Source organism: Lathyrus oleraceus, chromosome 3 (assembly GCF_024323335.1).
Source record: "Lathyrus oleraceus cultivar Zhongwan6 chromosome 3, CAAS_Psat_ZW6_1.0, whole genome shotgun sequence".
Taxonomy (NCBI): domain Eukaryota; kingdom Viridiplantae; phylum Streptophyta; class Magnoliopsida; order Fabales; family Fabaceae; genus Lathyrus; species Lathyrus oleraceus.
Window position 1 is genome coordinate 160,761,641 of NC_066581.1, and position 72,089 is coordinate 160,833,729.

Sequence of the window (72,089 nt, forward strand, 5' to 3'; positions counted from 1 at the left end):
TATTACCGCAAGATCAGCCAAGCGTTGGAGTCGTCTACAAAAGAGCACGACATCACTAAGGAGAAGCTAGCCAGAGCCTTGAGGGATATTGAAGATGAGAAGAGGAGACAGGTCCTTGTGAAGAATCAGAGAGATACCCGAGTAAGAGCCCTCATTGCTGAGTGGGAGGCAAAGTTGAAGATTAAGGAAGCAGAGAACACGAAGATCATTGCTGAGAGAGATCATTATCTTGCTTAGAGAGATCATTACTTCAGACAGATGAAGATTCACCAGAAGGAGATAGGGAGATTGCAGCAGGAGAACACTGAGCTCAGGTTTGCGGTGAAATTTACCAAGATGGTAGATGATGCAGAGCCATCTGTGGGACCTCCTTCAGTGTAGACCTTTCTTATTTGTGTTGGATTACCGTCGGGCCTGTTGAAGGAATTCACTTGCTTGTATTTCCTTTTGATTCTGGAGAATTGTATATGATTTGTATCAGCTTGGGTGTATGACTATGGCACTTATTGTGAACTTTTGATATGCAATGGTTATTTTCGTTCAGTGATCGATCTTCAAGCTTTATTTGCTTTCTTGTATGCACTCACATAGCACACACATGGTTTGGGTGGTACTTTGCTAAATCATATATCTATGATCTGTATGATGAACTCAAATGATGAATGTCAGAATATTGTCGCCGGATTATTATCTGTCTCGATGAAGCCAGGATCGAAAGACAGGGTGTTCCTCATATGGATAGACGTTGCATTCATGCATGAACCATAATAACTTGTTTTTTATTTTGCAGGTGTCAGTTGCTAACGTGCTTGATTGTTTCAGGAATCATTGCTCGTGCTCGTAGAGTTGTACCTTTGCACTCAACACGTCCACACCGATATTTCACTAGACGCAACACACCCAGACTGATGGATCTACCTAACACAGATGTTCTCGAGCTGAAGGATAAAATGAATGAGCTGATTAACATCATGCAAGGTTTTGCTGTGGGCCAGAAAGCACTGGCTGATAAAGTAGAGAAGCTCGAGCGGGCTTCAGCTGCCAACAGTGATGTCAACCTGGAGGGTGTCTCTAACCATGGTCTTGGTGGTTCTAGGGACGGTGGAAAGAGGACAACTGTGGGTGTAGTGACTAATAATGCCGGTGGTTTTGGCGCTGCCACAGGTGGTGGACCCAGTCAGATGGGTAATAACATGAAGGACAGTCTGTTCCATCCGTTCTTCGGGGTTGAGGATGATAGAGAGGAAGACAGAGAAGCTGATCAATTCTCCATGCATGATGAGCCGTTTGGTCAATACGGTGTCCAGCCATCAAACAAAGAAATTCAGTTGCTGGCAGAGAAGATCAGAGCTCTCGAAAGCTATGCCACTCCAGGGGTTGTGAATATGTCAAATATGGGGCTGGTTGAGGGGATTGTGATCCCACAAAAGTTCAAGGCGCCCGCATTTGATAAGTACAATGGGAGTTCCTGCCCGGAAACTCACCTTCAAGCTTTTGTCCGCAAGATTTCGGCGTACACAATGGACCAGAAGCTGTGGATGTACTTCTTCCAGGACAGTCTGTCCGGAGGATCCCTGGAATGGTACACCAAGCTGAAATCTTCTGATATTAAAAGCTGGCAGGATCTTGGCGATGCATTCTTTAAACAATACCAGTTTAACGCTGATATGGCTCCTAGTCGTACCCAGCTGCAGGGTATGTCTCAGAAGCCTAATGAGGGGTTTAAGGAGTATGCTCAAAGGTGGAGGGAGTTGGCTTCCAGAGTTCAACCTCCATTGGTGGATAGGGAGATGTCTGACTTGTTTATGGGTACCCTTCAGGGGGCATTTGCTGAAAGAATGGTCGGATGCCCGGTTACCAACTTTGCAGATATTGTGGTGGCTGGAGAGAGAATTGAAAGTTGGTTGAAATTGGGGAAAATACAGGGTGGTAATGCTTCATCATCTGGGTCGAAGAAGCCCTTTGGTAACGGTCAGAGGAAGAAGGAGGGCGATACAAGTGCCATATATACCCAGAGAGGACCGAGTAGGGATCGTTACTACCAGCACATTGATGCGGTAACCATTCCTGTTGATAATCAACCTGCACAACAGCAACAACAATAACCGCAACAGCAACGTCAGCCATTTCAGCAAAGACCGCAAAGGGCCGGGTATCAAGTCAGGGGGCGAATGAATGATCGTCAGTTCGATAGGCCACCGGTAACCTATTCATTCCTGTTGAAAAAGCTGAAAGACTTGGGGTTGGTACAACTGAGAACTTTAGCTCCTTTGAGACCTGATCAGAGGCCAGCCAGTTTTGATGAGAATGCAAAATGTGAATTTCACTCGGGTGCTCCTGGGCATAACGTAGAAAACTGCAAAGCTTTTAAGCATGTGGTTCAAGACCTGGTGGATTCTAAAGCTATCAACTTTGCTCAGTCTCCAAATGTGAATGCTAATCACATGCCTGCACATGGTCAAATGGGGGTGAATGCAATTTCTGAGGAGAGCAGAATCGGGCTGTTGACTGTGAATCAGTTGAAGACTCCGTTGGCTGAGGTCAAGCGGCAGTTGCTGTTGAATGGGGTCTTTCCGGGTTGTGACAATTGTTGTGTTGCATGCATTGTTGCTCCGAATGGGTGTATGCTCTTGAGGGAGGCTGTTCAGAGGCTGATGGACGAAGGAAGTCTCAGGTTTGAGAAGGTGGATCTGGGGGAGGAAGAGGTCTCCACCATAACTATCTATTTTGACCCGGTTGATTTGTCAACGCTAGCAGATGCGGCTCCAGTTACTATTACGGTACCTGGGCCAATTCCTTATGACAAAGATGATGTCGTGTCGTGGCATTATGGTGGGGAAGTATATTGTAATGGAGAGAAGGTGGAGGATCAAGCTGCTAGTGAAACCACCATTTCAAAGGTGGATAATGCCGGACCCAGCGGTTTCACTCGTAGTGGAAGGTTGTTTGCCCCCGATGCTCTGAGAGGTGGGGAAGGAGAAAAAGAAAAGAAAGAAAAGGCCGAGGCTTTAGCCAGGGCGAGAGGAAAACAAGTAATCAATGAAGGTACTCCTGTGGTGACACCGGCGCCTGGTGGGTCGGAGAAAGAACTTGATGATGAAGCGGAGGAATTCCTGAGGATCATCAAGAAGTCAGAGTACAAGCTTGTTGACCATCTACAGCAGACGCCATCCAAGATTTCGATCTTGTCTCTGTTGGTAAGCTCTGAGGGGCATAGAGAGGCTTTATTGAAAATTCTGAAGAGAGCCTATGTTCCCCAAGAGATAACGATCAATCAGTTGGAGACGGTGGTGTCAAATGTTAATGCCAGTCATGGGATGGGTTTTACTGACCTCGATCTAACTGTGGATGGGAGGAATCACAATCGGGCTTTACACATAGCTATGGAATGTAAAGGAGCAGGGCTTTCACACGTGTTGGTTGATACTGGTTCCTCCTTAAATGTGTTGCCTAAGAAAGCCCTGGCGAAGCTGGACTGTGAAGGGTTGATCCTGACGCCCACTGACTTGATAGTGAGGGCTTTCGATGGTTCAAAGCGGGCGGTGTTTGGAGAGGTTGAGCTCCCGGTGAAGATCGGGCCTGAGGTGTTTAAGTCAGTATTCTATGTCATGGATATTCAGCCGGCATACAGTTGCCTGTTGGGTCGCCCATGGATTCATGCTGCTGGGGCAGTGACTTTGACTTTGCACCAGAAACTGAAGTATATCTGGGACGGGCAGGTCGTCACCGTTTGTGGGGAGGAGGACATCTTCGTCAGCCACCTTTCATCGTTCAAGTACGTGGAAATGGACGGTGAGATATGGGAGACGCCGAGTCAAGCATTCGAAACCGTTAAGGTGGAGAATGCTCTTTTTTCCAAAGAAGAGGAGAAACCGTCCATTTCTTCATACAGGCAGGCCGCCGAGGTGGTGAAGAATGGAGAAGCTCCGGGTTGGGGGAAGATGATGGACATCACCGCCAAGAAAGACCGCTTTGGAGTGGGTTATCAGTCGGGCCGAGGCTCGTCAGGACAAGGTAGAGGACGTCGTCTGTCAATCACATTCACCAGTGCTGGAATGTTGGATCCAGATCACATTTGTATGGTGGATGAAGAAGTTGACAGTGACTGTGAAATTGATCGATGGATAAAGTCGTGCGCGCCAGGGATGGGAGTCCAGAACTGGAAGGCTGAAAAGATCATCACTGTCACTCTACTTGAAGAGTAATATTTTCTTGTTTTTCAATTTTATTTGCATGGAAGCCATACGTTTTGCCCGAAACGTAATGGTTCATTGTAAGGGCCACCTCATGTTTCATTTTGCAAAAATTTGCATCATAAATAAAAGGATGTTTTTCAATTAAAAGCGGTGTTCCTGTTTTTCATTTATTTTTGCAGTTTAAAAATAAAAACAAAAATAAAAATGGCAATGTTTTCATTTTCTTTTTCAATTTGTCTCGTCCCGGTTCTAAAGCAATGCATGAATCAACATTCATGCAGATGCGATCGTTCGCCGGATCTCATTGATAACAATCATGTTACACCCTCATATGACTTTGACAATCCGATCTATCATGCCGAAGAAGAAGGCGAAGAAGATTGTGAATTGCCGGAGGAATTAGCCAGGTTGTTGAAACAAGAGGAGAAGGTGATTCAGCCGCACTAAGAGCAGGTTGAGGTTGTGAATCTGGGTACCGACGAGGTCAAAAAAGAGGTGAAAGTTGGGGCTGCTTTAGAGGAAAGTGTCAAGAGCAGAATGGTAGCTTTGTTGAAAGAGTATGTCGATATCTTCGCCTGGTCTTATCAAGATATGCCAGGGTTGGATACCGATATTGTTGTGCACAAGTTACCATTGAGAGCAGATTGTCCTCCAGTGAAGCAGAAGTTGCGCAGAACTCGACCTGAAATGGCCATGAAAATCAAAGAGGAAGTGCAGAAGCAGTGGGATGCTGGTTTCCTTGCTGTCACTAATTATCCGCCTTGGGTCGCGAACATTGTGCCGGTGCCGAAGAAGGATGGGAAGGTGAGAATGTGGTGGACTACCGGGATTTGAATAGAGCTAGCCCGAAGGATGATTTCCCATTACCTTACATTGATGTGTTGGTAGATAATACAGCTCAATTCTCGGTGTTTTCCTTCATGGATGGCTTTTCTGGCTATAATCAAATCAAAATGTCGCCAGAGGATATGAAGAAAACAACGTTCATCACACCGTGGGGCACTTTTTGTTATAAAGTGATGCCGTTTGGTCTCAAGAACGCTGGTGCTACTTATCAGAGAGCCATGGTGACTTTGTTTCATGATATGATTCATCATGAAATTTAATGCTATGTTGATGACATGATAGCAAAGTCCAAAACAGAAGAGGGGCATTTGGTAGATCTGGCCAAGTTGTTTGATCGGTTGAGACAATTCAGACTGAGGTTGAATCCGAACAAGTGCACTTTCGGGGTGCGGTCCGGTAAATTGCTGGGGTTCATTGTAAGTGAAAAAGGAATCGAGGTTGATCCTGCTAAGGTAAAAGCAATAAGAGAAATGCCTGAACCGAGAACGGAGAAGGAGGTTCGTGGTTTCTTAGGTAGATTGAACTACATTTCACGGTTCATATCTCATCTAACAGCCACATGTGAACCAATATTCAAGTTGTTGAGAAAAGATCAAACGGTCAGGTGGAATAATGATTGCCAAGCGGCATTTGAAAAAATAAAAGAATATTTGCAGGAGCCTCCGATTCTGATGCCTCCTGTGGAGGGACGACCGTTAATCCTGTACTTGACGGTCCTCGAGGGGTCTATGGGGTGTGTATTGGGGAAGCATGACGAGTCTGGTCGAAAAGAGCATGCCATATACTACCTTAGAAAAAAGTTTACCGACTGTGAAACAAGATATTCACTGCTCGAGAAAACTTGTTGTGCTTTGGTCTGGGCTGCTCGCCGACTAAGGCAGTATATGCTGGTTCATACCACTTTGTTGATTTCCAAGATGGATCCAATCAAGTATATTTTTGAGAAGCCAGCATTGACCGGACGGGTTGCGAGATGGCAAATGATTTTGACCGAATATGATATTCAGTATACCTCTCAGAAAGCAATCAAGGGGAGTGTATTGTCTGATTACCTCGCCCAGCAACCTATTGAGGATTATCAACCAATGAAGTTTGAATTCCCTGATGAGGACATCATGTTTCTCAAATCGAAAGATTGCGAGGAACCGATCCCAGAGGAGGGGCCTGACCCTGAATCCGAATGGATTCTGATGTTTGATGGGGCCGTTAACGTAAATGGTAGTGGTGTTGGTGCTGTTTTGGTTACGCCGAAAGGATCCCACATTCCTTTTGCTGCCCGGCTAACATTTGAGTGCACCAACAACGTGGCTGAATACGAAGCTTGTATCTTGGGGATTGAAGAGGCGATTGATTTGAGGATCAAGAACCTTGTTATATATGGAGATTCAGCTTTGGTTGTGAACCAAGTTAACGGAAAGTGGTATACGCATCAATCTCATTTAATTCCATACCGGGATTATACGAGGAGATTGTTGACGTTTTTCACCAGGGTGAAGATGCATCATGTGCCTAGGGAAGAGAATCCGTTAGCAGACGCTTTGGCTACTCTGGCTGCCTTGATTAAGGTGCAGTGGTGGAATCAGTTCCCCAGTGTTGAGGTGGGACGTCTAGATAGACCGGCTTATGTATTTGCTGTTGACACAGTGCCTGATGATGAGAAGCCGTGGTACTATGATATCAAGCGCTATCTGGAAACCCAAGAATATCCTGAGGGAGCATCCAAGAAGGACCGAAAGACTCTGCGAAGGTTGGCCATGGTGTTCTATCTGAATAAGGATGGGGTTTTGTACAAGAGAAATTTTGATTGGGTCTTGCTCAGATGTGTTGATGATAAGGAAGCAAGCTAGTTGATGAAAGAGGTTCATGAGGGGTCGTTCGGTACCCATGCCAGTGGGAATGCAATGGTGAAGAAGCTGCTGAGGGCAGGTTATTATTGGATGACAATGGAGGCCCAATGTTTCAATTTCGTGCGGAAGTGTCATAAATGCCAGATTTATGCTGACAAGGTGCACGTGCCTCCGAATCCGTTGAGTTTAATGTCGTCTCCATGGCTGTTTGCTATGTGGGGCATTGATATGATTGGAAAGATTGAGCCTACGGCTTCGAATGGGCATCGGTTCATATTAGTGGCTATTGATTACTTCACCAAGTGGGTGGAAGCAGCCTCTTATACGAACGTGACGAAGCAGGTCGTTGCCAGGTTTCTGAAGAGAGACATCATTTGCAGATATGGGGTTCCCGAGAGAATCATTACTGATAATGGTTCTAATTTGAACAACAAGATGATGGCAGAACTGTGCCGGGAATTCAAGATCGAACATCACAATTCTTATCCTTATCGTCCGAAGATGAATGGGGCGGTTGAGGCAGCCAATAAGAATATAAAGAAGATTGTGCAGAAGATGGTTGTAACCTATAAGGACTGGCATGAGATGTTGCCGTTTGCATTGCATGGGTATCGAACTTCGGTGCGCACATCTACTGGGGCAACGCCTTTCTCGTTGGTATATGGAATGGAAGTCGTGCTACCGGTTGAGGTTCAAATTCCCTCTTTGAGAGTCCTGATGGACGTGAAATTGCAAGAGGTGGAATGGGTAAGGACCCGGTACGAGGAGTTAAGCCTGATTGAGGAAAAGAGGCTGGCGGCCATTTGTCATGGGCAGTTATACCAGCAGCGGATGAAGTGTGCTTTTGACCGAAAGGTGCGACCTCGAGTGTATCACGTAGGTGATATGGTGCTGAAAAGGATCATTCCTCCTCAAAACGATCGTCGGGGCAAATTGACACCCAATTATGAAGGTCCATTCGTGGTCAAGAAGGTTTTCTCTGGCGGAGCCTTGTTGTTAACGACCATGGATGGCGAGGATTTTCCATCCCCTGTGAATGCGGACGCAGTTAAAAAATACTTCGTGTAAAGAGACCCGCTGGACGAAAAGAATAAAATAGTCCAGGCAAAAATGGGCATCTCGGCGAACCGAAAAAAGATGATGAAAAGGTTCGGGCAAAAATTAGGGATAAAAAGGAAAAACTGTACACCCGGCAAGTCGGAAACCTGAAAAGGCGGTTTGGGCAAAAAAGGGTATCCCTGTGGATTGAAAACCCGAAAGGGCGGTCCAGGCAAAAAAGGGATTGAAACGAACAACTGCGTCTAGCATGATCGTTTGTACTTCGGATATGGCATGGATAATACCCGGTAGGGATCAGTCGGAAACGTCTTGTTCAGAAGGCAGAAAGCACGGAGAGTCTGAGGATATATGGGGTGTAACCGAGTTGGAACTCGATGAGATCGCGGGTTTCACATTGCCATTAGGATAGATTTTCCTTTTGTGCGCAATTACCTCTTTTCAGGAATTGCTTCCTTTGTATTGCTCGGTTCGAGCCACACTTTTTCAATCAATAAAATGCATATTCAATCAAATAATTTTGTTTTTGTTTTCCTTACCGCTTTGATTGCAAAAACATCCAGTTATTTTTGATAAAGAATCTTTGCATTTTAAGACATACAGGTCCCTTCCAATGCATGTTTATAAGATTGAAAATTTGAAATCTTATTCGGAAGGTTGAGTGACCCAAGTGTTGAAATCTTGACATGCCTGGGGCACGTTTTTATCTAACGATCTCTTTTGCAGGTACTGTTAGGTATTTTCACTCACTTGAAGGTTGTGATGTGGAAGCCTTTTGACAAAGGATCCCCATGGAGTCCAATCAGGGACGAATAAGTGGAAGGAAGGTGAAAAGACGACGGAAAGACGTACGACGATCCTGGATATTAATCAAGAAGACTCTTCAAAGTCTGAAGATTAGGAAGTTTGTATGAATCCGAGGAGTTCGATCTTTGTAGAGGACGGAGCAGTCGAGAATACAAGGTGATGAATCAGAAAAGTCCAGACGAGTCTGGGAGTTCTCAAAATTGGAAAGCTGACAGTGGATTTAGACGTTGGATGCCATGGTTCGACGAGTCGACGGGTGTTCAGTACCAGACTTTCCTGGTTTCCCCAAGCAGAGTTGGGATTGTTACCTCCTCAGCAGATTCAAGGTTTGTGCCTTCCCTAGCAGGGTCGGGATGGTTATCTCCCCCAGCGGGTTTGAGATCGGTGTTTCCTCAGCAGCCAGGCCTGAAGGTTGCTATTTCCCAGTGGAGGTATCTATTGTTATTGGTTTCTCCAAGCAGAGTCGGGATTGTTGTATCTCCAGCAAGTCAGAGATTGTTGGTTTCCCCACAGAGTGCGTTGGTGGTTCTTTCCCCAGCGAAGTCCCCAAGCGGATCGGGTGCAGAGGAGGTTATTCCTGGTAAGGGTGGCCTATTTCCCAGCAGCGGTGTTATTCCCCAGCAGAGTGGAGATCGGAGTGTTGGCGAGTTCCTCAGCAGAGCGCCTCGAGCTCCCCAGAAGAGTCCCTTGAGGGGGATACTTTGTATGCATTCATCATTTAGATAAGCATAGCATATTGCATAATAAATCGCGTAGCATTTCCATGATTATGGAGCATTACGCTAAAAAAGGTCATGCATCATCATTGCAAGCATAATCTAGTCTCAAGCCGTGGTTACCGTTTGAGATTTGGTTTTGCCAGTGGGTGAAGATGCTACTCAAACCGTGGTTACCGTTTGAGGAGAGGTTTTGCTAGTTGGAAAATCAGCAGCATTGCAAGTATCAGTTACTCAAGCCATGGTTACCGCTTGAGATTTGGTTTCGCTGGATGGTGGAGATGTTACTCTGAGGAGTTTAGCATCATGACGTCAGGTTAGCAATGTTCCCCAGTAGTGCGATACTGGAGGAGATTTCTGTCGTGCGAGATGGAATTTGGAGATGTTACTCTGAGGAGTTTAGCATCATGGCGTCAGGTTAGCAATGTTCCCCAATAGTACGATGCTGGAGGAAAATTTTCCGTCGGGCGGAGATGGAAATAAAATCAAAGGACGTTACGCGATCAGCGCAAAAATACAGTTCAATCGGAGAAAAGGAAGTGTAGAGGCATTTTCTGGAGAGTGGGGTTCAATTGGAGAAAAGGAAGTGTTGAGACATTTTCTGGAGAGCGGGGTTCAAATGGAGATTGGAGTTGAAGACTATATCCGGGATGAGGTCCTCAGGATTATCTTATGTTCATGTGTCACCTTAGACTTTGGTTGAGGCCAACAGAGGTCGTTATGGGTGTCTTCTGAGGAAGAGATGCACATGTTACCTTCCTTTTGGGAAGGTGTACCCTCTGATATGTCGCCATCAGAATGGTATTTTTGGTGTTATTTCCGACGTTGCCAGCGGAATTATCACAAGAAAGTGGAGAGCGGGGTTCAAATGGAGAAAAGGAAGTGCTAGGCATTTTCTGGAGAACGGGGTCCAAATGGAGAAAGGGAGACACGAGGTGTTTTCCGGAGAACGGGGTTCACAATGGCGATCGCGAGCTATCATCAGGCGACTGGGGTTCAAAATGGAGAGCGGGGTTCATTGTTTGGCAAACAAGGCTACTATGAAGTTGTCGGGGTTCAACTGCGGTGATCCGGGATCATTCGCGCAAAAGAAAATATTTGTTTGGGGTTCAAGAAAAGCAACAAAAAAAGAGTATCACTCAGAAGGTTTCGGGGTTCAAGAAAAAGTAAAAAAAATAATCCCCAGCGGATAGGTGGTGTTCAGGCCATGGTTATCCCTGTGTTACCATTTATTTCGGTATACAGGTCAGTATTTCTGTTCGGTATTCAGGCCGACTTTCTCCGTACCAGACGGGTTCTTCTTTTGAGGTTGCTTCTTTGCCGATTCTGACAGGCATGGTTAATTATTTTCCCATCAGAATGCAAATTGTTCGTCTGTTCTTGGTATTCAATCACTCTTCACCCTGATCATCTGAAAGCCGAGGCTATTCATATCGACAGGTTCACAGTGGATTGAATAGGGACAGTTGTAACACCTCAAAATTTGCCCTCCTCTCTTGGGACTAGCTTAGCATATTGCATTTCATTTTTTAAGACATTAGTCATTGCATATTTGCATATCATGTGGAAACAATGAGCAAGTCATCCTCCTAAGTCTTTCTCAGAAGATGGAGAGGTTAAGAGATGCAAGCCTAAGGGTCTTATTGAATTGATCACTAGCCATCTGAGGGTTTGTGCTTCAATTAGGGTTTCTTGGTTCCTCAAGGAGATTTATCATTATCTTGGTTGAAATGGTACATCATCATCATCATGGTTCATTATTTCTAATCAGATTCCTTGGGATTAGGGTTTTGACCTTTGGTCAACCCTAATCAGTTGAATTGTGCCTATCAGGGTTTGTTAAGGAGATGAGGTTTTAATGGGGATGGGGATCATCATATGGTTTTAATGAGCTTGTATAAGCTAGGGTTTCATTTTGGAGCCATTTCATCAGGAGATTGAGACTCAAATTCATCTGTGCATGGCCAAGTCAACAGAAGTCAACAGAAGTCAACCACAAGTCAATTGTTGGATTTGGAGGTGGGAAGTGGTTAGAAATACTTCATTCATGTTCAAACAAGCCTCATTTGACATTTCAAACATCAACATTGAAGAAAATAAAGTCAGGACAAAACTTTCCAAAAATAGAAAGTGACTTATAATTCAAAATTGCCAAAAATGGAAAGGTTTTCTCCTCAAGATTACATCATCAAAAATGCTTCAAATGAAATTTTGTTGAACATGAAAGTTGTAGATCTTATTCTCCCAATTCCAAAAAGTCCAAGATCATGAATTTCTCATGTGTGGTTGAAGAGATATGGTCAAATCTTGGTCAAATGAACATGGAACTTCAAAGGAGCATAACTTTCAAACCATAAGTCCAAATGAAGTGGCTCTTTTTGCAATATTCTTGTTTTAACTTCTAGTTTCCAAAATTGGCATTACATGGCATGCATTCCATTCATATAAATATTTGAAAATTCGATTCATTTTGGAGGGAAAAAATCAAGTTCAAAAATAATGCATTGTTTTCACACTTTAACATTTTCATTGGTCTTAAAACATTATTTTGAGTGAAATACAAGGCAAAAACGTGCACTATTCACATGCCATGCCATGCATAAGGTGAAAAAATAATTTTTGCAAAACACCTCAAAATTAACCATTTTTCATTAGCATTCGATTAGAACTTAATTAATCATGATTAGTGAAGCATATAAATAAAAATCATAACAGATTTTTTTTTCCAATTCTAGATCTAGAAATTCTCAAAGTCTCTCAAAATTCTCTCTCATTTTTTTTCCAAATTTCTTCACATTTCATGCATTTTTCTTGATCAATTCATCATCTAGTATCATTATGGAGCAAGATTGAATCAAGAATCATAGCAATTCGTGTAGTTTGAAGCATATCCAAAGCTTGAGGTCATCAATGGTGGAATCAAAATTTTGTTGAATCAAGTGCAATCAAGCATCAAGACTTCATCCATACACTTATACAAGCTTGCTAGAACACATTGGAAGCATTGCAAGGCGCTGAAACACGTGGATTCGAAAGCTGCACTTCGAGAGGTCACTTTTTCGATCTCTTTAATTCATGAAATTGTTGATATGTCCTTGTAGATCTTTTAATGGTGATGATTCTGCACTTTGAATCGAGTGATTTGGTGTAATATTCATGAAGTTACATGTGTTTAAAGTTTTGATAATGAAACTTGAAACCTTCGGTTCTTGCATATGGTGTTGTTTCGTGTCAAATTAATTGTTGATTATTGTTATGTGATGAAAGATCTAGGCATTAGCATGTTTAATTGCAAGAAATAAGAAAAATGTTCATCAATGTTAGGGTTAAGAGCTAACTACACCCGATTCCAGTTGGCTTGTGTTTCACAGCCTAACCTTGTGTGAGCCCACTTTGTTTGTATATAGTGTGTGCTAATTGTGTGTATGTTTGCTTTGCTTTGCCTGTTTAGGATAGCTTGCTGCCTGTGCAAGTTAGGTAGAAACCTCAACCTAGGACCATTGTGGATTGCATGATAACTATTAGGCTCGAGTTAGTCTCCCTTCTAGTTTGTCATTTCCCAGTCTCTGGTTAGGAGAAGTTTCTCCCCTGTTAAGGGGAACTACGTTGCCCTGATCCTCATACCAGATGAGGTACGTAGGCAGGAGATCGTACGAGATCTCTCCGGGCACCCTTTTTTTCTTTTTTGTGTGTGTTTGCTTGACAGTTGCAAGGCTCGAGTGCCATACTCCTTAGTAACTTGTTGTTTATTATCCTTCCTTGTGTGTGTTAGGAGATGGATGTAAGCCCAGCGATTGGCATTCCGTATCTTATTGGTGTTTGTTGTGTGCTTGGAGTCCGATATAAGTCCAGCAATTGGCATTTGGTTTCCAGTGTGGTTTTGCTTGGTTCGGAGTCTGATGTAAGCCCATCGATTGGCATTCGGTTTCCATGTTTGCCTGTTTGTGTGTGTTTTGTTTCGGCGTGCGTGAGCCAAACTACGGTAGCTCTGATTCTCATTCCAGATGAGATACGTAGGCATAGGATGCGATATCCTAGCGAGCCCGTTCCCCTCTTCTCCCACCTGTGTTGTGTCCGGTGTGTGTGCATTCTTTCGAGCAGTGTTTAGCAACCTGTCTTCTATCTTTTTGAGCGTGGATCCCGTCGAGTACGACGGATGCGTAGGGGTGCTGATACCTTCCCTTCGCATAACCGACTCCCGATCCCATCTCTCTTTGGTCGCGAGACCATGTCTTTTCCAAGTTTACTTCGAGCGTTTCCTTTCCCTCTTTTGGGATAAATAACGCACAGTGGCGGCTCTATTTGTTTTGTTTTAGCCCGCCGGTTGTTTTTCGCGGATGTGACATATACCACTTGAGAGTTTGTAAGAATATTTGTATGAGTGTGTATTATGTTGGTTTGTGCAGGGGCTATGTGTCATTAATTGCTGCATTCTGGTTTAGTTTTGGTGTTATCTCAGTGGTTATGTTTTCATGAGGTTCCCAGATTTTTGGTGATGGTATTGTGTGGAAGAGGTCTTATAGTTAGGGTGGTAATACACTTGTGGAGCAGCAGGGGTCTTTGGTGGTAGACATGTTCCTCACACTGTCTATTTGTAGCATGTGTTGAGGTAGATTGCTTTTGAACATAATTCCATCTGTAAGGTTGTGCTTAGGGTTGGTTGGGTGGTTCTAAGTGATGAAGAATGTCTGTTGGATTGGTTGGTTTAGTTCTTAATAGTCTTGTGGTGGTATGGGCTTATGCTGTTATTTGTGATCCTGGTGCAACAAGTTTCTTGCTGAATTAAAGATATCACAATGTCGTGGTGAGATATGCTTTCGCATAATAAAAGTTGAGGTGTAGCAATGTTGAGAAGGCAACGAAGATATGACTAGTCAGAAATCGTGGCATGGATAAAATCCAAAATTAGATAGGAGTGACTCATCACCGCAGCTTAACAACGGCTCATTGGAGTACCTCGGTGCCTATGATCAGAGTGAAATATCAAGCTCCACCTGTCTGCATATATGGAAATCCCAAACCCTTCTCAACATCATAATGGCTGGCTTGGTGATGTAGTTTTTTTCTAGCGTAGTTGGGACAATTCGACTTCAAGTCTGTTGTTTCGTTCAAGTCAGAGGTTCGATTTTAGATTCAGGAATTGGAAATGTTTCTGTCTATCAAATGGTGCTTTATCTTGATTTTTCTGGTGTAATTCTATTTCTGTAACAATGCATGTACATTGTTTTTTCTCTGTATTGGACACTGGTTGTTTTGTTTTAGCACAACTTATGCTTTAGTTGAAATTTAAATTGGATTTTTAAAAAAAAGGTTGTTGCATATAAGAAAAAAATAAAGTTCACACTTTTTCTTCTCTTTCTTCAACAATAGTACAACCTATAAGTACCCTTTCCACATTACAACTACTAAAAAAAATTAAACTTTAGTGTCTTTCCAATCTCACAAATGGATATCCTCACAACAAAACAAACTCTCTCATTTCTCATTCTTCTAAATCTTTTAACACTCATTTTCACCGCCGATAACACCAACGTTGTCTACAAAGGTTGTTCCCAGCAAAAAATACATCAACAATCTTCCCAGAATCTACAATCACTCATATCTTCTCTCGTACCGGCATCTGCACAGAAAATGTTTGCCGCCACAACCACCGGCGACGTCACAGGCGCTTACCAATACCAACACAGAGGCAACCTTTCAACATCCGACTGTTATCTCTGTGTCAGTAAGATTACAAGCAAGATAAGCAATCTCTGCGGCAAGGTTACAGTGGTGAGGATTCAACTCAGCGGCTGTTACTTAAGGTACGAGGTTGTCGGGTTTAAACAAGTTCCCATGAATCAGTTTCTGTACAAGGTTTGTGGTTTAAGGAAAGTGGATGACGGTGTTGGGTTTGAGGCGAAGATGGACTTTGCATTTGGAATGGGGGAGAATGATTCGAAGAATGGCAGGATTTCCTTCTATACAAGGAGTTATATGTCTTTATATGTTTTGGGACATTGTGAGTGTAGTTTGGGAATTAATGATTGTAGTGATTGTGTTAAGAGTGCCGAAGAACAAGTTAAATTAGAGTGTGGTGATTCGATTTCAGCTCAGATTAATCTCTTTAGTTTGGGAAATAATGATGATATTAAAATCTCAAATCAACATCCAAAGACCATCAACAACGTTCCTCCAATCAATGAGTTGGAGTCATATGTCAAGATGAGAAGTGTACACGAGATTAGAAGAAATTCCAATGACATACCAAGAGGAAATTCCTAATGATAAATTGTTAGTATTTGTATTCGTAAAAATATTATGCACAACACTTATAATGTTACTATCATTATACTTTAATACCCAAATGCTCTCGGATCGATCACGTGCATCCCTATAGTGAACATTCATATATGCAGTTATGTCCCATAAGGACTTGGTCTTATGAAAACCAATATGTGTTTTCATAATGATTAAAAATGTTAGAGAGTGTTTTCTAATCAAATCCATCATGCGTCTGATAGCCTTATTATTATAGGCTCCCCGAATATGCTAGGAAAACACAATGACTTCTTTGAAACCTAACATAACTAGTCAAGTTGATGTAGGTGAGAAAGCAAGTTCCGAACACAAGACAATTTACATATCAGGCTCCCATTGAATGGGAGTTTCACGAAGAACTTCCTCTTCTTGCGTAGCACCCTCATCCATAGTGCATTGGTTATTTCCATATGTCTGACTTGTTGTCGATTTAAAATGTGGAAAGTTGTATTGTGTGATGGTCTATAAACCCAAATTTACTATGTGAACGATGAAAGTGTTTTTAGCAGTGCTAGTAACACCTTTTTGTGTTGGGCATAAATTAAAAGTTGGTCCAGTTTTGTACGAAGACCCACTAATAGCATGATGTGGTTTCAAAATGGCAGACTAGGCTTTGGTGCGTGGGTCTCCACTATGTGTTGGCTGATCACGTGCGTCTGAGGTGAATCCAATCTTATTAAACCATCGTTTCTTGGAAACCCTGTCAAGTTGATTAGGTCCAACAATTTTGTTGTCAGCGCTTATTCCTTTCAATAAAACAACAATCGCCTTGATTTTAGAACTCCCTAGATCTCTAGGCGCATTATTGGATAAGAATTCCTCAGGACCATAACTGACTCATTTATTGTGTTTTTTCTTTGCACCACCAACCAATCACCATGAACTACATTTATTTATGTAGATTCTTTTACTATAGTTCTGACGCTATCATCATCCACTTCCTGATGCAGTTCTATTAGTTTTTTCTCATGGAAGTCATCATTTACGACTGACCTCTTGGTTATGTCACCGTAGGAACGATCGACTGTGTCAAATTATGTTGTGTTTTCTTACAATCACGGGTGTGATGTCCATAACAATCATAACTGGAACAAATAATATGAAGACCTTCATATTGCATGTTGTACCAGTGACCATTAACATTGACCTTTACGACAACCGTCAAGGCTAGATCAATCTCCACGCAAATTCTCACAAACCTTCCCCTCTATATATTCAGGGTGTTAATATCTACCTTAACAGGAGTACCCACAACTGATGTCAAACTAAGAAGGACACTTTCATCGTAATACAATAAGTTAAGTCCTGAAAATCTATTCCAAACCATAGTCTTTTCCCTTTTTGCGAGAGGAGATGCAAAGTATGAAGTGTTGGTGTAAGCCCTAGAGGCCAATACTTTTGGTACTTGTATCGAATTATTTATTAATAATAAAAGGCTTTTTCTTTATTACGTTTGTTTAATAAAGTCCCTAGAATAGCTAGTCTGTTTAATGTATCAAGTATGACTTAATCATGAGATCACATTAAACATAATGACACTATTCTTAAAGTATCCGTAGTCGAGCTTTATTGTGAAGTGGGATGACATTAAAGCATTGAGACTATTATGTATATAGAATGATGATCACATCTCATGGATCATGTATAGGAGTTATAAGGTCTTAAACATAGGTATGAATATTAAGAGTAATATTTATACCGGATTGACCCGCTATGAGAATATTATATAGAAAGTTATGCAAAGTGTCATAAGTTATTCTCATGGTGATAATGGTGTATACCACTCTTCGACCTGAAACCACTATGGATCCTAGATGTAGAGTCGAGTGCTTTATTGCTGATCAAACGTTGTCCGTAACTGGATAACCATAAAGACAGTTGATGGGTACTCCACGAAGCATGCTGAGGGACATGAGTGACCTAGATGGAATTTTCCCATCCTGCATAACAGGATAAATGTCTATGGACCCAATATTGAACTGGACAAGGATGACACGGTCTATGCCTTGTGTTCAATATAGACATAAGGGCAAAAGGGTAATTATACACATAAGTATTATCACAGAAGGAATTGTCAGATCACATGACATTTTTGTGTCTTGGGTAGCAGTGATGTGTTGCTAGATACCGCTCACTGTTTATTATGTTAAATACATGATTTAATATAATTGTCAATGCCGTGAAAACCTACAGGGTCACACACAAAGGACAGATTGATGAGAGATAGAGTAACTAAGGAACACCGTAAGGTACGGTGCCCTTAAGTGAATTGTAGAACATCGTAAAGGTACGGTGTACTTAAGTAGAATACGAAATATGTTAAGGTACCATGAGCTTAAGTGATTTTGGGCATATTATAAGATATGGGCAAAAATACACTTAAGTGGGCTTTTTAGCTTGAAGCTCACACAAGTGGTTCTATAAATAGAACCCTTGTGCAGAAGTATTCATGGCGGTTGCATTATTTTCGTTTTCTCTCGCTCTCTCTCTCTCTCTCTCTCTCTCTCTCTCTCTCTCTCTCTCTCTCTCTCTCTCTCTCTCTCTCTCTCTCAAAGCCTTCATTCGTACCAGCTAGCATTGAGATTGAAGGAATCCGTTCGTGTGGACTGAGTTGAGACGTTGTCATCGTTCAACGTTCGTGATCGCTCCGTGGATCTGCATCAAAGGTTTTGATCGTCACAAGAGATCTGCACGAAAGGTTTCAATCGTCACAAGAGGTAAATATTCTATCACTGATCATGACCATTCGTAAGGATCTCTAAGGAGAAAATTTTAATTTCCGCTGCGTTTTGGATCGCAATTCTCCTTCAGTGGTATCAGAGCCACTTACGGAACCATGACTCGGATAGCTGTTTATTTTCTGTATTAATATGATTAAAAGACAGAATGAATCAATTAATTAAACGAGTAATTAAATTTGGCATCATGAGTGTTTGAGTCTGATGATTGATGTTGACTATGCTTCGGAACCGACATTAGTATGGTGAAGCAGCGATACATCGATCGTCCATAGGTTACGCAATTGAGACCGATCAACTTATATATGATATAAGTGATCCTAATGCAAAGTACGGTATATGTGATATACTGTTTCTGTTTCGTTCATTCAAACACTAAATGGTTGTTTTCCTTTGAACGATCAAGGGTCATTTGCTTCGGAATCCGACATTAGTATGGTGAAGCAATGACCTGTTGATCAATCATACTGAATCAACAATCGAGGTGTGTTTGACGGTCTGAAATTGGTGCATTAGGGTTAGTGACGGCGCAAGGGTTGTACCGTCAAGGAGTTGTGAATTGAGGGCTTGTTGGAACACGTCTGCTGACTGTTTCAAAGTGCTGGTTTTTGGCCGCGTGACGATCGCCATGGACTTGTGACGATCATAACAAGCTAGACGTGACGGTCGTCACGTGCCTTGTGACGGTCGTCACATTCACAGACCCAGAATTCCAGGCATTTCTGTTTTTGGCCGCGTGACGTTCGTCATGGGCCTGTGACGGTCGTAACATGCTTGTGACGGTCGTCACACTCACATAGTCAGAATTCTCGGGGTTTCTGTTTTGTGACTGCGCAAGAGTTGTGTTGATGCAAAACGATGTCCATTTCAAGCATTGAGTTGTGTTGACCGGGCAGCGGAACCCCCGGCTAACTCTGCCTAGTGTGATCGGTCGCCGAAATTTAATTTGGTTTTAAGTAATTAAAGGAATTAAAATTAATAATAATAATGTGTTTATTATTATTGCCTTGTGGTGATCAATTATGACCTTAGTTATCCTTTATCTTATTTTGGGTTTTAAAATACGACCTGCGTGTCGTGCCTCTCCTTTTAATCTCTTAATGTAACTTCTTTTCTCATCTCAATCCCTCGTATGTAACACGAGTTTCTTCTGTAATGTAATGTTATGAAGAAAGAGAAGAAGACAATGTTATGAAGAAAGAGAAGATTTCAATATCAAAGGAGGACAACCTTGAAGATCTTGCTTGGAGAAGCTTAGAGAAGAATTCAATATCAAAGGAGGACAACCTTGAAGATCTTTCTTGGAGAAGCTTAGATCGTTATTAGGTTAGCTTAGGTTCTCTCATTGGCTTGGGAGAACAATTGCGCTAGGGACCATAACTGTTTCATTATGTATGTTGATGCATGTGAATGTATGTTGATGCATGTAAATGTATGTTGATGTATGTTGTTGCATGTGAGAGACGATTTATATGATAAATAAGCCGGTGAGATCATAACGATTACAATTCCCTCAAATTAAATATTAAGTTTATGCTTTCCAAGTTTTAGCACTCATCAAGACTAGTATCGGATAATGTAGGTTTCGCCTACGCGAGGTGCATGTTCTATATTAGTAAGGTGCGATGGGATAATTGTAATATCCAACTGCTAAAACAATGGGTCAAACTTAACTAAACAAATTATGATAATATTATATATGTTTGCTTTCCAAGTTTTGGCACTCATCAAGACTAGTATCGGATAATGTAGGTTTCGCCTACGCGATGTGCATGTTCTATATTAGTAAGGTGCGATGGGATAATTGTAATATCCAACTGCTAAAACGATGGGTCAAACTTAATTATAATAATATTATATATGTTTAGAAGCAAGAGTTAGGAATGATCCATATGATGGATTGGAATAAGGAGTTATTCACCCAACTGAAATTTTCGAGAGTTGTATGAGATACAATTGGAAGGAGTTCCTACCTAAATAACCTAGTTTTGTGTAATCCGCCTACGCGGACTTAGAACGAAGTGAAATATGGATCTCGACCCACTAGAAAATCTTCCAACGGGATTTTCCGAATCAAATGATGAGGGTCATTAGTTTTGAGTAAAATAGTGGGAGCATATTTAATTAAAGGTCTAATTAAATATGTCAATGATACTTATATTTTCATTAATCTCAACAAACACCTCTAACAAACATTTTGCGATCAATCCTTGACAAAGATAAATTTTCTAGGACAAATTTTCTGGATTGGCACTGAAACCTGAGGATTGTCCTTAAACATAATAGAAACTTGTATGTCTTGGAGACACCTGTTCCTGAAGAGGAACCTCCTAGTTCTGCACCTAAGGCCGAAAGAGATGCTTATAAGAAGCATGTCGATGATGCCAATGAAACTGCTTGTCTCATGCTAGCTACCATGAACTCAGAATTGCAAAAGCAACATGAGAACATGACAGCGTTCGATATGATCGAACACCTAAAAATGCTCTATCAAGAGCAAGCAAGGCATGAAAGGTTTGAAGTTTCAAAAGCCCTTTTTCAAGGCAAGTTAGCTGAGGGAGCCCCTGTAAGTCCCCATGTGCTCAAGATGATTGGGTATATGGAAAACCTTGAAAGGTTGGGTTTTCCCTCGGAAATGAACTTGCGACTGATTTAATCTTGCAATCATTGCCAGATGGATTCAGTCAATTTGTCCTAAATTTCAATATGAATGATATGGATAAATTTCTTCCTGAACTGCTAGCCATGTTAAGAACTACTGAGCAGAATCTGAAGACAAAAGGGAAGTCCATTCTGATGATCAGAAATGGAAAGAGACAGAACAAAAGGCCCACCAAGCAGAGTGATAAAGGGAAGAGGAAGTTGTCAAACCCATACCCACTGTTGCTGCTTTGAAGCCTAGTGGAGGCATAGCAAAGACAAACACCTGCTTCCGTTGCGGTAAGACCGCACACTGGAAGAGAAAACTGCCCAAAGTACTTGGAAGATGACAAAATCTCCATTCACAGGAAAAGGTGAAAGAGCTAATGATCTTTTGGACCTCATACATACTGATGTATGTGGACCACTGAACATACCAGCCAAAGGAGGTTTTCAGTACTTCATCACATTTACTGATGATTTCAGTAGACATGGTTATGTGTATTTAATGAAACACAAATCAGAGTCCTTTGAAAAGTTCAAGGAAATCAAGAATGAAGTACAAAACCAACTAGGTAAGAATATTAAAACTCTTCGATCAGATCGAGGTGGTGAGTATTTAAGCCTAGAGTTTGATGACCATCTGAAATAGTGTGGGATCCTATCCCAACTTACTCCTCCTGGAACACCCTAATGGAATGGTGTATCTGAGAGAAGAAATCAAACCATGTTAGACATGGTCCGATCCATGATGAGTCACGCCGATCTTCCAAACTCCTTTTGGGGACATGCACTATTGACAGCAGCTTACACACTTAACCGTGTTCCATCCAAAAGGTTGAGAAGACACCATATGAGATATGGAGTGGTAAGAAACCACATATGTCTTACATAAAGATTTGGGGTTGCGAGGTTTATGTGAAATGACAAATTTCAACTAAGCTTGAGCCCAAATCTGACAAATGCTTATTTGTGAGGTATCCTAAAGAAACAAGAGGGTATTACTTCTACAATCCTTCTGAGGGCAAAGTGTTTGTCGCTCGAACTGGAGTTTTCCTAGAAAAGGATTTTATTTCCAAAGGAACCAGTGGGAGGAAAGTAGAGCTTGAAGAAATTCAAGAATCACAAAACATAGATACACCTATGGAGGAATTAGAGCAGGAAACACAAGAAGTTGTGGAAGAGCAACCTGCTCAAGTAGAACAAGACCAGCGTAGGTCAAGCAGGATACGTCAACTACCTGAGAGATATGGATATCTCATAACTGATCAAGGTGATGTATTACTCATGGATCAAGATGAGCCTGTGACCTACCAAGAGGCCATAACTGGTCCCGAGTCTGAGAAGTGGCTAGAAGCCATGAAATCTGAAATGGATTCCATGTACACAAACCAAGTTTGGACCTTGGTAGAGCCTCCTGTAGGAGTTAACCCTATAGGATGCAAGTGGGTCTTCAAAAGGAAGACTGACATGGATGGTAAGATACATACCTATAAGGCAAGACTGGTTACAAAAGGATATAAACATATTCATGGGATTGACTATGATGAAACCTTTTCACCAGTTGCAATGCTTAAATCTGTTCGGATTTTACTTGCTATCACTGCATATCATGATTATGAAATATGGTAGATGGATGTCAAAACTGCTTTCCTTGATGGAAATCTTCTTGAGGATGTGTACATGACACAACCTGAAGGATTTGACATACCAGAGGAAGCCCAAAAGATATGTAAGTTACAAAGATCAATCTATGGATTGAAACAAGCTTCCAGAAGCTGGAATCTTCGTTTTGATGAAACAGTAAAACAATATGGATTCATCAAGAACGAAGATGAGCCTTGTGTCTACAAGAAGTTAAGTGGGAGCATGATCGTTTTCCTGGTATTATATGTAGATGACATATTACTCATTGGAAACGATATCCCTACCCTACAACAAGTAAAGTCTTGGTTGGGGAAATGCTTTTCTATGAAGGACCTAGGTGAAGCAGCCTATATATTAGGAATCAGAATCTATAGAGATAGATCACAAAAACTGTTTGGCCTAAGTCAGAGTACATACATAGACAAAGTGTTGAGACGCTTTAATATGCGTGATTCCAAGAAAGGATTCATACCTATGCAACATGGCCTGTGTCTATCAAAAACACAATCCCCTTTAACTAAGGAAGAAAGGGATCGCATGAATAAGATTCCATATGCATCTGCAATAGGATCTATCATGTATGCCATGTTATGTACTCGACCAGATGTCTCGTATGCTTTAAGTGCAACGAGTAGGTACCAATATGATCCGGGTGATGCTCACTGGGTAGCTGTTAAGAATATCCTTAAATATTTAAGAAGGACTAAGGACTCATTCTTGATATATGGAGGTCAGGAAGAGTTGGCTGTAATTGGATACACCGATGCTAGCTTCCAGACAGATAAGGATGATTTTAGATTGCAATCTGGTTATGTGTTTTGCTTAAACGGTGGCGCTGTGAGCTGGAAAAGTTCAAAGCAAGATACAGTTGCTGATTCTACAACCGAGGCCGAGTATATTGCTGCCTCAAGTGCAGCAAAGGAAGCTGTTTGGATCAAAAAGTTCATTAGTGAACTTGGCATAGTTCCTAGCATTGTGGATCCCATTGGTCTCTACTGTGATAACAATGGTGCTATCGCACAAGCCAAGGAGCCTAGATCTCACCAACGATCCAAACACATACTTAGGCGTTATCATCTCATTTGAGAGATAATAGATATAGGAGATGTGAAAATATGAAGAGTACCTACACTTGACAATATTGCTGACCCACTGACAAAGCCTCTTGCGTAGCAGAAGCATGATGGCCATACTAGATCTATGGGTATTAAGGGTATGCCTGATTGGCTCTAGTGCTAGTGGGAGATTGTTGGTGTAAGCCCTAGAGGCCAATACTTTTGGTACTTGTATCGAATTATTTATTAATAATAAAAGGCTTTTTCTTTATTACGTTTGTTTAATAAAGTCCCTAGAATAGCTAGTCTGTTTAATGTATCAAGTATGACTTAATCATGAGATCACATTAAACATAAGGACACTATTCTTAAAGTATCCGTAGTCGAGCTTTATTGTGAAGTGGGATGACATTAAAGCATTAAGACTATTATGTATATAGACTGATGATCACATCTCATGGATCATGGATAAGGAGTTATCAAGTCTTAAACATAGGTATGAATATTAAGAGTAATATTTATACCGGATTGACCCGCTACAAGAATATTATATAGAAAGTTATGCAAAGTGTCATAAGTTATTCTCATGGTGATAATGGTGTATACCACTCTTCGACCTGAAACCACTATGAACCCTAGATGTAGAGTCAAGTGCTTTATTGCTGATCAAACGTTGTCCGTAACTGGATAATCATAAAGACAGTTGATGGGTACTCCACGAAGCATGCTGAGGGACATGAGTGACCTAGATGGAATTTGCCCATCCTGCATAACAGGATAAATGTCTATGGGCCCAATATTGAACTGGACAAGGATGACACGGTCTATGCCTTGTGTTCAATATAGACATAAGGGCAAAAGGATAATTATACACATAAGTATTATCACAGAAGGAATTGTCAGATCACATGACATTTTCGTGTCTTGGGTAGCAGTGATGTGTTGCTAGATACTGCTCACTGTTTATTATGTTAAATACATGATTTAATATAATTGCCAATGCCGCGAAAACCTACAGGGTCACACACAAAGGACGAATTGATGAGAGATAGAGTAACTAAGAAACACCATAAGGTACGGTGCCCTTAAGTGAATTGTAGAACATCGTAAAGGTACGGTGTACTTAAGTAGAATACGAAATATGGTAAGGTGCCATGAGCTTAAGTGATTTTGGGCATATTATAAGATATGGGCAAAAATACACTTAAGTGGGCTTTTTAGCTTGAAGCCCACATAAGTGGTTCTATAAATAGAACCCTTGTGCAGAAGTATTCATGGCGGTTGCATTATTTTCGTTTTCTCTCTCACTCTCTCTCACTCAAAGCCTTCATTCGTACCAACTAGCACTGAGATTGAAGGAATCCGTTCGTGTGGACTGAGTAGAGACGTTGTCATCGTTCAACGTTTGTGATCGCTTCGTGGATCTGCATCAAAGGTTTTGATCGTCACAAGAGATCTGCACGAAAGGTTTCAATCGTCACAAGAGGTAAATATTCTATCACTGATCATGACCATTCGTAAGGATCTCTAAGGAGAAAATTTTAATTTCCGCTGCGTTTTGGATCGCAATCTCCACGCAAATTCTCACAAACCTTCCCCTCTATTTATTCAGGGTATTAATATCTACCTTAACAAGAGTACCCACAACTGATGTCAAACTAAGAAGGACACTTTCATCGTAATACAATAAGTTAAGTCCTGAAAATCTATTCCAAACCATAGTCTTTTCCCTTTTTGCGAGAGGAGATGCAAAGTATGAAGTCCATCGAGCCACTATCAAATAATGGTCAAACAACATCCACAAACATTTTGACACAATTTTCTCCCTATCTGCTAGCAATTTGTAGTTAACCATAAAGAAATCATTGTCAAAATCCATGATCTCAAAACCCCTGGTAAGTTTACACATCTTCTTCAGCCTAGCCTTCATCAAATGATAATCAACGTTCTTCCCAGAGAGTTTAATGACTAGCGCCTCCTTCCAAGAATTGCACAGTTCTTGAAAAAGGTTTCTCATCCATCGTGACCTTTAGTAGCAATCGGTTTCCTCCTCCGAAAGACTTTTCAAAACAAGTTCACTATTTCCTTCATAATAGTGGCTCCTTCACTTTCCGTAAGAATATTCAGAATGACGATCTAGGGCTCCTTCACTTTCTGTAAGAATATTCAGAATGACGATCTAGGAGGCTTAGATGCACCTCCATCCAACGGCGGTAGCACCGACGAAAAAAGGCTCCATGCGAAAACTCCTCAATTATTTAAAAGTTAGCACTTAGGATGTTTGTTGTAACTATTTTTAAAATTAATTTTATAGAATAATATATTTTTATTAAAAAAATTACAAAGAGATTTTTACAAAAATCAAATAAAAAATAATTTAAAAAATATATTATTTAAATATTTCATCATTTTACTATGATATTTTTTTATTAAAATTTCAAAAAATCATTTAAATTTAAAAATACTTTAAATAGTTTTTCATAAAAACTACTTTTTAAATATATTTTTCAGAAAAATTTATAATTTTGATTATATTTAAAAAAATATTTATTTAAAACTAAAATTTTTTTAAATCCTTTAAACCATATGCATTCAAATGACTAATAGTACTTCTTTTGTGCAGTGGCTTAAAATAGAATTATATTCCAAAAAGAGAATTATATATTTTCTCTGTAAAAAAACTTAATTAAGTTTCGAACAGTTAAGATTTTAGGCTACAACTTTAGTAATTAGCGAGCATAAGAGTTCGAAATTTTGTTTGGTTGAGAAAATAGACACTTAAATGCGGTTAGACACATTTCACTCACGCGGATGGGAACCATAACGGCACTCATAATGCAACTAGTACTAAAAGTTGGTTGCACATAAAAACAAAGAAAATGAACTCAACTTTTTTTTTTCTTCTCTTTCTTCTACAATAGTACTATACAACCTACAAATACCCTTTCACATTACAGCTACTACTCGAAAAATCAAACATTGCTTTCTTTCCAATCTCGCAAATGGGTTTCCTCACTCCAACACAAACTCTCTCATTTCTCATTCTTCTTAATCTTTCATCAATCGTTTCCACCGCGGATAACACCAACGTTGTCTACAAAGGTTGTTCCCCGCAAAAACTACAGCAACAATCTTCCCAGAATCTACAATCACTCTTATCTTCTCTCGTATCAGCTTCTGCACAGAAAACATTCGCCGCCACAACCACCGGCGACGTCTCCGGCGCTTACCAATGCAGAGGCGACCTCTCAACATCCGACTGTTATCTCTGTGTCAGCAAGATTCCAAGCAAGATAAGCAAGCTCTGCGGCGATGTCGCGGCGGTGAGAATTCAGCTCAGCGGATGTTACTTAAGGTACGAGGTTGTCGGGTTTAAGCAAGTTCCTATGAGTCAGTTTCTGTACAAGGTTTGTGGTTCGAGGAAAGTGGATGACAGTGTTGGGTTTGAGGCGAAGAGGGACTCTGCATTTGGAATGGTGGAGAATGGTGTGAAGAGTGGTGGGAGTCTGTTCTATACAGGGAGTTATATGTCTTTGTATGTTTTGGGACAGTGTGAGGGTAGTTTGGGAAATAATGATTGTAGCGATTGTGTTAAGACTGCAGAAGAACAGGCTAAATTGGAGTGTGGCGATTCGACTTCTGCTCAGATTTATCTCTTTAGTTGCTTTATCAGTTATAGCTTTTACCCCAACGGGGTTTCCGGTTCTCCTTCCTCTTCCGGTAAATTACCGCGCAACTGAATTAACCGGTTTTAATTTATTTAATAGTAAGAATTTAGTTTAATGTAAAGATTGAATTTTTATTATGTTTGGTTTTGATTATAGGATCAGGAGGGAATCCACACACAGAAAGGACAGTGGCTCTTGCAGTGGGAGGAGTAGCAGGATTTGGATTCTTGATTGTTTGTTTGATGTTTCTAAAGTCAGTATTGAAGAAAAGAGGTGGGAAGCATTGAGGTTGAATTGGGTTGTATTGTATATACCTTATGATTCATATTCCTAGATCTAATTTTAGAATCTTATTAGATATAAAGAAAATACCTGAAGGAGCCTTTGTATTGTTCTGGTTATAGGAATTAAAAAGGGAATTCTTAGGATGTTAGTACTGAATCTGATTTGTGGTATGAATGAATGGAGAGGAAAGTGTAAGACATAAGTTTTTTTGGGATATGTGTGGTAGATCTTTTGTCCCCACTCTATGACTTTAGTTTTAGTCTTTAGAAAATGAGATTATGACATGAAACAATTTAGATTCTCTGAAAATTTGTAAAAAAAATAATTTTTGAGGATGCGGGTCTTAAAACTTTAATTTGTCTAAAAAAAAATGAACACAAGGTGTATTGCGGGTCTTATACTCTTAGAGACTCAAAGTTGCAAAACAATCTTGTTAATACTCGCGCACACAAAAGTTCTCAAAAAATAAAACGAATATATTAAAAGATGCATGCCTTACAAAATTGGTCAATCCTTCCGGATCTGATTAATAAACTTGCATATTTTCTTAGTTATTAAGAAATATATAAGTGCTTTTAAAAGGTATGACCAAGATTACATGTTGATCCATTTGATCTTTCTCCTTTTCTACGCGCATAACAAATCATAAGAAACATAAAAAAAAGTACTAGTAATAAAGAAATGAAAAAGTGAGTGAAAAAGAAATCCAAATCAGTATTATTAAAGACGTGATGTCCACTATAAATGTTACATGCATCATTCTTTATGGCGAAAAATTTGTAAAATAAACACATGAAATTTGAAATGATAAGTGGTGAATGGAAGAATTTAATTAATATTTAAGCCACCTGAGATGAAAATGAAATTAGTGTTGGTAATGGGGACATGGCTTAATATAGAAAATGAGTGAATAATAGGTTGCTTTGTGTGCTAATGATTAATGGAGTGGAAGTCTCTTTCATGGCAGCACATAAAGAAAACAGACAGGTGTAAACCTGGTTCAGTTTGTAGCCACTTATACGAAACAAAAGAAGATTGCTATTAGTAAGAATCAATTTGATAGCTATTTTATATAGTAATCAAAACAAAAACAAAGAATATTTTTGGTCAAATGTGTTGAACTATAAGTTTGATTTTATTTAATAGACTAATAAAATGTTAGGCCTATTTTAGTGTTAAAGAATTTTTTAAAAATGTGTAGAAATAATTTGGTAATATAGAGGCATAATATTAAATATATGTAAGACAAATATAAAAAGAATGGATTGATACATAAAAGAAAACACTTGAATATTGTATCGGAATTTTGTTGTGTCTCTATTCTTGTAATGATGTAATATATATATATATATATATATATTATATATATATATATATATATATAATATATATATATATATATATATATATATATATAATATATATATATATATATATATATATAATATATATATATATATATAATATATATATATATATATATATATATATATATATATATATAATATATATAGAGTACAAGAATCTGTATACTAATTGCCTATAATTGTCTAGTATATAATTGCCTATAATAGAGATCCTATTTTAAATACAATTATGATACAATTTCCTGATATATTTTGACAGCTATATGGATATGCATTGCCATCATGTTTACACGCCTATAGCAGTTATATTGCCAGCACATGTTTGCTTGGGTTTGACCTTCTTTAATGTGAATAATATGTGCTTATCCTTAACACCCCCCTCAAGTTGGAGGTGGGATTGAAATCTCAAGAACACCCAACTTGCCGAGTAGTCGTTTATAAGTATCGCCTCCAAGAGGTTTAGTAAATATGTCAGCTAGTTGGTCAAAAGATCGGAGATAAGAAGGGCTGATAAGACCTGATTTAATTTTCTCACGAACGAAATGACAATCAATTTCAATGTGTTTTGTGCGTTCATGAAAAACTGGGTTTTCGGCGATGTGAATAGCAGCTTGACTATCACAATGAACGGTGATCGGTTGAGGATGATCAATGCCGAGATCCGAGAGAAGATATTTTAACCATTGTAACTCGGAAGATAAAGTTGCAAGGGAACGATATTCTGCTTCAGCAGAGGAACGAGAAATTGTTGGTTGCTTCTTGGTTTTCCATGATATAGGATTGGAGCCCATCATGGTAAAATAGCCGGTAGTGGAGCGACGAGTAATAGGACAACCAGCCCAATTAGAGTCGGCATATCCAACTAAATTGAGGGAGCTAGAAGCCGAAAGAAATAAGCCTTTGCCGACACTCCCCTTAAGATATCGGAGAACTCGTGTGGCCGCATCGAGATGAGTTGTACATGGAGATTGCATGAACTAACTGAGAGTGTTAACAGCGTATTGGATGTCGGGCCGTGTCACTGTTAAATATAATAGACGACCAATGAGGCGACGATAGATTGTCGGATCAGGAAAAGGGCTTCCTTCATTGGGCCGTAGACGGAGGTGTTGCTCCATAGGAAAATCTGATGGTCGGCAACCAGTCATACCAGAGTCGGATAAAATGTCAAGTGTATATTTCCTTTGACATAAGAATATTCCCTGTTTAGAACGGGATACTTCGATACCTAAGAAGTATGAAAGATTTCCAAGATCTTTGATGGAAAAGGCCTGGGCGAGAAATTTCTTGATGTCGGAGATAACATCTTCGTTATTTCCAGTGATGATGATGTCATCTACATAAACGAGTACAAATATAGTCGTGTGATTACTTTTGAAAGTGAATAGACTATAATCAGAGATGGATTGATGAAAACCCTTTTGAATGAGGGTGGTGGAGAATTTTGAGAACCATTAACGGGATGCCTGTTTGAGACCATAGATGGATTTGTTTAATTTGCAAACACATGGTTTCTCTTTATGAGAGAAGCCAGGTGGTAATTTCATGTAAACTTCTTCATTAAGGTCTCCTTGTAGGAAAGCATTGTTAACATCAAGTTGGTGTAACGGCCAGTTTTTAATGGCAGCAATGGAGAGAAGTAGTCGAACCGTGACAAGTTTGGCAACCGGTGTGAATGTTTCATGGTAGTCAATACCATGTACTTGATTGTAGCCTTTGGCGACTAAACGAGCCTTATATCGCTCAACGGTACCATTAGAGTGATATTTAATTTTGTATACCCACTTACAACCTATGGCGGTTTTGTCATTCGGGAGAGGAGATAAAACCCAAGTGTTGTTGGATTCAAGGGCGTGGATTTCTTTAGCCATAGCGTCACGCCATTCAGCTGATTTGATAGCTTGAGAATAAGATGTTGGTTCTTTATTTTCAATGATATTAACAAGAAGAGCTCGATGAGAAGTGCTCAAATTGGATAAAGAGAAATAATTCTTTAATGGGAAGGCACTCTGTGATGTGACATTATTAATGTCACATACGTGGTCCGTGAGGCGAACAAAAGGAGTATGAAGACGTTGAGGATAACGACGTTTTGCAGGATTGATCGCTGTAGGTGAATGTTGTTGGGGAGTTTCTACAGGAATGGATGGAATATTCGATGAGTTATCATCCTGAGGGGTGGGAATGGGCACAATTGTGTCATCATGATGACTAATGCCGGGAGAGATACTTGATGCAGGTGATAAGTTGGAAGAGGAATCATCAAATTCACAATCAAGGATTTGAGTGTTGATGCTTATGTCTTTAGCGATGGAAGGAGTTTGAAGGTCGTGATATGGAAACATGGTTTCAAAAAATTGAACATCGCGAGAGACATATATTTTGCGAGTGTGCATATCGTAGATGCGGTATCCTTTTTGATTAAAAGGGTAACCGACAAAAATACCGGGTTTGGCTCGTTCATCGAATTTGTGTTGAATGTTCATATTTTTGGCAAAACAGAGACATCCAAACACACGAAGTGATGAGTATGAAGGAGGAGAACCGAGTAAAATTTGATGAGGTGATTTATATTTCAGGATGGGAGTAGGAAGTTTGTTTATGAGATAAGCGGCAGTGAGCACGCATTCACCCCAAAAGGAAAGGGGTAATTTCGCTTGGAATCGTAATGCTCTTGCGACGTCGAGAAGATGGCGATGCTTGCGCTCCACAACGCCATTTTGTTGAGGGGTTGCAACGCAGCTGCGTTGATGAATAATGCCATGATCATGAAACCATGTTTGGATTTGTTTGGACAAAAACTCTGAACCATTGTCGGAACGAATAACTTGAAGTTGGGGAAGAAAGATGCCCCCATAGCCGGAATTAATTTTATTAATTTTAGTGTTGAATTGGCGATTGATTTGATTAAAAAAATGAATTAGCGTAGTAAATGTTTCAGATTTATGTTGCATGAGATATAACCAAGTACATCGTGAATAATCGTCGACAATTGTTAAAAAATATCGTGATCCATTGTGTGATGGAGTAGAGAATGGACCCCAAATATCGACATGAATTAACTCAAAGCAATGAGATGAATATGATGTTCTTGAAGAAAAAGGTAAACGTGATTGTTTTGCACACGGACAAACGTCACAAACAAAATTTTTATTCGCATTAATATTTGGAGAGTTCTTAACAATAAATTGAAATCGGGAAATAGATGGGTGACCGAGGCGTAAATGCCATATGTCAGCCTTATTACATTGCTTAGAACTAAAAAAAGAACTGGATGGATGGTCAAGGCAATAGTGATCCTTGTCATCTTTATTTAATGGTGGTTCTTCATTCAGGTAGAATAGTCCATTCCGAGCACTACCCCGACCAATCGTCTTCTTCGTTGCTCGGTCCTGAAATATGCAACCAGAGGATGAGAAAATAATATCACAATGTATTGATTTTGTTAATTGTGAAAGAGATAATAGATTATATTTGAAAGATGGAATGTGATAAACATTCGTGAGTGTAAGTGACGACGAGCAATGAATATTGTCGATGTGTTTCACGGATGCGTGAGAGCCGTCGGGTAATTGAACAAGTATATTTTTATGAACAGGTGAATATGAAGAAAAATAAGAAAGAGATGTGCATATGTGATTTGAAGCGCCAGAATCAATAATCCAAGAAAAAGGAACACAAGTAAAGGCGGTACCTGCTAAATTCACAGATGATCCCATAGTGTCCTCTTTGGCTAAGAGAGATAGGAGTTTTTGGTATTCTGCGCTTGAGAGTTGAGTAGCGGAAGTAGATGAGAGTGGTTCAGATTTCTTTGGTGGATTATTTGGAAAGCCATGAATCTGATAGCAAGTAGCAATAGTGTGACCATACTTATTGCAATTCTCACAGTACGGACGCTGCCGTTTGCCTTGAGTGCGATACTGCACTTTAGAAGCTTGAAGCGCTGCTGATTCCTCAGCAGGGAGGGGTCAAAAATTAGTCTCTTGTTGTTTCTCTTCCTGGCGTACGATGTTATAAATACGCTGAATTGAAGGAAAAAGATCCATGAGGAGAATTTGGCTGCGGACGGCCGAGAATCGGTCATGGACGCCCTGAAGAAATTCCATGGCCCGGTCCTGATTTTGTTGATCAATAATACTCTTGGCTTTACCGCAGATGCACGGCTTGATAGGTGCGATGGAATGGAGTTCATCCCAGAGAGATTTCAACTGAGTAAAATACAGAGATATAGACATGCCCTCTTGTTTTAGGGCAGAGATAGATTGTTTCAATTGATAGATTTTCGGAGCGTTGGACTGAGATAAACGCTCCTTGAGATCGGTCCAGATTTGTGCCGTCGTTTCAGCATAGAGAATGCTAGGGCGAATCTCGGTTGAAACCGAGTTGAGAATCCAGCTTGCAACCATATCGTTGCAACGGCGCCACTTAGAGATATCATCGGCCTTCTTTGGACAGGTTAGGGTTCCATCGACAAACCCGAATTTGTTTTTGGCACGAAGTTCCATTGTTACGGATCGGTTCCATGAACCATAGTTGTCGACCGTGAGCAGAGATGTAACAAGGACAGTTGCAGGGTTGTCGGAATGATGGATGACGCATGGATCGGTGTTGGAGGTGGTGGCGGATTGGTCATGGATCGGAGGGTTTTGTGAAGGGGTTGAGATGCTGGGTGGTGGAACATCGGACATGATGACGCGAGTGAGTGAGTGAGTTGATGAAGAAGGATTGAAACAGGATGATAAACACAGACTGAGGGAGATTAACCAGAGAAAAACTGATACCATATAAAAAGAATGGATTGATACATAAAAGAAAACACTTGAATATTGTATCGGAATTTTGTTGTGTCTTTATTCTTGTAATGATGTACATATATATATATATATATATATATATATAAGAGTACAAGAATCTGTATACTAATTGCCTATAATTGTCTAGTATATAATTGCCTATAATAGAGATCCTATTTTAAATACAATTATGATACAATTTCCTGATATATTTTGACAGCTATATGGATATGCATTGCCATCATGTTTACACGCCTATAGCAGTTATATTGTCAGCACATGTTTGCTTGGGTTTGACCTTCTTTAATGTGAATAATATGTGCTTATCCTTAACAACAAATGTGTAGAATAGAATTCACTATCTCTTTTGAAATGACTATAATAACTTAGAACTAAGGCACTTTTAATTTCTTTAATTTGATAAATTTTAATTTTTAATTTCTATTTTAAAGATTAAAATTTTTATTCCTTAATTTTATTTTCTTTAGAATTGTTTTGCTCCCCTTCAATTTCTCAGACGTGACAGTGATGATTAAACTACATATGAGCCTTATGATTTTAATTTTTTAGAAAGTCAGACTTATGTTTGACAAAGTCTAACTTGACTCAGTCTATTTTCACTCTAAATTTATCTTGAATTCCTCGTTTAAAGTATTTCCCTCCCATTTCTTTCACATTTCAGGTATATCGATGCCAAACGCACTTGGATGAAATCTAAGAGAAACTTTAATGATACTCTAGTTCTTACACACTTTTCAATAGAGTAGGTACACGCATATGCCCAACATTTATGATCCAAGGATCAAGCAATCAAACATGATTATTCAAGCTCGACATAATACTTCATTCGTCTCATAATAAATATCTTATTTGAATTCTGGATGATTTTTAAGAAAATGATTAGATATGTTGATTTTAATGATAAAATTAATATTCTCCCCGTCTCATAAAAAATCTCTTTGAGTAATGCGTGATTCTTAAGAAAATGATTAGATGAGTTGGTTTTTGTGATAAAATTAATATCATTTACTAGAATACTCATATTAATTGTAATTAAAATAGTGATTGAATAAAGCGAAAGTTAATAAATAGGAACATGGTAGTGGAAAAATAATAATAAATGTTATATCAGAATTGTAAAAGGATAATTATTTTCAGACAGAAAAAAAATGAAAATGAGACACCTTTTATGATACAGAGCGAATATCATTTACTAAAATACACTTATTTATTATAGTCAGTGGAATAGTTGAAAAAAATTAAAATTAATAAATAAGGGTATAATAGTAAAAAAAAAAAAAAATTCTATTAGTACTCTAAAGAGACATTTATTTTAAAACATGAAAAAAATATAAATAAGATATTTTTTATGAGACGAAAAAAATAAATAGAAAAAAAGTGTTCATAACGATTAATGCTACTTATGCAACAAATTTCACTAAATTTAATTTTGTGAGCAGTGATGATTGGATTCCAGATGAAGAAACATTCTTCATTTTCATCGAGACCACCTCCAAGCATGATTTCAAGTAGACTCTAAAACAATTCAAAATTTGTCAAAATCAAATATTATTTTGATCAGAACAAGTCTTAAACAAAATCAAAACATTCTAGTAAGATCTAAAATTAAAGCAAAGTAAATATCAACTATTATGACCTTATTCTGTTATGACATATTTATTGTTGCAATTGACCAATAATTTGCTAAATTTGCAACAATTAAATCCTCACCTGGGTGGTGGACTAGGAAATTGTATGGTTGTTCGCTATTTTGGAATTCATTCACCCTTTCTAAAGTTTATCACCTCTTTCAAAAATATTATATTTATCTGTTGGAAATATTTGGCACATATCTGGCTATCTCCTCGCTCCCATCCACTTCGAATTCCAAAGCATTAAAACTAGTTGAAATTGAAATATTATGACTTTTGTTGTAAAACCAAAACTCATAACATTCACCGATGAATAAATGATGTTTGTTGTTAGTACCACCATCTAAAAATAGGATTTGCCGAAGGCATCTTCTGAATCTTAAGAATAAGTTATTATAACTTACTCTGATGTCAAATTTAAGTATTGAATACAAGAGAAAAGTATTGAATACAAGAGAACTTTGCAAACATGTAATATCAATAAGTTACAAATAATTTTAAATCAGTAATATGAGTACAGTAGAACTTTGATACACAGAAAAATTCTAACAAAATTTCTTCCCTTTCAAATATAACAATTCAAACTATGTGTAGCGGTGTATTCGTTACTATATGATCTATTGATTAAATCATAAGCAAAGTATACAAAGAAATCGAGTCGCCACCGCACTTTTATTTATCCAAAGGACTGGCTAAAAAGCGAACAAAAGCCTAAGAAGTTTTACTCGTAGAAAACTAATGAAAAGATCAGAGAATCTGGGTAAGGGGTAAATTACGCAATGGGAAGGTGTTAGGCACCCAAAACGTCCTAGGTACTCCTAGGGAGCCCTTTTCACACTTGTTGTTTGAAAATTGTTATTTGTTATGACATAAGTATTGTGCAAACATGATTGGGATGATGAGAAAAGAATATACAAGTTAATTATTTTTGTGTTTGAACGGATGAACCCGTTGCCTATGTACCTTTCCATGAAAAGGTAAAGGATCAAAACGCCGTAGTTCGGCTAAAAACTTCCAAAAGTTAGTGGATTCAATTTTAAAACACAAGCACTAAGGCTTTTCATTACCAATGGGAGAAAACTCAACCTGAATCAACAATCCACCATGCGAGGACGGCTTCAACATACTAGTGAGGGGTTAACCCTATAATAAGTATGGAAGGCTTACAATCAACTCACTAAGGATAAGGTAAGAATTACATCAACCACTATGGTAATTGAAACCTATGGCTAATGCATGGAAAACTTAACAAGAATGGACAAAGCCACAAAACATTTGAATGGGTGAAGTTAATTGATTTGGATTATTTGCAAAAAATATGGTCAAGGTATGATTAAAGTCAATTCAAAATGAGTATTCACAAAAATGAAGTTTGGAAAATCAAGGACTTAGGGTCCAGGTTTCTGATTTGGAAAGAAGTGAGAATGTTTGCACAATATTTATCTCAAGTTTTTGAAAGCATGTGTGACAAGGTTTAGGGCATAATGGATGAATGATGAATGTATGTAAAACTTCTCAGAAGGTTCATCTCTTGAAATCATATAGAAGATGATTCAAGTGTGTCCTTTGGAATAGGCAACAAATGAGCAATGATATATGAACATGGTAACAGATGAAAGTTAGCAAAAGCGGATACCGGATGCCACTCAATGGTCTTATACCAGTCTCCTAAAACAAACAAGGATATCAGAAGCCACTCTATGGACTTATACCAATTTCCATCAAAACAAAACAAAGACAAACATGGATGTCAACTGCCAATCTATCTGGACTTATGCTAACCTCCACATATGATCATAGGAAAACAAATGCCAAATTACATGGACTTACAATTGAATCCTCACATACAACAACAAGCTCAATACAAGAGCAAAGAGGATATGAGTGACCAATGGAATGGTCTTACACTCCATCCCTTCCATGTCATAGGAACACTGGCCAATAAATGGACTTACAGTTGTCCTCAATGGGCAAACAATAATGTGTCACAAGGACAAATGAAATGATCATGCACTAATGAACAATTAATGATGATAAATGTACAATGGCAAACTCAAGTAATCATGTACAAATGAGTCAAGTAACCAAGCCACATAAGCAAAGAGCACACACTATATACAAGCATCAGGCTCAAACAAGGGTTAGGCATTGAAGCCAACTGGAATAGGGTTAATGTTGCTCTTAACCTTGCCATTGAGGGGTCAAGGTGAAGCAGATGAAAAGATATGAGGGGTGTGCCCCATTACTCTTATCCCTGGTCAGGGAGAGCATCAGATGAAAGAAGATGTGGGAGTTCAGAAAGTTGGAACTCTCTCCACAAGTTATTGACTCTATAGATCTTGGGTTAAGATCCCAATGCTTCAAACATGTAATGTGAGCAAAGGGAAGACACACAGAATAGTAGGAGATAGGCTACATATCTCTTTTATCTACCAATTGCCTTATCAAAGGACTTTTCCTGCTTGGGGACAAAAATAAACAATCACAAGCATTGCCTCTTAAGGAGGACTTCAGACAGTTGCCTGGCTAAGTAATAAGCCAGGTCTTCCAGACTACATGAAGAAGAAGGTGCTATACCTCAATGCAAATGCTATCAAGCAAAGCAATGCAAAGTTCTCAAAGAACTATAAGCAACTATGGTACCTGAAATCAATCAAATATAATCAGTATACAATTCAAAGTCAAACAGACAAGATAATGAACCACTAGTCAACACAATCAAACACATGTGCAAAGCACAAAGCTCAAAGCAACTGAGCTAAGCATCCTACAAAACAAACAAGTTAGTTCACAATGATCAACCAAACTCAATCAACTTGCATTAATTCTCCTTAAAGTATTTTGCTTCTTAACCTGAAAAGTCAAACTCAAACATGAGAAGTAAGACCACTAGGACAAGCCTAGGGTCAAAAGGAGATGAAAAATCTAAAACAGCAAGTGAAAAATGATCAAAAACTAAGATAAATCAATTAAGAAGAGAATCCAATTGGTCTCACATCAAAACTATGCACCAATTTCATTTCATACACAGTTTAGGTCAAAGTATGCAAGTGTGAACCACATATGAGCAAACAGAATGATCACAATCAAACCAATACCAAAACAGCTCAAATAATTCCACAAAAATTCAAGTCTAAACAGAACACATTCAATGAGAATCATATCAAATTTCATGCTATTTGGACAAGAGGAAGTAAGGAAATTAAATCACTAAGTCATGGCATGCAAAAACAAACCCAAACTAGGTCACAAATCATATGTCAACTTCAAGCAAGTGTAAAACAGTGGAAACAAATGATAAATGAATGGGACCAAAGCCAAAATGAAGTTAAACATGTTAAGAATCACTCCATCAAATTTCATCTTCATATGATAAGGAATGAGAACTTTACAAGTCATGTAAGTTGACTACTCAAGAAAAACCCTAAAATGGTTAAACAGCAAACAAAAATACCAATAAAATAGGAAATGGATCAACAAATCCTACAAAAAGTCATGGTTAAACCTAACATGCAGAGGGAATCACATGCAAAAATCCAGAGCAATTGGCATAGCATAAGCATGGAAACAAAATTCAAGAACATGGCATAACATAGTGTGACACACATTGTCACACTCATGAAGATCATATCATATCTCTCTAACCAGGGACTCAAAATTAGCAAACTATATACCAAAATCACCAGGAAAGAGTCAAGAATAGGCATGTAAAATTCCACACATTTTAGATCAGGCATCAAGATTTCATGAATGAAATGGCAAGACATACACATGAAGCACACATGATCAAAGACATTAGGCAAAGTCAAAAAATCCACCAGGCACAACTTTGACTATCATACCTAAAAAAACTAGAGAGAATTTGGAGATGAATGCAAAAAACCTCACTCAAATTGGATCAAAAATGGATTAGTTATGATTTTTTGAAGTTTGATCAAGAAATGAAATAATTATTTAACATTTAAAATGAATTAACATGAAGCGAATGGCAATTTGGTAAATATGGACAGCCAGGGGCGAAACGCCCCGTTTCATTAAAAACGGTGGCATCATGCAATTGGCCAGTTCACGCGGTAAACAAAATTTCAAATGCGAAGGCCAAGCATGAAGATCTACGCGTGTTCTGGGACGAGAAATGGAACCTTCATCCTGTTCTTGATGTTCATCAAGCTCATGAACAAATTTTCATGAAAATCAACATGCCATATATGGTTGGAACCGACATTCAACATAGATTACAAATATCATAATGAAATTGTCCAGAACTCAACATACAAAAAGATACGATCAAGAAATGTTTTGACATACAAACTTTAGATCCAGATTTCTCCATGAATATTGGATGGATTCGCACGATTCAAACGTCAGAATACTCTATGTTCAATGATCTACCTAAGCCACATGTTGATTTCAAGAATTAGAGGATTTGGATTTTCACCTTCTTGATGATGCAGCTGTGGAATCGAGCTCTTTAAGTCCTTAATGATGAAAACAGATCGCCTAGGATAGTTCAGGAAGTGAATGGAGGTGATAGCTCAGCTCAACAATGCACGATGATGATGAATTTTCCAACTGCCATGGAAGCTCAAGATTTGCACAGTTATGAATTCAGCACGATTTCTTCTCCAATTGCCACAAACAGTTCTTCTCTTGTGCCTGCAAATGAAGATCAAAGCAAAAGATAGCACAAAAGATGAAGGATTCTTGATGAATGAGTGAAAAAAGTGTGAAGAAAAATTGTGAGAATTGAGAGAATTTGTGAATTTTGGTGAATTTGATCTGAAATGTGATTGTTGATTCTGAACTTTCTGTTATGATTATCCTTAAATACCACCTCTTAATCCAATGGTAAATCATGATTAGCATAATTGGAGTGATTAGCAAATTGCACATATTATGTACTTTGGCCAATTTGCCCTTTTGAACTTAGAACCAATGGAACAGTGATTTCTGTTTTGAAGCAAGTCACAAATTGCATTTGGAAGTGGATTGAATTGGTTTGGCATGGAAATCCTTTGTATTTTTGAATTTGGCCTTTTTTCCCACCAATTTTTAAATGGTTCACTTGAAAAATGACCTTTTTGTGTGAAGGTTTTTGATGAAATGTAATGATGCATTTGGATAGTGCACATCAAATGTGGTTTGCTCAAAAAAGAACCATCCAATTTGGCCTTTCCATTCAAGAGTTATGCCACTTTGAATTTCAACTTTTCTTGAAAATGATTTGACCATAATTTGCCAACCACACATGAGAATTGCATGTTCTTGAACTTTTTGGAAAGGTGAGAGCAAGATCTTCAACTTTCATGTTGGACAAAATTTCATTTGAAGCTTGTATGATGAAGTAATTTTGAGGAGAAGAACTTTCCATTTTTGGCAGTTTGAGATTACAGGTCACTTTCTATTTTTGGAAAGTTTTTGTCTGACCTCAAATTCTTCAATGATGATATTTGAAATGTCAAATGAGACTTGTATGGACATGAATGAGGTATTTCTAACCATCTCACACCCTCCAATCCCTGATTAAATGCACAGTTGACCACAGTTGACTTTTCTAGGGTTTTGGTTGACTGAGCTGAGCTTTGATGAATTCCAAGCCTCTTTCTCTTGAGATCTTGATTCCAAATGATATCACAACTTAAATGAACTTCTTATGAATGATCATGGTGCCCAAATTCTTCAAGAATGGCCACCATCTATTGCTCAATGAATGCCTTGACTATTTTGACCTAGTTAGCTTCATCTGCAAGTAACATGGTTAGATGACAATATTTTTGTACTTTTGGTTAGCAAACATATGAAAAGCAATGATATACAAATGCAATACATGCTTGGTGATCAAGAACCACACTCACAAGGTATCCCACCCACTAGGAGGGAAGCTAGGGTATGCAATGATCCTTGAGGCCATGATATGATATGATATGGGCCATGAGGGATCTTAGGGGAAAAATTGGGGTCTTACAGATGCCCCTATTTAAGGTCATTCTAGCCGGAGAAGTGAAGTTTAGAAATCTTCATCTCGACGCGGTAGAATGGGCTTAAATAACAGTAATGAGACAAATTTTGGTCCCTAAGAGACCTTATGATGCAGATGTATGCATGCAAAAGACACAAACTCTGTGGGGATATATGGTTCACACAGAAGAAAAGACGATCCGTCGGAGTACTACACTCACCAGGGACAAAGACTAGAACAAGACTCTCATGGGACTCTTTTGGGGATAATAAGGACAAGATTGCGTGAGCAGGACACGACTTTGAATTTGGAAATGACAAAACTAACACAGTGTGTATAAACCACGACTCTGATTAGGGGATAGCAGACATCAGACTGGAGACCTCACTGGGAAGTGAAGGACTCACATCGGGGAATAAAGAATTCCAGAGGAAAATAAATCCATTGGAAAGACATAAGCTGACTCAAACTATCCGCAAAGGATACTTCGGATAAAGATCCGGACTCGGACCAGGAAAAGGTTCACATAGAACCTCCCTGCCGGGAAACTGCATATACTGGGGAGAACACCAATATAGCAAAGGGTAAAAATCACCAAGGGAAACTCCGCAGGGGGAAGGTCTAACGAAGAAACTCTCCTGGGAAAAGCAACAGAGAAATGAGGTGTTACCGGTATAAGGGTAACAAACTCAGGAAGAATGAATATCTAAGACCGGTATAAGGGTGAGAGATATCAATCAACCAACATCTGAGAAAGACCTGAAAAAGGCACAGAACTCAGGAAAATCTGACTCCACAGGGGACCAAGGTCATAATAGGGAGTAGAAAGGCAGGAACACCAGGGATACCGAAGTATATATTAGGCGACCGACCGAAACGTGAATTGGTGTATATGCCAAGACACTCATCATCCGAAAGGAGGGCTTGAAAAAGCAAAACGACTTACAGGATGGACATTCGAATCCATAAAGGGAAAGCGAACCTTACTCAACTGGGGACACAAACCCAAAGAGTGCATGAGATATAATATCCATTACCGTCAAAACGTGGATAGAATACTCGCATGAGATATATTATCTATTACCGTCAGAACGTAGATAATAAACTCGCATGGTAAGAAACACCAGAGATACCGAGGTATATAATAGGTGATCTACCGAAAACGTGGATTGGTATATATGCCAAAACACACATCCGAAACACAAACCGGTTAAAGGATGGATATTCGATTCTACAAAGAATACGAATCTTACTCTACTGGGGAAAATCAACAACGGACTCCAACCGAAGAGCGCACGAGACATATTATTCATTACCGTCAGAATGTGAATAATATACTCGAAAGGAATAGACACCAGAGATACCGAAGTATATAATAGGTGACTAACCAAACAGAGAGACAATCGTCACCAAGCATCCGGGTAAACGAAAGACAACTCAAAGAGAATAAATTGCAAGCATCCTGCAATTATCCGCAACAAAGAATATTCGACTCCGCAAAGGGAAATAACGAATCTTACTCGACCAGGGAAACACAAAGGCTTCAACTGAAGAGTGCATGAGATATATTATCCATTACCGTTAGAACGTGGATAGTATACTCGCATGGAAGATTATCCACAACCGGTTACTGGGTTAATAAAGGATAAATCGACCGAAAAGAAAGGCATCGGGATACCAAACTAGGTATATAATGATGACCAATCAAAGGGAGCAACAACATTACCAACAAAACGGGTAAATGAAAGAAGACTCACTGGGGATAAATTGCAAGCATCTGGCAATTATCCACAAAAGCTGAGGATACATTGATAAACAATCAATGATCTGGGGAACAAATCACTAGCAAACGGTGAAAAGACCCACTGGCGACTTCATAAGGGATAACATTGCAAGCATCCGGCAATGATCCAGAAGACTGCTGGGTATACAAGTGCTTACTCAAGAGCAACTAACCCGAGGCAGGGAGGGAATATCAACATCGAATATTGAATGAAGATAACCACAAAGGAAAGATTAGGGTTTACATCTACCAAATACGGGGCAGAAGACCAAAACCTGGCTGAGGAATCAAGAGGTTAAAAAAATACCGACTACTGGGTAAGAAACCAAAGACTCAGCTGAGGATAAAATTGCTAGCAACCGGCAATTATCCACGTGTATCATAGGATACAAACTCCGCTGGAGAGCAAAATCACAGCAACATAGGGTTTACAACTACCGAATACGGGGTAGAAGACCACGAAATCCACTGGGGATATAAATCACCACAGGGAACAAAACTCTGTTTGGGATAACACCACAACAACAGAAAATCCACCAACAACCAGATCGAACCCCAAAGGTTACCACTGATAGGGGAAAGGAGATAGGACTTACGACTACCGAATACGGGGTAGTAGCCAACACTCTGGTGAGGATACAAGATTAGGGTTTATATCAAACCACCAACTCCACGTGGGGATGGAAATATATCACAAATCCGCACGGGACACAAAATAGGGTTTAACAACCACCAACTCTGCTGGAGAGTAAGAAAAACAGGATTTACGACTACCCATTACTAGGCGGAAAACCAACAACTCTTGCCGAGGAATAAACGGTATATAACCACCAATTCCGTCAGAAGGGCAAGGAAAATAGGACTTACAACTACCGGTATAAGGGTAGAGGCCAATCGACTCTTGCTGAGGAATGAGAGGTGTATAACCACAAATTCCACCAAGAGGAAAAGAGGAACAATAGGACTTATAACTACCGGTATAAGGGTAGAGGCCCAAAACTCCGCTGGGGATAAAATCACCACAGGGAAACATAAGAAACAGACGACAAACGCCAATTCAGGAATGATCCGAAAAGACAGACTGAACCAAGACACGTCCTAATGAGGATATAACTCAAATAGGAACATCCATCCCAATATATGTGTTGGGAGGAAACGGAAGAAACCGTCATCCACGAGGAAATATCTCAGTGGGGAACTACAGAAGGAAAGACAAACATTATCTGCTTATGGGGCTGACTCTATATGGAGAGATTTAACACCCGACGTCTGCTTAGGAAGATCTATAAAGAGATCTATATCACCATAGCAGGGAACAACAAACAAAGGATATATGGCAAAAAATGCAACATGAATATTTGAATGTTTTATGAATATGTATGAATATGCGTGATTTATGTTTGATGAATGCTGACGAAACAGACATATCTAACACAAACAGGTCCAGGAGTCAAACGCCCGGTATTATACTTCCAGGGGAAAACCAACTGGAAAGCCAATCTGCTGGAGGTCCACATGCTAAAAAGCAAAGATCTGCGGGTACTGCTGGGAAGCAGAAGCAAAAGAATCAGAGATATCTGGAGAATACCGCAACGAAATCTCCGAGCGATGGATCAGCGATCATCCCAACTAGGGCACAGAAAGTCACAACGGGCAAAGAGCCACAAAGACAAATCTGTCGGGGAACAAGAGAAAATCTCAAAGTCCTGCAGGGGATCCCAGCAAACACTGCTATGGAAACGGATCCAATATAACTCCATTGGGGAACAACCCACTGAGGGAGAAAAGATCACCCTGATAGAGTCTGGCTGCACAAGCAACTCTTCGGGGGATATTATCAATCACTGTCGGAGATACATCCACTGAGGGAGAAAATAGATCACACAAGTAGATTCTGCAACACAAGCCACACTACTGAGGATCAAAAGTATCAAGATATCAACCAATCTCTGGATGACATATCACCAATAGCCCAACCGGGGAACAGAGGATTTGCTGGGGAAACATAGAATTCACCAGGAAAAAACTGCTATAACAGCAACTCTGTCGAATATCAACTCTGACGGGGATCCTGGAGAAATCACAGATACAATCCGTCACATCACAAATCTACTGACGGCTCCACTGGAGATCTACTGAGGATTCCACATGGAGGAAGAGAATAATCGTTCTGCTGAAAAGAACAAGCACTCTGATGGAGAGGAAACAACAAACCCACCAACAACCGTGCTGAGGAAAACAGACAAAGCTGGGGGGACATGGATGAAATACCGGGATCAACCCAATCAACCACTGAGTCTTCAAAAGAAATCAACCATGCTGGGGAGAGACTGCTGCTGGAGAAGAAACCGAGTCTTCAACAAACGCTTTGCTCTGACTGCACTGGGGAGGATAAAGGAGTACGGGGATATCAACCCACTAACCACAAATCTCTTGGAAAGCTGAGCAACCAAGCCGGGGAGAGATTACTGCTGGAGAAGCAACTGAGTCTTCAGCCAACAATCTGCTTTGGGGAGTCAGAAATCCACAGAAGCTCTGCCTAGGGAACAACCCTAACGACAAATCTCTGCTTGGGGAACAACCCCACCAACACATTGGAGAAGAAGGATGCAACCAAACCAGGAATATGAACAAATGTCTTACCCGTTGGGAATCATGCCACCCTTGGGAGAGCACTGAGAGGTTCTTAAGTATCCTTTCATCATTGTGAATGTTCACTTTGTTTAAAACAATAATTTTGAAAAATTTTGTTTTTTAAAACAATGACTTTTATGAATTAAAACATGCAAAACATTTGTTGAATTGAAACAAATAAGAGTGCAAATAATTGGATAAAAAGCTCAAATTTATTTGATGGAATGGTAGCCTGCAAATGGCAAGACTCCATAGATCTGTACAAATTTGAAATCAGTGATATATATTGGAAGAGGGCTACATTGAACATAATGATCCTTTCTCTACCAATTTGAATCTCGATGTATTCGAAGCTTCAGTTGACGACGAATCGAGAATCTCTGACGAAAAGACAGCTGTAGAACAGAAAGTCTTGTCAGGATGCAGTTACTTGCCAAATCCCTAATTTTTGCCTAGATTGCCCCAGAGTGAGGTACTCAATCTAGCGGGATGCAAATATTCTTTTTAAGTCTCTAATTTTTGCCTGGATTACCTCTGCGGGTTCTCCACCGAGACGCTCATTTTTGCCTAAGCCGCCCTTTCGGGTTTTCAACTTAGCGAGCTATTCTGTTTTTCATTTGCATATACCCTTTTTTTTAGGCAAAGTATTTCTTGACTGCATCTGAATTCACAGGACGAGTGAAATCCTCCCCATCCATTGTTGTAAGTATCAAAGCACCGCCTGAAAAGGCTCTCTTAACAACATATGGACCCTCGTAGTTTGGAGTCCACTTTGTAAGACCCCAATTTTGGGCCCTAAGATCCCTCATGGCCCGTATCATTCATATCATAACCTCAAGGATCATTGCATGCCTTTGTCCCCTTCTAGTGGATAGTTTGCCTTGTGGGTTTGTTTCTTGATCACCAAGCATACTTTGCATTTGTATATCTTTGCTTTCATATGTTTATCATTCAAAAAGTACAAAAATATTGTCAGTCTAACCTTGTTGCTTGCAGTTGAAGCAATCATCAGCAATTAGGTCAAAATCAGTCAACAGTCAGTCAAAGCAATGGATGGTGGCCATTCTTGCAGAATTTGGGCACCATGATCATAATCAAAGGTTCAAACAACTTGAGACATCATTTGAAGTCAAGTTCTCAAGGAATTAGGGTTTTGAAATCATCAGAAGAAGTTCAATCAGTCCAAAACCCTAGAAAAGTCAAACTTGGTCAACAGTTGATTTAATCAAGGATTTGATGGATAGAATTGATTTGAAGGAGTTCATTCATGCTTGTATAAGCCTCATCTATCATGTCAAACCTCATCATGGAAGAAAATCAAGCCAATCAGAAAATTTTCCAGAAATAGAAAGTGGACCTGTAATTTCAACTGCCAAAAATGGAAACTTCTTGATCTTAAACTTACATCATGATACAAGCTCCAAATGAATTTTTGCCCAACATGAAAGTTGAAGATCTTGTCTTCCCATTTTCAAAAAGTCCAAGAACATCAAAATCCCATGTGTGATTGTCAAGATATGATCAAATCATTTTCACCAATTTTTGAACTTCAACAAGCCATATCTCTCAAACCATAAGGCCAAATTTGGTGGGGTTTTTTCCTACAAACCACATTTTTCATCCTCTTTCCAAAAATATAAATTTCATGACCTAAAACCTTACCAATCAAAATGGCATTTTTGGACCTTTTTCATTTAAATTCAAAGTTTGACCAAACTTTGACTTTTTGAGTTTTTGACTTTTTCTTGATTTGGTCATTTGGGAAGTGTTTCATATCACATTTGTGACTTGTTCCAATTCCAAAACCATGTCCATACCATCATTCCATCATCATTTTGAATCAAAATGCAAATTTGGCATTTGTTGCAAAAAAGGAAGTACACAAACAAAACACACACAGCATTTTCTGTACAACCAAAAACAGCAAAATTGCAGTCTGTTTGCAGCCTGTTTAGAGCCCACTCAAGCAGCAAACATACCTCCATTTCCACTTATGCACCAACTTGGCATTTTTGCAAATTGGTTTCAAAGAGCAAAATAAAGTACAGCCTTTTCATGTACAATAACAAACAGCAGAAGTATTGGTCTGTGCAGCCTGTTGGCAAGCCCATTCGACCAACTTATACCCTCCATTTTCCACTTGTGAGCAATTAGCAAAAGTGGCAATTGGTGATTTTTGAATTAAGCCAGCTTAGCACTCGGTTAACCATTGCTAAACAGACATATAAAAACACATTTCCTGCTCTTTCTAACCCGAGCCACAACTTGAAAACAGACAGAAAACCTCATTCACTCCTCTCTTGCATTTTCTGCATATTGGCAATTGCTATTCCAAAATTTCAAAGGCCACGATTTTCTTCTCTTTGTTCCATGTTCTAGCCACCAGTTGGGAGCTGTTTGCACCATCAAACCACCACTGTAACCTTTTCATTGTACCCTGTTTTCAAAGCATCCTCCCATGGCAGTTTGGATTTAGAGTCAAACCAAGGGTTGCTGAGCTAACATACATCAAGGATCAACATTGCCAAGCATAAGAGCCACCTGTTGCAGCACAACATCCATCAAAACCTCACTGCATTTTGCATTTCTTCAAAACCAAGTAAGGATTCAAATCCCTTCTTTCTCCATGCTATTATATGTTTATGAAAGGTTCTTCCATGCTTGTTCTAATGCAGCTTGAACCATGTTGAATGATCTATTGTATTGAGAGAAATCTGATTTTATTTCTTTGTGAACAAATGATTTTTTGATCGATTTGCCATGCTGGTTTTGTTTCGATGGAATGTGATGATATATTTGTGATACTGGATGATTGTTGAGGAGATTGGCATACCTAATTTCGATTTCTGAGCACAATAAATTTTCGAGTTGCATGAGGATTGTGATTGTATGCTGTTCATGCCAAACTTAACCCTGCCCAGTTTTTCTCATGAGTGATTGTGTTTTGTTGTTGGTTAATGATACATGAGTTTGAATGCTGTTGTGATAAACATGTGCTGCCATGATTAATTTGTGATGCTGTTTGTTGACTGTTGTTCATGAGGATGAAGTCGATTGATGAAATGCTATGCTGTTATTTGCTTTGTTGGTCAAATCTTGATGATGCTTAATATGTACTGCTGCTGTTCATACCAAACCTTCCTTGGCCGGAATTATCATGTCTATGTGTGTTTGCTGTTGATTGAAGCTGCTAGATGATGATATGTCATGGCCATGATTTTTGTTAAAATGCTGTTGTTTCTAAAACCACTTGTCCTGTCCAGAATTTTGCCTGAATGTTGTATGGGTGTGTTGCTGTTTAGATGTTCATCATTGCCATGTTTGTTTGTATGCTATGTTGAGATTTCAATTGCTTTGATTGCTTGAGAATGCCAAGCCATGCTGCTGAAACCATGTTGCTGTTGTGTTTTTGCTTGTTTGATGATTTTTTAAACATGATGAGCACATGATAATGATGGTTGTTGCTGTTGTTTTAAAACCAATACCCTGCTGTTGTTTCCAAGCCAGGCTGCTAGAACCATGTTGCTGTCTTGAACCTGCTTGCTAAAATTCATGCTGTTGTGTGACTTTGGTGGAATGCTGTTTGTTAATGATGAACATGAACTTGATGCTGTCAATGCCCTGCTGTTTAAAAAACCTTTAAGCCTGCTTGTAAGGTCCACATGATTGATGTTTGGTTGTGTTGGTTGTGGATATTGTTTTGTTCATTTTTTGTGGTTGATGCACGATGATAGATGCTGTCAACCTGCTTACTGTATAAACCTCACCCATACCATGCTGTTGCTTAATGTTTGTTTATAATACTTACATGATGATGGTTGATGTTGCATTGTTGGCCAAACCTTAAACTGCACGTGAACCCAGGATTTATGCTATGTGCTGTTTGTTTGCTCTGCTTGATTTAAATGATGAACATGATGAGGAATTTATACTACTGCTGTTTGCAACCTGCCTTGCCTAGACATCCATGTGAGTTGTGTTAGTTATATTTGGTTTAGGGCTGCTTTAGACATTACATGAACTTTGTCATTGTCTTGTTGATTGCCATTGCCTTTCGAATTTTTGGTTGGGGGGTGTATATTGATGATGAACTTGTATTGATTACATGTTTATATGCTGTTGTTGCTTTTGTTTGTTCAATGTTACATGCTGTTATGCCCTGCTGCAATTGCCAAACTGCAATGCATATCATGCTGTTGCTTGCTGTTGGATAATGAACAATAATGATGGTTGTTGCTGCTGTTATTTAAACAATTACCTTGTCCATAATAATGCTATACTGCTGAGTTGTTTGTTGTCGAATTTGTTTGGATGTGATTGAACTTGTATGAAGTTTGTGTTTGCTGTTGTTTATGATGAGCACATGATGATGGTGTTGAATGCTGCTGTTGTTTGAACCTGCCATGCCCAGAGTTCTTCCTTGATTAATGTTTATTTTGCTGTCAGCTGGTGTTGTTTAAATGATGAGATTACATAGCTTTGTTTTGGATTGTTGATGTTGGTTACAGTTGATGCTTGAATGATGATTATTAAGGTTGGTTATGTTTGTTCGTGCATGATGATGATAACATTGAGCAATGCTTTGGCTGCTGTTAGAAACCCTAAGGGTTTTATGTGAAAAAACCAGAATTTTGCTCCATTGGTCGTTTTACTGTTTTATTGGCTGGGAGCCAATCAGAACATTTCGTTTTGCCTTGCCAAAACGCAGTAGTTTAGGTTAATGAGCCCGGAATTACAAGTCTGCCATCGTTGACTCCTTAGTTGACCAACATTGCCATGCATTTTGTTCATTTTTGCTCCAATTGTTACACAAACCTCCACAATTATTTGCTCTTTCATTTCAACTCCAAAAATTATGATTTTTTTGCATGATGATCACAAAGATGTCTATTATTTAATCATGATTTTTAATTAATTTTTGGTTGGCTGAATTTTAATTGATAAATGATTTCTTCACATGTGTGCATGAATGATACCCTTTGCCATTTCAATTGTGAAATTGTCATGTTATATCCAATGAGCTTGAAATTTTTTGTGGTGAAACTAGACACATTGATCTTCATTTCCATATAAAGTTTGTGCATTTCCCATTTGTGGTTTGTGAGCTTTGATTTTTTGAAGTTATGTGTTGAATTTGGTGTTATGCCATGATCATGTATTTTTCCAATTTTTGTTTACATGCTTCCTCTTATCCAAATCACTTGAAATTTTGCATGAACCATACCTTGTATGTCTAATTTGTGTATGAATTTTCTTGGAATTAATCTTGCTGTTTTCCATTTGATTGAGAATTTTCTTCCATATGTGGTCATTTGTTGACTTTTTGTGCTATACATTGCCAAATCTTTTGTGAAATTCTCATATCTTATTGTATGATCATGAAATTTCATATGTGATAACTAGACATCTCAAGCTTTGCATTGGTGTTAATCTCATTCATTTCTCTTCTGTTTTCAAATTGATATGATTTTTTGAAGTTGATCCATGCTTGTTGACTTTCACCATGATTACTTGAACTTGGTATGACTTCATGAATTTCATTGACTGCCTTCCTCTCATCCAAATGCCTTGAAATTTTACATGTATTCCATGTTAGATGTTAGGATTGAGTGTGATTTATTTCATGATTTTTGAAAATGTTTGAGTTGACTTTTGAATGAAGTCTTTGCTGTTGACTTTTGTATGCTTCCTTTGCTATGCTTTGCATTCTTTTGCATATGAAATGACCTTGATGCATGATATAAGTTTGAATCCAATTGTGTTTACTTTCCTACATGATTGAATTTGACTTTGATTGAACATTGCTTGCTGCCTTGACTTTTTCTTTCATCTTTGACCCTAGGCTAGTCCTAGTGGTCTTCTGAGCTTACAATTGAGTTGTTGTTTCAGGTTGAGCACCCATGCTTTAAGGATCACTCAAATGTGATTGAATTTGATTGTTTGCCACATGCTAACCCTTGTTTTGTAGGTGACTCATACTTGAGTCTTTGGGCCTTGCACAATTGGTCCCTCTGTGTGACCATTGGTTCATTTTCTTTTGCTTTTGATTGTTGACTTGTTTACTAATGAGTTTGACTTTTTCAGGTACTTTAGTTGCTTAAGTTCTTTGAACTTGCTTGCTTGCTTTGCTTTTTAGCATTTGCTTTGAGGTATAAATACTTCTTCTTCATGTAGTCTGGAGACCCGGTCTGTTATTTGACCGGGCAAACTGTCTGAAGTCCTCCTTAAGAGGCAATGCCTGTGTTTGTTTATATTTGTCCTAAGCAGGAAAAGTCCTTCAAGTAAGGCAATTGGTGGAAGGTAGGGATAAGTAATCTATCCCCCACTATTCAGTGTGTCCTCTCTCTGCTCCCATCACATGGTTGAAGCAATGAGATAAATACCCAAGATCTATCGAGTCAATAATGTGGAGAGAGTTCCTACTTTCTGAACTCCCACACTTTCTTTGATGCTCTCTCTGATATGAGATTGAAGCAATGAGGCACACCCCTCATCTCCTTTTCATCTGCTTCACCTGAGCCCCTCAATGGCCAGGTTAAGAGCGACCTTCACCTATTACAGTGGACTTTCAAAGTCAAACCCTCTTGTATGAGCCCCCATTGTTTGGCTATAGAGTGTGCTGTTTGATATTCATTGATTGTTTGATTTGCTTCATATGCACTTGTTTGCTTATATGCTATGCATTTGTCATCATCATCAATTGCCATTAATGCATGATCATCTCATTTGTTTTGTGATGCTATCATTGTTGTTTGCCCATTGAGGACAATTGTAAGTCCATTGCTTTGGCATTTGCTCCTGTGATATGGAAGGATAGAGTGTAAGACCTCGTTGGTCACTCATATCTTCTGTTGCTTTGTTTGTATGTGAGGATACAGTTATAAGTCCCTGTAAGTTGGCATCTGTTATCCTGTGATCATAATTGGTTCTATCTGTTTGTATGTGAGGTTGCAGTTATAAGTCCCTGTAAGTTGGCATCTGCTTTCCTGTGATCATAGTTTGTTTTATCTGTTTGTATGAGAGGTTGCAATTATAAGTCCCTGTAAGTTGGCATTTGCATACCTGTGATCATATTGTTGCTTTTGTTCTTGTATGTGAGGATCCGTTGTAAGTCCCTGTAATGTGGCATTGGATTTCCTAGGACCATACTGTGGAGTTAACCTAAGTCCAGATAGATTGGCAGTTGACTTCCACATTTCATCTTTGTTTTCTTCTGAGGAGATTAGTGTAAGTCCATTGAGTGGCATCTGATATCCATTTCTGTTTTAGGAGACTGGTGTAAATCCATCTATTGGTATCCGGTATCCGCTTTTATTTCTTTGCCTGTGGAGATTAGTGTAAGACCATTGAGTGGCATCTGATATCCCGTTTTGTTTTAGGAGATTGGTATAAGACCATTGATTGGCATCCGATATCCGCTTTTGCTTTTGCTTGTTTGTTATTATTAATTGCATTCCAAAGGACACACTTGAATCATCTGCTATATGATTTCAAGAAGTGAACCGCCTGAGAAGTTTTACTATCCATCCTCATCCATCCATCATTCATTATGTCCTAGACTTTTTCACACTTTATCTTTCAAACTTGACATAAGTGTTGTGCAAACATTTTCATGTTTTTCTAACTAAAAACCTGGACTCAAGTCCTTGACCCTTTTTCAAAACTCCATTTCATAATACTTATTTGAATTGATCTTAATCATACTTTGACTCCATTTTCATAATCATAATCAGTAATTCCACTCATTCACTTGTTTTGGCTTTGTCCATTAATCTTTTCATACATGAGCTATAGGTTTGATTTATCTTAGTGGTTGATGTTAATCTCACCTTCTGTCTTTAGTGATTGAATTGTAAGTCTTCCTCGCCTATTATAGGGTTAACCCCTCTCTGGCAAGTTGAAGCTTTTCTCACATGGTGGACGTTGTTGTTTGTATAAGGTTGAGTTTTCTCCCGTGGATAACGTAAGACCTAGGGTTTGTGTTTAAAATTGAACCTAACCCACTTTTGGAAATCTTTTAGCCGAACTACGGCGTTCTGATCCTTACCTTTGATGGAAGGTACGTAGGCAACGGGTTCATCCGTTCGAACCCAATAACCCAATAATAATAAAACTTGTATATTCTTTTCTCACCATCCCAATCATGTTTGTACAATGTTTATGTCATAACAAATAACAATATTTTACAACAAGTGTGAAAAGGGCTCCCTAGGAGTACCTAGGACGTAGTGGGTGCCTAACACCTTCCCATTGCGTAATTTACCCCTTACCCAGAATCTCTGATCTTTTTATTAGTTTTCTACGTGTAAAACTTCTTAGGCTTTTGTTCGCTTTTTAGCCAATCCTTTGGATAAATAAAAGTGCGGTGGCGACTCGAAATATTTCAATGTATCTCCTAGCTTATGATTTAATCGATAGATCATATAGCGACGAATACACCGCTACAGAAAAGTGGCGACTCTGCTGGGGAATCGAACCCAGAGTCTCTGGTTGTATTGCCTACTTTTCACCCTTGTTGTGATATATGTTATTATTCTTTATCTGACATATTTTCGTACAATTTGGGATGACTGTATTGATTGTAATGTGTGAATTGCTTGATATACATTTGCTGTGTGCTTTGGTGATCTGTGAGATGAGTTCTATACCCGAACTCGAGTGCTCTCTAGGATAGGAGAATGGCATAGTCTTGTCGACTGGTGTGGAGTAGTCCTTAGCCAGTTGACTTGCGAGTCCATTCACTTGGTGGAGGTCATGTTGAACTAATAATGTCACACAAGTTATTTGTGGTTAGGCATTATTCTTTCAATCATGTTCCGCAGAAGCCAAGGACCTTAGTTTACCAAACCCATCTTGGCCTATTTTTAGGACCGTAGTGCGGAGGTCGTTCAGATGTCAGTTCTGATACGATTGTTATGCGATACTACACTCATAAGAGTTTCTCTTGAGAATATTCTTGGAATACGAGTATTCGTTCCTCCGAAAATATTCGAAAGATGGAACGATGATTATGGGAACCTCTGATAGAACATGTCTGGCAGGTTTAAACCCTAGTACACTCCCTTTGGGTGGTTCTTAACCGAGACTCCATGCTCGTGACTCTCAACAAACCCGTGATTCGTGGTTGAGTCGTTCAAATATTGTTAATATCAATGGATCCCGGATCAGGTGTAGAACCTAAAATCCATCAAAGCGGCTGGTTGATATTAGGAATGTTTGAACCGGTTCATGTACCGTTAATATCAATGGAACTTGGGTGTCGATAAGGTGAAAACCTAAATCCACCAAAATGGATGATTGATATTAGGGATACATAGAGCTTTCCCACGACCTTTGTTTGGTGTGCTTTGCTTGATCCTTGAGTGTGTTTGTTGCATTCATACATTCACGCATTCATCCGCATTCATGTCATCAAAAAAGAGAAAATTTTCAAGGAACTTAAAGGGTTTATTTGCAAAATTTTCAGACATGGAAAGACCGAAAAGGCATACAAAGAAGTACAACTTTAAGCAACCCGATGTAAAAGAGTTAAGGAATCTGACATCGTATGTATTAGATCCCTTGGGTTTCAAGGCTCGCTATGGGAAGCTTCTGCCGTTGTTGACTACTCAAGTGGATGAGGGATTGATGAGCACTCTTGCTCAGTTCTATGATCCGCTCTATCATTGCTTCTTATTTCCGGACTTCCAGTTGCTGCCGACTTTGGAAGAATACTCTCACCTTATTGGGATTCCTATTCTGGATCAAGTGCCGTTCAGTGGCTTAGAGAGTATTCTATCTGCTCGAGAGATTTCCAGCCTGTTGCACATAGATGAAGATCTGATTAGAGCTAATCTGACTACCAAAGGCGGAATTCAGGGTTTTCCTTCCGAGTTCCTTATTGCTCAAGCCATTTTCTATGGGAAGGCCATGAGTGAGGATGCCTTTGAGGCTCTATTTGTGTTGCTTATCTATGGATTGGTGCTGTTTCCCAACTTCGACAAGTTCGTGGACATGAACGCCATTAGGATCTTTTCAGTCCTTAATCCGGTACCGACCTTGTTGGGTGATGCATATGTCTCCTTGCATCTAAGGAATATGAAGAATGGAGGAGTCATTGTCTGCTGTTTACCCCTGCTGTACAAGTGGTTTATTTCGCACTTGCCGCAGACAGTTGCTTTCAAGGAGAACAAGGGATGTCTACGGTGGTCTCAGAGACTTATGTCTCTCACCAATGATGATATCACCTGGTATGATCGCGTGTATGATACCGTTCAGATCATTAATTCTTGTGGAGAATTCCCCAATGTGCCTCTTCTTGGTACATGTGGTGGGATTACCTACAACCCTACGCTTGCACGTCGTCAGCTTGGGTTCCCCCTAAAGGATAAACCCCATAACATTCTGTTAGAAGGTGTGTTCTTTCAGGAGGGTAAAGATCCCCAAGGCCTGAAAGCCAGATTTGTCCGCGCTTGGCGCAATATTCGCATAAAGAGTAGGAATGAATTGGGTCCAAAGAACTGCATTGCTTTGGAGCCCTATACCTCTTGGGTCAGACAGAGGGCTGCTACCTACTTGATGCCATATGATCATCCGAGACCTACACTGTTGGATGTGGCTGGGCCTTCAACCCTCCCTACCCAACGTGTAGAGGATTTGAGAGAAGAAGACCTTTCGCGTGCCTGGATCCGCGAGAGAGAGGAATTGCTGCAGCAGCTCAAGGAGAAGGATGCTATGATTGAATTTCTCGAGCACCGAGTGATCGACGATCCGAACGACACTTGGACTTCTCTGCTTCCTCAGTCTTCCCAATTTTGGAAGAGGAAGTATGACCAACTTGCAAAGGAGAAAGCTGATATGGAGGCCGCCTATGAGAGAGAGATCAAGAAGTTGTACACTTCTCGTCTTCCAGTATCCCGAGCTAATAGGGATCCATAGGATGTTATTTACCTTTTCTCTTTGTAATATTTAAAAGAATGCTGTACTTCTTTGTTTCAATATATTTTGAATGAAATATTTTCCATGAACAATTAAAATATTTAAAATTCAAAATATTGCAAATAATACCCTGAGGGTTCCTTGAAAAATCAAAGCATTTGCACAAAGCATTTCATGCATCATTCTTGCATAAACAGGTACCCATTTTTCTGGTCTTCTGGTTCTAACCCTCTGCTCTTCATTTATTTTGAAGACAAGCTGACTCACCGGTATTATACAAGGGTCAACTCTGCAAGGATTATGGAGCAATTGGAACAAGAGAACCAGAGCTTGAGAGATGAAGTCGCCAGACTTGGCGCTCTGATGGAGCAACTTCTTGCTGCCCAGAATCAGCCCGCTCCCCAACAGCCAGCAACTCCGGTTCAGCGGACGGTTATATCAGAGATAGCTACTTCAGCGGTGCCTGTCAGTGCCCAACAGCCGAATGCCATGCCTCCCGGTTTTCCTTGGGGGATGCCTCCTGGCTTCATGCCTGATCTGCCAGCTCCTACATTTGCTCAAATGCCGGCATCTAGCCCGGTCCCTATTCCTGTTCCTCCTGTCGTGCATACCATGCCGAGGGTAGACGACACCATTTATCACTCTGAAGCGTCTGAGGGCTCAGATGTTCATGAAAAAATGGATGCTATGAACGATCAATTCCTGGAGCTGAGAAAGGAATTGAGAACTCTTAGAGGCAAAGATCTCTTCGGCAAGTCAGCAGCCGAACTTTGTCTAGTTCCCGGTGTAAAGATACCTGTTAAATTCAAGGTCCCAGACTTTGAAAAATATAAAGGGAACACTTGTCCTTTGGCACACTTGGTTATGTATGCCAGAAAGATGTCCACACAGACAGACAACGATCAACTCTTGATCCACTATTTCCAAGACAGTTTGTCTGGTGCTGCCCTCCGTTGGTACATGAGCCTGGACAGCGTCAACATCCGCTCTTTCAATGATCTTGGCGAAGCTTTCGTCAAGCAATATAAATACAATGTTGACATGGCGCCTGACAGAGATCAACTCAGGTCTATGTCACAAAAGGACAAAGAGACGTTCAAGGAGTACGCCCAGAGATGGCGTGAGCTGGCAGCTCAAATCACTCCACCATTAGAAGAGAAAGAGATGACCAAGATCTTTCTGAAGACTCTTGGGTCATTCTACTATGAGAGAATGGTGGCCAGCGCTCCCTCTGATTTCACCGAGATGGTGAACATGGGGATGCGTCTTGAAGAAGGCGTCCGCGAAGGACGATTAGCTAAAGATGATGGTTCTTCCTCTAAGCGGTATGGAGCGTTTAAGAGGAAAGAAGGAGAAGCTCATGCTGTGCAGTCTCAGCCAAAGCATCGAAGACCCTCTGTTCAGAGGAAGCCTGCACATCATTCCAGACATCAGCATCAGGTGGCTAGCGTGGCGCCTGTATTCAAGGATAATGCTCAACAGTATCAACATCAGCAGCAATATCCACAACCGCAATATCAACAGCAACAGCAACGTCCACAGCAACAGGCTTACCAGCCTCGTGGAAGTACAACCAATCAAGCAAATATGAATTATGATAGGAAGAAGGTCAGCTTCGACCCTATTCCGATGACATATACCGAGCTTTATCCCTCCTTGTTGGAGAGGAAGTTGGTTTCTCCTAGGGATCCTCCTGCTATTCCTGCCAATCCGCAATGGTGATACAAACCAGACCAGCATTGTGTCTACCATTCCGGTGCTCCGGGTCACAACGTTGAGAACTGTTTCCCGCTGAAGAATAAGGTTCAAGACCTCATGAGAAGCGGAATTCTGAGTTTTGAAGACTCCAACCCTAATGTTACCAGGAACCCATTGCCTTCGCATGGGAAATCTGTGAATATGATCCAGGAAGACCTTGGGAAGTACAAGTTGAAGTATGTCAGCCACATCCGGCAGTCGTTGGTTGATTTACATAAGATGCTGTGTCAGCACAGCTATTTGAAGCATAACCATGACCAGTGCCGCGTCTGTTCTGTTAACCGCTTGGGTTGTGACCAGGTTCGCCGTGAACTTCAGAAGTTGTTGAACGAAGGTACCATTGAGATTCTCCAGAATCGCAATGTTGATGTTGTTGAGCCCGAAGTGAGTGTTATCTCCCCGGTGTTCAAATTGCCAGAGCCCGTTGTTATTCGTTATAATAGCAACAAGGCGAAGGCTTCCCCTGCTTTGATTATCAAGCCAGCCGGCCCTGTGCCCTACTCATCTGATAAAGCCGTACCTTTCCGGTACAATCCTGTTGCTGTTCAGGATGGGGTCGAGGTATCTTTGCCGTCAACTTCTGTGACCACTATTGCTGATGTTAGTGGGTTGACCCGAAGCGGTCGTGTGTTTTCTGCACCTGCCAAAGCTCCTGCTGTTTCTTCTGAATCTGTTGAGCGTCCTGTGGGAACTGCTGTGAATGTTCAGAATCCGGCACTTGATGTTGCCAAACCCTCCTCGTCTGTACAAAAGACTCCTGTTTCTTCAGATGGCCCGAGTGGCATTGTTGATGAAGAATCTGATGAGATGCTGAGGCTCATCAGAAAGAGTGAGTATAATATTGTAGACCAGCTTCTACATACGCCCTCCAAGATTTCCATTCTTTCTCTATTGCTGAATTCAGAGCCTCATAGGGAATCTCTTCAGAAAGTTTTGGACTTGGCGTACGTTGATCATGACGTCACCTTGGAACAATTTGATAGCATTGTTGCAAACATCACCGCTTGCAACACTTTGAGCTTTTGTGACGCTGATCTCCCTGAGGAGGGAAGAGACCACAACATGGCTTTACATATCTCTATGAATTGCAAATCTGATGCAATGTCCAATGTGCTGGTGGACACTGGATCGTCCCTTAATGTATTGCCAAAATCCACACTCTCCAGATTGTCGTATCAAGGTCCTCCTATGAGGCAGAGTGGGGTTGTTGTTAAAGCTTTTGATGGGTCGCGCAAGACCGTGATTGGGGAAGTTGATCTCCCAATTAAAATTGGACCAAGTGATTTCCAGATCACTTTTCAAGTAATGGATATTCACCCATCATACAGCTGTCTCTTAGGCAGACCATGGATTCACGAGGCTGGCGCCGTGACATCCACCCTACACCAAAAGTTGAAGTTTGTGAAAAACAAGAAATTGGTTGTAGTAGGGGGAGAAAAGGCTCTCCTGGTCAGTAATTTGTCTTCTTTCTCGTACATTGACGCAGAGGATGAAGTTGGAACTCAATTCCAAGCTTTATCTATTGATAAACCAATCGAGAAGAAGTCTCCTTCATTCACTTCCTACCGAGATGCTAAGCTGGCCATTGAATGTGGTGCAGTCGCTGGTTTAGGGAAAGTGCTTGAACTTGAAGATAATCGTTCCCGGGCTGGCATTGGCTATGGTTCTGGGGCATGCAACGAGCAAGGTCTGTTCACCAGTGGAGGATTCATCCATGCTGATCAACCTGCAGAAGAGGAAGCTGCTGCTATCATTGAAGAAGAAGAAGCAGAAGACTTGAACAATTTTGTTATTCCTGGTGGTGTCTGCCACAATTGGGTCGCTGTGGATGTTCCTACAGTTATCCATAGATCAGAGTAATTGTTCATTTTGTTTAAAACCCTTCTCCCATGCCAAAAGGAGAAGTGATGACATTGTTGGCAAAGCATATATACAATGATATTTTCATTCAATTTTTGCATTGTTAAACATTTGTTTTTCCTTTGTTTCACTTTTTGCTTTTCTTTATGAAATCAGTGATCACAAAAACCATAAAAACAAAAATAAAAGCTGTAAAAGCAACATTCTTTCATCTGCATAATGATTTGTTTGTTTAAATGCTGAGTTTTTCTTAACCAAAATCATTATGCAGGTTGATCCTAAAACCCATTGAACATAATGATCCAACGCCATCTCCCAACTTTGAATTCCCTGTATTTGAGGCAGAAGAAGATGACGTTGAAGAGATCCCTGATGAGATCACCCGTCTCCTTGAGCACGAAGAGAAGATCATTCAGCCGCATCTCGAAGACTTGGAAACAGTCAACTTGGGATCTGAAGATTGTGAGCGCCTGGTGAAGATTGGGGCACTTCTTGAAGGGTCTGTTAAGGAAGATTTGATCAGCTTGCTACGAGAATATTCAGATATCTTTGCTTGGTCATATGAAGACATGCCGGGTTTAGATACGGATATTGTGCAACATTTCCTGCCTTTGAAGCCTGAGTGCGTGCCTGTGAAGCAGAAGCTCAGAAGAACTCATCCAGATATGGCAGTGAAGATCAAAGAAGAAGTTCAGAAGCAAATTGATGCGGGGTTTCTGGTGACTTCGACATATCCTCTATGGGTGGCCAATATTGTGCCTGTTCCTAAGAAGGACGGAAAAGTCCGTATGTGCGTTGACTACAGAGATTTGAATAAAGCTAGCCCAAAAGACGATTTTCCTCTACCACACATTGACATGTTGGTAGACAATACAGCTAAATTCAAAGTCTTTTCCTTTATGGACGGATTTTCCGGATATAATCAAATCAAGATGGCACCAGAGGATATGGAGAAGACAACATTCATCACACCTTGGGGAACATTCTGTTATCGAGTGATGCCCTTCGGTTTGAAGAACGCCGGAGCCACGTATCAACGAGCTATGACTACCTTGTTTCATGACATGATGCACAAGGAGATAGAAGTCTATGTTGATGATATGATTGCTAAATCCCGAACGGAAGTTGAGCATATTGAGCATTTGTTGAAGCTTTTTCAGCGTTTGAGGAAATTCCAGCTTCGTCTGAATCCGAACAAATGTACTTTTGGAGTCCGTTCCGGCAAGTTGTTGGGTTTTGTGGTAAGTGAAAGGGGTATTGAGGTTGATCCTGCAAAGGTCAAAGCAATACAAGAGATGCCCGCACCCAAAACTGAGAAGCAAGTCCGAGGTTTTCTTGGCCGCTTGAACTACATTTCCAGATTTATATCCCACATGACTGCCACATGTGCGCCGATATTCAAGCTCCTCCGGAAAGATCAGTCTCATGATTGGACCGAGGATTGCCAGAAAGCTTTCGATAGTATCAAGGATTATCTGTCTGAACCCCCGATTTTGTCTCCGCCAGTAGAAGGAAGACCTCTGATTATGTACTTAACAGTTCTTGAAGACTCGATGGGTTGTGTACTCGGTCAACAAGATGAATCAGGGAAGAAGGAGTTTGCTATCTACTACCTCAGTAAGAAGTTTACTGATTGTGAGTCTCGGTATTCTATGCTTGAGAAGACGTGCTGTGCTTTAGCTTGGGCAGCTAAGCGTTTGCGCCAGTACATGATTAATCATACAACTTGGTTGATATCCAGAATGGATCCAATTAAGTATATATTCGAGAAGCCTGCTTTAACTGGGAGGATTGCCCGTTGGCAGATGCTGTTGTCTGAGTATGATATTGAGTATCGAGCTCAGAAAGCTATCAAAGGTAGTATCTTGGCTGACCACCTAGCGCACCAGCCAATTGAAGATCATCAGTCTGTTCAGTATGACTTCCCTGACGAGGAAATTCTGTATTTGAAGATGAAAGATTGCGATGAGCCTACACTTGATGAAGGTCCAGAACCTGGTTCCAGATGGACGATGGTGTTTGATGGCGCTGTTAATCAGTATGGAAATGGAATTGGGGCAGTGATTATTAATCCCCAGGGATCGCACATTCCATTTACAGCAAGGCTAACTTTCAAATGCACGAATAACATGGCGGAGTATGAAGCCTGTATTATGGGACTTGAAGAATGCATTGATTTGAGAATCAAATATCTTGATGTCTATGGTGATTCAGCTTTGGTTGTCAACCAGATCAAGGGTGAATGGGAGACAAATCAACCAGGTCTCATCCCATACAGAGATTATGCAAGGAGAATTTCAACTTTCTTCACAGAAGTTGAATTTTATCATATTCCTCGAGAGGATAATCGGATGGCAGATGCCCTTGCAACGCTTGCTTCCATGATTGTTGTCAGATGGTGGAATGATGTTCCCAACATTACTGTGATGCGCTTGGACAGACCCGCTCACATATTTGCAATTGAAGAAGTGAAAGATGACAAGCCTTGGTACTTTGATATCAAGAATTTCCTCCAGAACCAGGTCTACCCGCCTGGGGCATCAAACAAAGATAGGAAAACTTTGAGAAGGTTGTCAGGCAGTTTCTACCTCAGTGGTGAAGTGCTGTACAAGAGAAATTTTGATATGGTTTTGCTCAGATGCGTGGATAGACACGAAGCAAACCTATTAATGACTGAGGTCCATGAGGGTTCATTTGGTACTCATTCCAATGGACATGCCATGGCTAAGAAGATGTTAAGAGCAGGCTACTATTGGCTGACAATGGAGTCTGACTGTTGCAAGTATGTGAAGAAATGTCACAAATGTCAAATTTATGCGGATAAGATTCATATTCCTCCGACACTCCTGAATGTGATTTCATCACCATGGCCTTTCTCTATGTGGGGAATCGACATGATCGGTATGATTGAGCCGAAAGCGTCCAACGGACATCGATTTATTCTCGTAGCAATTGATTACTTCACCAAATGGGTTGAAGCCGCGTCGTACGCGAATGTAACCAGACAGGTGGTTGTGAAGTTTATCAAGAACCAGCTGATTTGCCGTTATGGTGTGCCAGAGAGGATCATTACTGATAATGGATCCAATCTGAATAACAAGATGATGGATGAATTGTGCGCTGAATTCAAGATTGCACACCATAATTCCTCTCCTTACAGACCTAAGATGAATGGAGCTGTTGAAGCTGCTAACAAGAATATCAAGAGAATTATCCAGAAGATGACTGTCACCTACAAAGATTGGCATGAGATGCTGCCATTTGCTTTGCATGGATATCGTACGTCTGTACGCACTTCGACAGGGGCAACCCCTTTCTCTCTTGTTTATGGCATGGAAGCCGTTCTCCCAGTAGAGGTGGAGATCCCATCAATGCGAGTCTTGATGGAAGCCAAGTTGACTGATGCTGAATGGATTCAGGGTCGTTATGACCAGTTGAATTTGATCGAAGAGAAACGATTAACTGCCATGTGCCATGGTCAGTTGTATCAGCAGAGAATGAAGAAAGCATTCGACAAGAAGGTCAAGCCTCGCGTGTTTCGAGAAGGTGACCTCGTGCTCAAGAAAGTTTTGTCTTTCGCGCCCGATTCCAGGGGCAAGTGGACTCCAAACTACGAGGGTCCATATGTTGTTAAGAGAGCCTTTTCAGGCGGAGCTTTAATGCTTACAACAATGGATGGGGAGGATTCCACTCGTCCTGTGAATTCAGATGCAGTTAAGAGATACTTTGCCTAAAAAAAAAAAAAAAAAAAAAAAAAAATATATGCAAATGAAAAAAGAATGAAAAAAAAACAGAATAGCTCGCTAAGTTGAAAACCCGAAAGGGCGGCTTAGGCAAAAATGAGCGTCTCGGTGGAGAACCCGCAAGGGTAATCCAGGCAAAAATTAGAGACTTGAAAAAATAATATATTTGCATCCCGCTAGATTGAGTACCTCACTCTGGGGCAATCTAGGCAAAATTAGGGATTTGGCAAGTAACTGCATCCTGACAAGACTTTCTGTTCGTCAGTCGTCATTTCGTCAGAGGATTCTCGATTCGTCGTCAACTGAAGCTTCGGATACATCGAGATTCAAATTGGTAGAGAAAGGATCATTATGTTCAATGTAGCCCTCTTCCAATATATATCACTGATTTCAAATTTGTACAGATCTATGGAGTCTTGCCATTTGCAGACTACCATTCTATCAAATCAATTTGAGCTTTTTATCCAATTTATTTGCACTCTTATCTGTTTCAATTCAACAAATGTTTTGCATGTTTTAAATTGATAAAATGTCATTGTTTTAAACAAATCAAATTTTTCAAAATTTTTGTTTAAAACAAAGTGAACATTCACAAGATTGAAAGGATACTCAAGAATATCTCAGTGCTCTCCCGAGGGTGGCATGATTCCCAACAGGTAAGACATTCGTTCAGATTCCTGGTTTGGTGGTATCTTCTTTCTTCAGACCTTTGTTGGGGTTGTTCCTCAAACAAAGTTGTTGTTGGGGTTGTTCCCCAGTACAATCGCAAGCAGAGTGTTGTTGAAGATTTCGTTTTTCTCCAGCAGCAGTTTTCCCAGCATGGGTGTTTTCTTGTGAAGTTTCGGCGGTTGATGGTTTGTCATCTTGGTGCCCTGTCACTTTCTCCAGTGGGTCGTGCCCCAGACTTTATTTGTCTCCTCAGCGCAGTCATGAGTATAGCCATTGATTGATACTCCCCTCGGAGTCGCGAGTAGAGCTGTTATTAATATCCCCACCAGGGTTGCAAGTGGAGTTGTTACCGCTTTTCCCCATGCAGTGTGCCAGCAGGATTTGTCTGTTTCCTCAGCACGATCGCTTTCTTTTTGAAGACTCGGTAAGTCAGTGGTTTGATACCCAGTACTTTACCCTTTCCCCGGCGAAGTCGTCCGTAGAATTGTTGCTATCTCTCCATCAGAGTTTTTTCTCTCCGGCAGAGCAGGATTTATTTTCCTACTCCGTGGTTGATTGGGTTGGTATCCCAGTATTGCAACCATCTTTTCCTCAGCATAGTCTGCAGAGTGTTTGTTGTGGCAGCTTTGCCTGTTAAAATACGCCTTCATCCCCAGTATGGTTGGATGATGGCTCTAGCCTCCAGTGAACGGATTGATTTCCTGACTGTTTGTGATCCCCAGTAGAGTAGCTTGTATTGCAGAATCTATCTGTTGTGATCAGTTTGCTGTGTATTCTCCCCAAGTGGAGTGGTTCGTTGCAGAATCTGCTTGTTTGATCTGTCCTCCCTCAGTGGGTTTTCCCCCAGCGGAGTTATGTGGATTTGCTTCTACAGCAGTTCGTGCTTATGCATTTTTTGTTTCTCAGTTAACACTGGGATCCCCTGCAGATATCTTTGGGACTTCTCTTGTTCCCCTACAGAGTCGTCTTGGTGGCTGTTTCGCCCGTTGTGACTTCCTGTACCCTGATTGGGTTGTTTCCTGATATCTATGATTCTCTGCTTCTTCAGCAGTACCTGCAGATCTTTGCTTTACAGCATGTGGATCTCCGCAGATTGGCTTTCCAGCTGGTTTTTCCCCTGGAAGTGTAATACCGGACGTCTGGTTCCTGAACCTGTTTGTGTTAGAATTGTCTGTTTTGTCAGCATTCATCAAATATCAATCACGCATATTCATGCATATTCATAAAACATTCAGATATTCATGTTGCATTTTTTGCCATATATCTTTTGTTTGTCGTGTCTCCTGCTATGGCGATATAGATCTCTTTACAGATCTCCCCAAGCAGATGTCGGGTGTTTAAAATCTCTCCATATAGAGTCAACCCCATAAGCAGAAAAAGTTTGTCTTTCCTTCTGCAGTTCCCCACTGAGATATATCCTCGTGGATGACGGTTTCTTCCGTTTCCTCCCAACACATATATTGGGATGGATTTTCCTATTTGAGTTATATCCTCATTAGGACATGTCTTGGTTCAGTCCGTCTTTTCGGATTATTCTCGAATTGGCTATTTGTCAAATATCTTGTACTTCCCAGTGGGTTGTTCCCCAGCGGAATGTTTTTGGGCCTCTACCCTCATACCGGTAGTTATAAGTCCTACTTTTTCTGGCTTTCTTAATAGAATTTGTGGTTATACACCTTTTATTCTCCAGCCAGAGTTTTTGGTTTTCTACCCGTATACCCGGTAGTTGTAAATCCTATTTTCCTGCTCTTCAGCAGGTTGTGGTTTGTTATAAACCCCTATTTTGGTTTCCCGTGCGGATTTGTGATTTGTTCCATCCCCACGCGGAGTTGTTGGTCTTCTACCCCGTATTCGGTAGATGTAAACCCTAATTTTGTGGTTATCTTCATCTAGTCTTTGATGTTGATTTTCCTTTGCTTGTATAAGTTGCTCAGACCAGCACTTATATTCTCAGCAAGTATTTTGTGGATAATTGCCGTATGCTAGCGATTTTATCCCCAGTGGGTCCTTTCACCGTATGCTAGTGATTTGTTCCCCGGATCATTGTTTGTTTATCAATGTATCCCCAGCTAGTCTTCTGTCGATAATTGCCGGATGCTTGCAATTTATCCTCAGCAGTTCGCCTTTCATTTACCCTTTTGTTGGTAATGTCTGTTGCTTCCTTTTGATTGGTTATCATTATATACCTAATTTGGTATCCCGATGCCTTTCTGTTCGGTCGATTTATCCTTTGTTAACCCAGTAACCGGTTGCGGATAATCTTCCATGCGAGTATATTATTCACGGTCTGCCGGTAATGAATAATATATCTCATGCACTCTTCAGTCGAAGCCTTTTGCGTTTCCCCGGTCGAGTAAGATTCGTTTTTTCCCTTTGCGGAGTCGAATATTTCTTTGTTGTCGGATAATTGCCGGATGCTTGCAATTTATCCTTTGAGTTGTCTTTCGTTTACCCGTATGCTTGGTATCGATTGTCTCTCTTTTTGGTTAGTCACCTATTATATACCCAGTAACCGGTATCTCTGGTGTCTTTTCCTTTCGAGTGTATTATTCACGGTCTGCCGGTAATGAATAATATATCTCATGCGCTCTTTAGTTGGAATCCTTTGTTGATTTTCCCCAACTGAGCAAGATTCGTATTCTTTGTAGAATCGAATATCCATCCTTTAACCAGTTTGTGTTTCGGATGATGAGTGTTTTGGAAGTGAAAACCAATTCACGTTTTCGGTAAATCACCTATTATATACCCAGTAACCGGTATCCCTGGTGTTTCTTACCATGCGAGTTTATTATCTACGTTCTGACGGTAATAGATAATATATCTCATGCGAGTATCTTATCCACGGCCTGCCGGTAATGGATATTGTATCTCATGCGCTCTTTGGGTTTGTGTCCCCAGTTGAGTAAGATTCGTTTTCCCGTGGTGGATTCGAATGTCCATCCTGTAAGTCGATTTGCTTTTTCAAGCCCTCCTTTCGGATGATGAGTGTTTTGGAAGTGAAAACCAATCCACGTCTTCGGATTTTATCCTATAAACAACCCAGTAACCGGTTCAGGATAATTTTCCTTTCGAGTATATTATTCACGGTCTGCCGGTAATGAATAATATGTCTCATCTGAGTATTCTATCCACGTTCTGACGGTAATGGATATTATATCTCGTTCGTTCTTGAGTCGATCTTTTGATTGTTTTCCCCTCAGAGTAAGGTTCATATTCCTTGTGGAATTGAATGTCCATCCTATAAACAAGTTTGCTTTTCTAGCTTACTTCAGGATGATGAGTGTTTTGGAAGTGAAAACCAATTCACGCTTTGGTCGGTCACCTATTATATACCCAGTAACCGGTATCCTTGGTGTTCCCTCCTTTCTGCTCCCTATTATGACCTCGGTCCCCCTGTGGAGTCAGATTTTCCTGAGTTTGTTACCCGTATGCCTGGTAACATCTCATTCCTTTGTTGCTTCCCCAGTGGAGTTTTCTTTTGCTTCTCCTCAGGAGTCAGCTGGTGGCTCTCCAATGGATTTATTTTCCTTTGGAATTCTCTTCCCAGTGTGAGTCCTTCACTCCCCAGTGAGTTCTCCAATCTGTTTTCTGTTTTCTTCTAATCAGAGTCGTGTTTTGTTCACGTTATATCAGTTTTATCTTCCCCAGTTTGGAGTCGTGTATTGTTCACACATTTCTTTTTCTCTTATTATCCCCATAGAGTCTTGTTAGAGTCTCTGTTCCTGGTGAGTGTACTACTCCGATGGATCGTCTTTTCTTCTGTGTGAATTATATTCCCCACAGAATTTGTGTCTTTTGCACGCATACATCTGCATCATGAGGTCTCTTAGGGACCAAAATTTGTCTCATTACTGTTATTTAAGTCCATTCTACCGCGTCGAGATGAAGATTTCTAAACTTCACTTCTCCGGCTAGAATGACCTTAAATAGGGGCATCTGTAAGACCCCAATTTTGGGCCCTAAGATCCCTCATGGCCCGTATCATTCATATCATAACCTCAAGGATCATTGCATGCCTTTGTCCCCTTCTAGTGGATAGTTTGCCTTGTGGGTTTGTTTCTTGATCACCAAGCATACTTTGCATTTGTATATCTTTGCTTTCATATGTTTATCATTCAAAAAGTACAAAAATATTGTCAGTCTAACCTTGTTGCTTGCAGTTGAAGCAATCATCAGCAATTAGGTCAAAATCAGTCAACAGTCAGTCAAAGCAATGGATGGTGGCCATTCTTGCAGAATTTGGGCACCATGATCATAATCAAAGGTTCAAACAACTTGAGACATCATTTGAAGTCAAGTTCTCAAGGAATTAGGGTTTTGAAATCATCAGAAGAAGTTCAATCAGTCCAAAACCCTAGAAAAGTCAAACTTGGTCAACAGTTGATTTAATCAAGGATTTGATGGATAGAATTGATTTGAAGGAGTTCATTCATGCTTGTATAAGCCTCATCTATCATGTCAAACCTCATCATGGAAGAAAATCAAGCCAATCAGAAAATTTTCCAGAAATAGAAAGTGGACCTGTAATTTCAACTGCCAAAAATGGAAACTTCTTGATCTTAAACTTACATCATGATACAAGCTCCAAATGAATTTTTGCCCAACATGAAAGTTGAAGATCTTGTCTTCCCATTTTCAAAAAGTCCAAGAACATCAAAATCCCATGTGTGATTGTCAAGATATGATCAAATCATTTTCACCAATTTTTGAACTTCAACAAGCCATATCTCTCAAACCATAAGGCCAAATTTGGTGGGGTTTTTTCCTACAAACCACATTTTTCATCCTCTTTCCAAAAATATAAATTTCATGACCTAAAACCTTACCAATCAAAATGGCATTTTTGGACCTTTTTCATTTAAATTCAAAGTTTGACCAAACTTTGACTTTTTGAGTTTTTGACTTTTTCTTGATTTGGTCATTTGGGAAGTGTTTCATATCACATTTGTGACTTGTTCCAATTCCAAAACCATGTCCATACCATCATTCCATCATCATTTTGAATCAAAATGCAAATTGGCATTTGTTGCAAAAAAGGAAGTACACAAACAAAACACACACACATTTTCTGTACAACCAAAAACAGCAAAATTGCAGTCTGTTTGCAGCCTGTTTAGAGCCCACTCAAGCAGCAAACATACCTCCATTTCCACTTATGCACCAACTTGGCATTTTTGCAAATTGGTTTCAAAGAGCAAAAAAAGTACAGCCTTTTCATGTACAATAACAAACAGCAGAAGTATTGGTCTGTGCAGCTTGTTGGCAAGCCCATTCGACCAACTTATACCCTCCATTTTCCACTTGTGAGCAATTAGCAAAAGTGGCAATTGGTGATTTTTGAATTAAGCCAGCTTAGCACTCGGTTAACCATTGCTAAACAGACATATAAAAACACATTTCCTGCTCTTTCTAACCCGAGCCACAACTTGAAAACAGACAGAAAACCTCATTCACTCCTCTCTTGCATTTTCTGCATATTGGCAATTGCTATTCCAAAATTTCAAAGGCCACGATTTTCTTCTCTTTGTTCCATGTTCTAGCCACCAGTTGGGAGCTGTTTGCACCATCAAACCACCACTGTAACCTTTTCATTGTACCCTGTTTTCAAAGCATCCTCCCATGGCAGTTTGGATTTAGAGTCAAACCAAGGGTTGCTGAGCTAACATACATCAAGGATCAACATTGCCAAGCATAAGAGCCACCTGTTGCAGCACAACATCCATCAAAACCTCACTGCATTTTGCATTTCTTCAAAACCAAGTAAGGATTCAAATCCCTTCTTTCTCCATGCTATTATATGTTTATGAAAGGTTCTTCCATGCTTGTTCTAATGCAGCTTGAACCATGTTGAATGATCTATTGTATTGAGAGAAATCTGATTTTATTTCTTTGTGAACAAATGATTTTTTGATCGATTTGCCATGCTGGTTTTGTTTCGATGGAAAATGTTGATATATTTGTGATATTGGATGATTGTTGAGGAGATTGGCTTACCTAATTTCGATTTCTGAGCACAATAAATTTTCGAGTTGCATGAGGATTGTGATTGTATGCTGTTCATGCCAAACTTAACCCTGCCCAGTTTTTCTCATGAGTGATTGTGTTTTGTTGTTGGTTAATGATACATGAGTTTGAATGCTGTTGTGATAAACATGTGCTGCCATGATTAATTTGTGATGCTGTTTGTTGACTGTTGTTCATGAGGATGAAGTCGATTGATGAAATGCTATGCTGTTATTTGCTTTGTTGGTCAAATCTTGATGATGCTTAATATGTACTGCTGCTGTTCATACCAAACCTTCCTTGGCCGGAATTATCATGTCTATGTGTGTTTGCTGTTGATTGAAGCTGCTAGATGATGATATGTCATGGCCATGATTTTTGTTAAAATGCTGTTGTTTCTAAAACCACTTGTCCTGTCCAGAATTTTGCCTGAATGTTGTATGGGTGTGTTGCTGTTTAGATGTTCATCATTGCCATGTTTGTTTGTATGCTATGTTGAGATTTCAATTGCTTTGATTGCTTGAGAATGCCAAGCCATGCTGCTGAAACCATGTTGCTGTTGTGTTTTTGCTTGTTTGATGATTTTTTAAACATGATGAGCACATGATAATGATGGTTGTTGCTGTTGTTTTAAAACCAATACCCTGCTGTTGTTTCCAAGCCAGGCTGCTAGAACCATGTTGCTGTCTTGAACCTGCTTGCTAAAATTCATGCTGTTGTGTGACTTTGGTGGAATGCTGTTTGTTAATGATGAACATGAACTTGATGCTGTCAATGCCCTGCTGTTAAAAAACCTTTAAGCCTGCTTGTAAGGTCCACATGATTGATGTTTGGTTGTGTTGGTTGTGGATATTGTTTTGTTCATTTTTTGTGGTTGATGCACGATGATAGATGCTGTCAACCTGCTTACTGTATAAACCTCACCCATACCATGCTGTTGCTTAATGTTTGTTTATATACTTACATGATGATGGTTGATGTTGCATTGTTGGCCAAACCTTAAACTGCACGTGAACCCAGGATTTATGCTATGTGCTGTTTGTTTGCTCTGCTTGATTTAAATGATGAACATGATGAGGAATTTATACTACTGCTGTTTGCAACCTGCCTTGCCTAGACATCCATGTGAGTTGTGTTAGTTATATTTGGT

The 72,089-nt window shown here is 39.9% G+C and overlaps 2 protein-coding genes across 2 annotated transcripts; both read left to right on the plus strand.

Moving 5' to 3' along the window:
* The first annotated feature begins 14,913 nt into the window (after positions 1-14,913).
* Positions 14,914-15,732, plus strand: LOC127130208 (plasmodesmata-located protein 2-like). Its single transcript, XM_051059263.1, has one exon. The coding sequence runs from the start codon at positions 14,914-14,916 to the stop codon at positions 15,730-15,732; it is 819 nt and encodes a 272-aa protein (XP_050915220.1).
* A 10,930-nt stretch (positions 15,733-26,662) lies between these two features.
* On the plus strand, positions 26,663-28,054 carry LOC127125998 (plasmodesmata-located protein 1). Its single transcript, XM_051054855.1, has 2 exons — positions 26,663-27,568; positions 27,673-28,054. Exons 1-2 carry the CDS (start codon positions 26,851-26,853, stop codon positions 27,801-27,803), a joined length of 849 nt encoding a protein of 282 aa, XP_050910812.1. The 5' UTR covers positions 26,663-26,850; the 3' UTR covers positions 27,804-28,054.
* The last annotated feature ends 44,035 nt before the right edge of the window (positions 28,055-72,089 follow it).

Bases quoted from the DNA above. Each gene is read 5' to 3' on its own strand.
- LOC127130208 (XM_051059263.1), top strand. From the start codon at position 14,914: ATGGATATCCTCACAACAAAACAAACTCTCTCATTTCTCATTCTTCTA.
- LOC127125998 (XM_051054855.1), top strand. From the start codon at position 26,851: ATGGGTTTCCTCACTCCAACACAAACTCTCTCATTTCTCATTCTTCTT. The intron at 27,569-27,672 runs GTAAATTACCGC...TTTTGATTATAG, and splicing joins CGGTTCTCCTTCCTCTTCCG to GATCAGGAGGGAATCCACAC.